At 46.4% G+C, this 68,625-nt stretch overlaps 1 protein-coding gene across 1 annotated transcript; it reads right to left on the bottom strand.

Annotated features, from left to right (window-relative positions):
• Positions 1-28,135: 28,135 nt before the first annotated feature.
• LOC119343478 (protein NRT1/ PTR FAMILY 3.1-like) lies at positions 28,136-31,296 on the bottom strand. Its single transcript, XM_037614414.1, has 3 exons — positions 30,949-31,296; positions 29,656-30,475; positions 28,136-29,330 (listed from the first exon to the last, which is right to left on the bottom strand). Exons 1-3 carry the CDS (start codon positions 31,037-31,039, stop codon positions 28,418-28,420), a joined length of 1,824 nt encoding a protein of 607 aa, XP_037470311.1. The 5' UTR covers positions 31,040-31,296; the 3' UTR covers positions 28,136-28,417.
• Between the last annotated feature and the right edge of the window lie 37,329 nt (positions 31,297-68,625).

Genomic DNA, 68,625 nt, shown 5'->3' with positions numbered 1-68,625 from the left:
GGAATCGTCCAGTCGGGAATGACCACCAAAACCTCCATGATCAAGTCGACCACCGCTGGGATTTCAACTTCAGTCGGATCTGTGGCGCTCTTGGGCTGCGGAGTTTCTTCGGTGAAAGGATCTTCTTTGACTGACGGAGTGTGTATATGCTCCAAGAACACACCACTCGGAATGGCTTCTCTCTTGGAACCTATCTTTGCTAGATCATCAGCTGCTTGATTTTTCAGTCGGGGTATATGATGGAGCTCCAACCCCTCGAACTTCTTTTCCAGCTTCCTCACTGCACTGCAGTATCCAGTCATGGCTGGGCTTCTCACGTCCCACTCTTTCATCACCTGATTGACCACTAAATCCGAGTCGCCATAGACCATTAGGCGACGGACGCCGAGTGAAATGGCCATGCGCAACCCATATAGGAGGGCCTCATATTTTGCCTCATTGTTGGAGGAATCAAAGTGAATCTGGAGCACATATCTGAGCTTATCTCCTCTGGGGGAAACCAGGACAACCCCAGCACCGGAACCATTCAACATCTTAGAGCCATCAAAAAACATGGTCCAATGCTCCGAGTGAACTTCAGTCGGCTGCTGTTGTTCAATCCACTCGGCGAGGAAATCTGCTATCGCCTGGGACTTAATGGCTTTCTTTGCCTCAAACTTGATATCAAGGGGAAGAAGTTCAATTGCCCATTTGGCCACTCGACCAGTTGCATCTCTGTTGTGCAAAATCTCTGATAGTGGAGCGTCGCTGACGACTGTGATGGAATGGTCAGAGAAATAATGAGCAACCTTCTTTGTGGTCATGTATATTCCATACACAAGCTTCTGATAATGAGGATATCTCTGCTTGGATGGAGTCAAGACTTCAGACAAATAATACACTGGGCGCTGAACTTTGAGAGCTTTTCCTTCTTCTTCCCGCTCGACCGTTAGCACAGTACTGACGACTTGTCCTGTGGCTGCGATGTAGAGCAACAGAGGCTCTTTGCTGATTGGAGCAGCAAGCACCGGCTGGGTGGAGAGCAGAGCTTTTAGCTCGGCAAACGCTGCATCAGCTTCTGGAGTCCACTCGAACTTGTCAGCCTTCTTCATCAGTCGGTAAAGAGGCAGTGCCTTTTCACCGAGTCGTGAGATGAATCGACTTAATGCGGCCAAGCATCCAGTAAGCTTCTGGACATCGTGCACTCGCACAGGGCGTTTCATTCGGAGAATAGTGCCAATCTTCTCTAGGTTAGCGTCGATTCCCCGTTCGGAAACGAGAAAACCGAGTAACTTGCCACCAGGAACTCCAAATGTGCACTTTGATGGATTGAGCTTGATATCATACCTTCTGAGGTTGGCAAATGTTTCGGCGAGGTCAGCGAGCAGGTCGGAACCTTTTCGTGACTTGACAACAATATCATCCATATAAGCTTCCACATTCCGACTGATTTGAGTGAGTAGACACTTCTGAATCATTCGCATAAATGTGGCTCCGGCATTCTTGAGGCCGAATGGCATGGTGATATAGCAGAAGCACCCGAATGGAGTGATGAAAGCTGTTTTTACCTCATCGGGCCCGTACAGACGGATCTGGTGATACCCGGAGTAAGCATCTAAAAAAGACAACCTCTCGCATCCCGCGGTCGAGTCAACAATTTGATCTATGCGAGGGAGAGGAAAGTGATCTTTCGGGCAGGCCCGGTTGATGTGCTTGAAATCAATGCACATTCGGAGCGACTTGTCCTTCTTAGGAACCATGACGACATTAGTGAGCCACTCGGAGTGGTATATCTCTCGGATAAATCCTGCCGCCAACAGTCGAGCCACTTCTTCACCGATGGTCTTTCTCTTCTGGACGGCGGACCGCCGAAGATGCTCTTTGACTGGTTTTGCAGACGAGTCGACTCTTAGGCGATGCTCAGCCAGTCCCCTGGGAACACCTGGCATGTCAGCGGGCTTCCATGCAAAAATGTCCCAGTTCTCACGGAGGAACTGGATGAGCGCTTCTTCCTATTTTGGGTCGAGTGTTGTGGAGATGCGGGTTGGAGCTGCTTCGGGGTCGGTCGGGTGAATGTGAACAGGCTTCGTCTCACCGGACGACTGGAATGCAGACTCTGTGGCGGGCTTCTTGGATCGTAGCAAGTCACTCGGATCTGCGTTTTGCTTGTATTCTTCGAACTCGACCGCTGTCACTTGGGAATCGGCAATCTTGGAGCCCTTCTGAAAGCACTCCTCTGCCTTTTTCCTATCACCGGTGACAGTGATCACACCTTTGGGACCGGGCATCTTCAATTTGAGGTACACGTAACATGGTCGAGCCATGAACCGTGCATAGGCTGGTCTCCCCAAAATGGCATGATATGCACTTTGAAAATCCACGACCTCAAACGTCAACTTTTCTTTGCGAAAATGCTTCGAATCACCAAACACTACGTCCAAAGCTATCTGGCGGAGTGACTCGGCCTTCTTCCCTGGTATAACTCCATGAAAGCTCATGTTACTAGTGCTCAGTCGGGACATCGGAATGCCCATACCTTTCAATGTGTCTGCATATAACAGATTCAGCCCACTTCCACCATCCATCAGCACCTTTGTCAGTCGAGTGCCTTCGACAACTGGATCGACCACCAAAGCTTGCCTCCCAGGGGTGGCAATATGAGTCGGGTGATCAGATTGGTCGAATGTGATGGGTGTTTGAGACCACTTCAGATAATTTGCCTTTGTTGGGGCAACCATGTTCACCTCTCGGTTAATCACTTTCAGTCGACTTCTGCTTTCCACATCTGCAAAGATCATCAGAGTGGAGTTGATATGCGGATATCCTCCCTCACTGTCCTCTTTGTCTTCGGCCTTGTCCGACTCCTTCTCCTTGTCCTTAGACTGTTTTCCCTGAAACTGCTGGATTAGGAGTCGACATTGGCGAGTGGTGTGCTTTGGGTAAATGATATTCCCCTCTTCGTCTTTCTTCGTGTGAATGTGACATGGCATATCCAACACGTCGTTCCCTTCTTTATCCTTTACCTTCTTGGGGTTCCAGGATCCTTTTGGTTTCCCCTTAAACTTTCCCTGAGTCACGGCCAGAGCCTCTCCAGGAGCTGCCGGTTCAGCCTTCCGCTTCTGTTTCCGACTGGTGTTTCCCTTTTCCGACTGACTCGGCTTGTGCTTGCCGCTTCGGAGTCGGTCTTCTTCTTCGCCATTGGCGTACTTGGTAGCAATCTCCATCATCCGACTCAAGGTCATGTCACCGGTTCGACCAAACTTCAAACTCAATTCTCTGTTCTTGACGCCGTCTTTGAAGGCGCAGACTGCCTGATGATCGGACACATTCTCTACAGTGTGGTGCAAAGTGATCCACCTCTGAATATACTCTCTGAGAGTCTCATTAGCTTTCTGCACACGCAGACTTGCAACTCTGTCAATCCAGCTGGTCGCTTGCAAGTCCCTTCAAACGTTCTGACGAACACTCGGGACAGATCTTCCCAAGTGTAAATGCTGCTAGGAGGTAATTGAGTCAACCATGCCCTGGCAGAACCTTCCAACATGAGGGGCAAATGCTTCATGGCCACCTCGTCGTTCCCACCACCAATCTGAACTGCCACTCGGTAGTCTTCAAGCCAAGTTTCAGGCTTAGACTCACCAGTGAACTTGCTGACTCCTGTTGCCAACCTGAAATTGGGGGGGATAACTGCGGCTCTGATAGCTCTGCTGAAACATTCAGGACCAGAAACATGCACTCGACTGCTTGTGGGTACATCTCTGTCGAGTGCGCCTCGATGGGCTCTGTTCCGGTCGACCAACCCTTGTACGATAATGGACCGCGCGTCGAAGCCTGGTTCTCTAGGGTCAACTGGAACCCTACGTCCTGTACTGTACTGACGCCTATCATCTGGCTGCCAAGGAGCGTAAGACCCACCCCTCGAAGGGGAATAGGGCACTCGACGCCTATCATCTCGGTCGAATCTGTCACCATATTGATCTCGCCGATTCTCGCGCCCTTCGTGCCGCGGAGGCGATCTGGGGCTGTGAGCCGACTGAACCGTATTCACAGTGACGGATCGACTGTGAATTCTGTTGCGCGACTGAGACACGGCTGAATTCTGATCTCCTGCTGCCCGGAGCAGATCCCTGATCTGCAGCAAACCTCTGCCAGCTTCCGACTGCGAAGGCTGGATGGACTCTGCTATACGGGCCGCAGCTGCTAAATTCTGAATTGGGGTTCGATATACCTGAGTCAGCGGGAAGAGTTGACGTCGACTGGTGTCGGGAACTCGTTGCCGCGCGCGCTCGTCGAGTGCTCGCTGAAGGTTCTCCAGTCGAGTGCGCTCGGCCAAATTGGCCAGACGCGCCTCCTCCAAGGCACGAGCCTCGGGGGTTTCTCCTGCGATGGGAATACGCAGGGGATCCTCGTTCCTGCGGCGAAGTTCCTCTCTTTGCAGAGAGTCGAGTGGCTCGGGCTGGTACTCTTCGTAGCCTCGTGCAGGGTCGCCGCCGTCACCTGCTCCACCACCACGGGCGAAGCCAGGAGGGCTGTGGGGCCCGTCGACCATCAAGATTTCCGCCGCTGGATCACTGCTTCCGCACTCAGATGCAGTCTCTACGGAGCCAGTCGACTGATCGAACAAGCCGTAGAGAGATTCGTTGGGCTCGATTGCCGCAACTTGGGTAGTGGCCGATTGGCGAGCCACCGCGTGACTCACCCATCGCTGAAGCCTCGACCGGCCTGAGCGCTTGCGCTGGCGGGAGACCGGGAGGGTGGACGATGGAGGAGCCGACCGATACTGGGTCGACGGTTGCCGCAGCAGAACGCCGCGGACACATGCGCGAAAATGCGTCGCGCCGCGGACGGGGAGCGCATCTACGTCGAGTGGAGCCTCCTGGAGCCATGCGGAGTCGTCGGCGATGAAGGTGAGAGTGCCGAGACGGATCTCTTGACCCTCGACCAAAACTCCAGCAGACACCATGATGAAAGTACTCGGAAGAATCGCAACTTCTCCACAAAATCGCTAAAACACCTGCCCCACGATGGGCGCCAACTGTCGTGGTTCTAAGCCTGACAGTAGAGTGGGGGGTAGGTATGGAGAGGCAAGGTCCTAGCTATGGAGAGGTTGTAAGCACAAAGGATGTACGAGTTCAGGCCCTTCTCGGAAGAAGTAACAGCCCTACGTCTCGGAGCCCGGAGGCGGTCGAGTGGATTATGAGTGTATGAACTACAAGGTGCCGAACCCCTCTGCCTGTGGAGGGGGGTGGCTTATATAGAGTGCGCCAGGACCCCAGCCAGCCCACGTAGGAGAGGGTTTAAGGTGAGTTAAGTCTGGGGCGTTACTGGTAACGCCCCACATAAAGGCCTTTACTATCATAAAGTCTACTTGATTACAGGCCGTTGCAGTGCAGAGTGCCTCTTGACCTCCTGGTGGTCGAGTGAGTTTTCGTGGTCGAGTCCTTCAGGCCAGTCGAGTGAATCCTCGTTGGTCGACTGGAAGGCGACCTCTTCTAAGGATGTCCTAGGATAAGTTACTTGGATCAGGTCCATGACCCTACCTTAGGTACATAACCCCATCACATGCCTCCACTAATTTTTCATGCGCATGCAATCTGCCACAAATAACCATTAACTTTGTTTTCGTCCACTCTCAAGCAGCCACGTCATCGTAGGTTCTTTAGCTATAAGTATACACGTTATCCGATTCACTCCACACATATAACACGAGTCCCCGTTCAACCATTTGGTTAGAGTTCCCGTGTTGTTAATGTTTCCGTATGATTCTGAAAGACTAAACAACCTTTCCTTTTTCTCACTCTCATTCTCTTGCACTGTCTGTCCATGTCCTCGAACCTCCACTGTTTCAAGCAACCTTTTAATCCCAATTTAATTCAGTTGCGTATGGAGAGGTAGTTTATCAAAATTTTCTTTTTTAAGAATCCACTACTCCCATGCAACCGTTTAATCGTAATTTTATTCCATTGCATACACCTGGGTAGCTAGTCATGTATTTTCATGACTAAACTAAGGTTCACCTAATGGGGAAGTATACATGGTTGTGCATGTGAAAAAGATAAACATAAACAATTATAGCTATCTGGGTACATTGCGGTGAATGAGCTACCTGGGTTGACATGTCTCCGTTGTCTCTATGCAGCGTTGTTTTCATGTCATATCGCCTTGTTGATATATTGCCAAGGTAGTAGATCAAAAGAAAAGAAAAAACACACCTATTTTTGGTTTTTCATCAAATTTGTTTTAAATGTTACTCTAAACAATATTTCTTCCAAATAATTCTTTTACATCTACTTATACTATGTTTCATAAACTTTTCAAATTTTTAAACATTAATATTTATCAGAAGTTCCCGTAGCAACGTGCGAGGTATCATCTACTCCCTCCATTCCTAAATGTAAGTCTTTCTAGAGATTCCAATATAGACTACATACGGAGCAAAATGGGTGAATTACACACTAAACTATGTCTATATACATCTGTATGTAGTCCATATTGAAATATCTAAAAAGACTTATATTTAGGAACGGAGGGAGTAGTAATTATATTTTTGTCGCACCATAGAAAATATCATGATTCTAGGACGGGTACTTCTGGATTCATAAGCTCCCCTGGGTTTTCATACCCTGTTGCACAAAAATGAGATACACATAGAAATTGATGCCCGAGTTATTACGTTTCTCATGATCGATATTGGAAAATGGCAAATTTTAGTTCTTCGAACGTGGTCAATAATTTTGGCAAGATGGTCAGTTATTTCTTTTTGGAACGTGGACAATTGTTGTCGAACAAATCATGTCAGATTCCATATTTTTTTTGTACAAAATTCTTGAAACAAAGAAAAAAAAAGTCCTTTTTACACCACGGCAAATTCATCTTCGAAACACCCCATTGCAGATTTGTTTTTCATATGACAGTTTTTCCATGATGTTTCTTTTTTCAATATTTTCTGGCCATCATTTTTAGACCATGGCAACTTAGGTTCTTTCATACTTTTGTCAATTTTCATTTTCATTTTTAGTTATGGTGGATTTTAGTTCCCCATGCACATATATTTATATTTTTATATGTGGCATCGGTTTTCTTTCTTTATGTACTGTTTGTTGTGTTTTGGACTTTTTTAAAGTTCAACAGGAATGAAGATTGGCTATGTCGGGCCCCTTTTTTGTTTTCGGCCGACTGGTTTTTCGTGGCTTGATGGGCCATCAGTTTAAGCCCGCTTCAATCGTTCGCTCAGGACAGGTCCCCAGATCAAACGTTTTCGTTCGACCGATGGATCGATCCTAGGGAACGATTAAGTTCAAACAGGGAACCTCCCAGTAGTCCCAGATCGATTATCACCGCAATATTGAGGTCCAAAAGAAACTCATCGAACTGTCGGTCTATAATGTACTACTCCCTCCGCCTCACAATATAAGATTGTTTTTTAAGCTTGTTAGCTTGAAAAACAATGGTATATTGTCGGATAGAGGGAGTAGTTGTTAAATAGTAAATTTCAATAAATAGTGATTGTTAAATATTATTTTTCTAAACACTAATTATTAATAATCGCCCGAATCCAAATTTGAGGCTTGGATGCTCTTTCTTTTTAGATGAAAACGGCATTGTCCCGGCTTCATTTCATTGAAATGAAACCAAACAATTTTTACATGACCGAGCGTGCAAGCAGGCTGACATGTCAACCACAACAGAGAACTAAGAAAAAGAAACTACAACAACTAAAAGAAACTACAACAGGAAAAATAAGCATTCCCATATATTAAAGAGGGAACATGCGAAAGTCATCTTCTGCTCGCAAGCTCAAATGAGTTTGCAATGAACAGTAAAATAAAATAAAATTCAGAATTTTTGTGTGCCAATGTTGGCAAATGTTTTAAGTCCTTTTTTTTACAAAGTTCCATCATGAAATGACATTCGTGTAAGTGGTTGAATAAAAAATAGTACTCCAAAATGCTTTTAAAAATAACACTTTTGGAGAATCAATTTGTTTATATTGCCATGACTTTCATGAATGTAATTTCATGTTGAAATTTTATGAGCACTCGAAACATTTGTCAATTTTCACCAAAAAGTTAGATTTTTTTTTCTTCGGATTTTACTGTTTACCCAAGCTCATTTGAGCTTGAGCTTAGAAACACCGTGTCTTGGAACATGCTACATTATTAGAGTCGCTGACATGACCATTGTAGACTCACACACAAAGCACGGGATCTCGTATTAGCAACACAAGCCCAACACATTCAAGCTCCACGTACACTCTTGAGCCGAACGCCATCTTTATTCAGACAGTGAGAGGACTACTGTGCATGCCTCCCTAACGAGTGAATTGCAAAAAACCACCACATTTAAGGCTTCATCTGTGAAAAACCACCAGGTTGCTAATCATTTGCAAAAATCACCGCACATTCAGTAAACATTTTGCAAAAAGCACTGATCAGGTGATTTAGCCCGTTTAACCACTTTCTGACGAGTGGGGCCGGAATGTAAGGATCGGATTTGGCAACAAATTGACATACACCTCCCTGGATCTTAAACAAAAAAGCAATCAAGCCCCTCCCCCTCGCCGCCCCTGGTCGTCTCCCCCTGTCGCCGGTAGCGTGACCTGGACGGCGAGCAACGGGAACGGCAGCCTGCCCACCTCACGCTCCTGGCACGAGCCTGCTCCGGGATGTGTCGCCCAGTATGAACGGCGCTGACGGTTCCGCTCTGTCGTTGACGACGGCGACCGACACCACCTGCGAGTCCAGCGGTTCCGCCTCCCGGGACACGAGGCTCTGTAGGATGGGCCGCGGCACGCAGGAGCTCGTCCTCGCCGGAGTTTGGAGCAGTTGAGCGGCGCGTCCGGGTCGTAGGTCCACCAGGTGGAGTTGTTGTTGCCCGCGGGCACGGCGGCCTCGTCCGCGGCATCGCTCTGCGTGGCGACCCGGAGTAACACGACGGCCAGGGCGTGATCACAGCGGCTCAGACGTGTGTTGGCTACTCAGGCCTGCACGGCGGCTCGGACGCAGAGACGCGCGATGGTGGCCACCACGCGGCGGTGAAAGCGCACGGCGGATGGCAGGGCCAGGACGGACCGCGCAGTGCTTGTCGGTGGCCTCCATCCCGCCGGCGCCGCCCGTCGTCGGAGAAGAAAGACCCTGGGACGCGCTCAGTTCCGTGACCGCCCTCCTCGCTCCACCTCCTCCTCGTCTCCGCGACCGCCCGGTCGGCGGGCGTCTTCCGGCGGCGGCGACGGGAGCCGTGCTCTGCTGGGCATGGTCCAGGGGGCTGATTGCTTTTTTAAAAGTCTACTAGGGGTCTGTGTGTGATTATTTTGCCAAGTCAGCTCCTTACAGTCCGGCCCCACATGTCAGAAAGTGATTAGATGGGCTAAATCACCTGTTCAGTGCAAACTGCAAAATGTTTACTGAATGCGCGGTGATTTTTGTAAATGATTAGCAACCTAGTGGTTTTCCGCAGATGAAGCCCCAAATGTGGTGTTTTTTTACAATTCACTCCTCCCTAACCTAGCAGTGGTGGATTCCCAAACAACTACATTTTTGAACCCTGGACCGTAGAAACAATTGTTCTATGGTATTTTTATATGTAAAAATAATATGTACAAATCAAGCAAGAACAAAAAAAGAAGAATCATCCCATGCAAGTTCTTAGTAACATGATCGGTGGAGGTGGGCTATCAATCCAAAGTTGTAACTTCTGAGCCTTTGCTGGCTCAGCTGTGATTGCAGCAGTAGAAATGTCCTCCTTCGGTAATGGAACCAATTAAGAATGTGAGTGACAGCTTGTCTGAAGATCTTTTCATTTCTGATGGACCAAATACCCTAGCAGCAACAAGGACCACGACATGAGCATGGGGGATGACTCCATCGACACGGCAATGTGGGACAAACTTGGTCTCAAGGACAAGGACGTGCAGGCCGCGCCTCCGGCGGCGGGCGCGGCTCAGGACCAGGAGGAGTGCCAAGTGGTGGTGGGCAGCAATGAGATGGGTTTCAACCAGTACGGATCCAACATGACCATGGGCCTCGACATCGACAAGGGAGTCTCGGTGTCCTGTGACTCGGAGGGTCGCTCGACGCTGGTCTCCCCGGTGGCTGCGATGGCGGGCGAGCCTCGGGCCGCGGCAAGCTCTCCCAAGGTGTTGACCGGCCTCGGCGAGGGCGGGTTGAAGCTCCAGAAGAAGACAGCAGGCCGCAAACCACCTGCGGTGGCCCGGCGAGCCCCCCAGCGGCCCGTGTGAGCGCGTCGGTCCCGCCGCGGCCAGTGGTGATGGCGCTGGCCTCCCCTGGTGGTCCGGCTGGGGGCACTTCGTCGGTCATCCCCCCCCCCCTATGCTCTTCGGGTGGAGGTGTCCAAGGTGGTGCCCATCCCCACGGCCAGGCGGTCCAAGGCGGTGGCGTCCCCGGCGACTCAGGAGAGGACGAGCTCTCGTCCGAAGGGTGCCAAGGGCAACATGCCTTCCCTCCAACGGGCCCAGCTCCTTCAAGCGCAGAAGAATCTCGAAATTGAAGGTGACCCCATGCCCTGCTTTACGATTTTTGAAGATTATTCAGATGCGAGCTTGGGTGGTATCTTAGCGGATAGTGGCGTGGAGATGTCTGACGCGCGGGAAGTGCACGAGGTGCTGTCTCTCATTCGCGCAAAGGAAATTGCGCAGGCTGCGCTTGCTCAGGCAGCGCTGGCCCGCGTTGCGTCAGCAGCAGATGAAGCAGGGGCTTCTCTGGTGCCAGTTGCGCGGCCCGATCAGGAGGACAAAGTAGCAGGGGCTGCGCCGTCCTCCTCCAACCGTCGTCCTGCTAAGACACGGCGCGTGGCCAAAGCGGTTACCACTCGCGGTATCCGTCTACGCAATCGCATCATATAATGTGTTTCATCTTCTGAAACATCCAAGGCTTCAGCCACGCTGGGAGGCTGACCCAGTTAAAAGAGTTCATTAGGAACGAAGAAATCGACGTGATCGGCTTGCAAGAGACTATCAAGGCCGAGTTCAACCATCGAGACCTGCTAGCTGTCGACCCGTTGGAGCGTTTTGTTTGGCATTGGGTGCCTGCGGTAGGTCACTCGGGGGGCTTGCTGCTAGGAGTTAACCTAGTTTGCCTTGAGGTGGTGGCTTGGGATGCCGGCCGATTCTTCCTGTCGGCACACGTGCGACACCGCGCCACTCTTCAAGAGTGGGTGGTGATTGCCGTGTATGGTCCGGCCGATCACTCTCTTTCGCTCGAGTTCTTGGGAGAACTCCAGACCAAGGTGATGGCTTTGGGCGCGAGCAACCTACCTCTGCTGGTGGGTGGTGATTTCAACTTGATCCGTTCGGGAGCGGACAAGAATAATGGTATTATTAACTGGACAAGGGTGGCCATGTTTAATAATGCTATTGCATCAATGGCCCTTAGGGAAGTGGCTCGCGTGGGGGCTCGATACACCTGGACCAACAAACAGCTAACGCCGGTGCGATTGGTCTTGGACAGGGTTTTTATGTCCTCGGAGTGGAAGGTGTTGTTCCCCTTGTGCTCTCTGCACGCCGAAACCAGGATTGGGTCGGATCACGTCCCCCTCATCCTTTCCTCGGGGCAGGAGAGGCTAAAACGCAGCCCACGCTTCTTCTTTGAAACCGCGTGGCTGGAGTCTCCGGACTTTGAGCAAATCTTCCTTTCGAAATGGGAGAATTGCGTCGCTCGCATCGGGAGCGTGCGCGGTCCGATGAAGTTCTGGATTGCCGCAGGGGTGGGTATGCATGCGGCTCTCAAAGGGTGGGGAGCTAACCAGGGTCGCGAGGATAAGCTGTTAAGAGCGCGCCTGACCGAGGAGCTCGCCCAGCTGGACGCTGCGGCAGATGTGCATGTCTTTTCCGAGCAGGACTGGGCCCAGTGCTACGTGCTTGAAGCCCAAGTCGAGTCCCTCCTTAGGGCCGAGGAGGAGTACTGGCGCAGGCGCGGTGGAATAAAGTGGACGCTCAAGGGTGACGCGAACACGAGATATTTCCACGCCTACGCAAATGGCAGACGCCGTAAGTGCGCCATCCTGATACTTCAATCGAAGCAGGGGCTCCTATTGCGGCAACAGGATATCGTCCGGCACATCTACAAGTTTTACATCCAACTTATGGGTTCTAGGGAGGAATCCAGGGCTCGACTTAGGGCGGATGTGTGGGACCCTGCACTGCGTGTCACGGACGAGGAAAATGAGAACCTGAGCTTGGCCTTCCTCCCTGAGGAGATTGACAAGGCGACGCTGGGTATGAAATTTGACACTGCGCCCGGGCCGGATGGGTGGCCGGTGGCGATGTTTAAGCGGTTTTGGCAAGTGCTTAAAAGTCCAATTTTCGATGTTTGCAATGGTTTTATGCGCGGTACGATAGATATCTCTCGCCTGAACTTTGGGGTTCTCTCTCTGATCCCCAAGGTCCCGGGCACGGATCACATTAGACTTTTCCGCCCTATCGCTTTGATTAATGTTCCGTTTAAAATTTGTGCTAAGGCTTGTTCTACCCGCATGTCTCCGATAGCCCATCGCATTATTAGTAGGACCCAGTCGGCTTTCATTCGTGGCCGTAACATCTTGGAGGGGCCGTTGGTCCTCCAAGAAATAGTCCACTCCCTAAAACGCGCTCGATAGCCCGCGATTCTCCTCAAACTTGATTTTGAGAAGGCGTACAACCGAGTGAACTGGAAGTTTCTCCGACAAGTCCTCCTGGATCGAGGATTCTCATCGGTTTGGGTTCATCGCATGATGCAGTTGGTCTCGGGAGGCCAGACGGCGATTGCGGTGAATGGAGAAGTAGGGAACTTCTTCCGCAACAAGCGCGGGCTACGTCAAGGGGACCCAGCCTCGCCGTTGCTTTTTAACTTTGTGGCGGACGCCTTAGGTGCCATGCTAGACAGAGCTCGTTTGGCCGGCCACATCAGGGGAGTGGCGGACAATCTAATTCCGGGAGGAGTGTCTCACTTGCAATACGCGGACGACACACTTCTCCTATTCGAGCCCGATACACACAGTATCGCTTCGGTCAAGGCAATACTGTTGTGTTTTGAAATCATGTCGGGTCTTAAAATAAACTTCCACAAAAGTGAAGTGGTGTCCATAGGGATGGACGCGACCGAAAGTCAACGGGTTGCCAACTTGCTTAACTGCAAACTTGGCCAGCTCCCGTTTACCTACCTCGGTCTCCCCATTGTGGCGAAGAAGTGTGCAATCTCCGACTGGGAACCCCTCTCCTCCAAGGTTGCGAATAAGGTCTGCCCGTGGAGGGGCCGCTTTATGTCTTCAGGGGCAAGACTAATCCTAACCAACTCCAGCCTCTCTTCTCTGCCCATGTTTGCCATGGGCCTGTTCTTGCTGGCGGACGGGGTACACTCTAAGTTTGACACACCGCGGTCCCGTTTCTTTTGGGAAGGAGCGGGACCGAAACGGAAATACCATATGGTTAAATGGCAGGTCGTGTGTCGTCCTAAAGCCCAGGGGGGGTCTTGGGATCATCAACTCCAAGTTGATGAACATCGCACTAATGTGCAAGTGGATCTGGAAAATGACTCAGGGCGAAACTGGCCTCTGGATCGACCTCCTCCGTGCAAAATATTTCCCGCATGGGAATTTTTTTGACGCGGCTCCCCGTGGGTCTCCTTTCTGGAACTCCATTCAATCCCTCAAACCCTTCTTTGCCAGGGGTGCAAAGTTTGCGGTTAACAATGGACGCTCTACACGTCTTTGGCTTGATCTTTGGATTGGCCAACGACCCTTATGGGCGGAGTTTCGCCAACTCTACTCCATAGCGGTCGAGCCCGAGCAACGGGTTGCCTCGGCTCTTCGCACCTTCCCCCCTGTATTAACTTCAGGCGCGAGCTATCATGGCCGAAGTTGGCGGATTGGGATCGCCTTTAGGCTCTGCTAGCGGACGTCCGTTTGTCGGATTCCGCAGATTCGATCTCGTGGAGGCTTTCGAGCTCTGGCAAATTCTCTGTCAAATCCTTGTACAGAGAGCTTTCCCGCGGCCAGATCCCGTCGGCGGCCACGGGGCTTTGGAAGGCTAAAATCCCGTTCAAAATCAAGGTCTTCCTCTGGCAAATTTGCCAAGATCGCCTTCCTACCTCTATTAACCTTGCTAAGCGCAACGGCCCCGCCTCCGACCCCTGTGCGCTGTGTGGGGTCCCGGAAAATGCTGACCATGCTTTCTTCCGGTGCTCACTGGCTCATTTTGCCTGGAGCGCGGTCCGTGCGGCCGCGGGAGTGGATTGGGATCCGCGCTCCCGATCTGAGCTCGTGTCTGCCTTATCTCTGGTTCAAGGCACGTCTCGTAGGGTCATGTGGACTTGTGCGGCGGCTATGCTATGGGCTATTTGGAATATAAGTAACAAGTTTACAATTGAGAGTGTGTTTCCCTCGCATCCCGCTGACGTCATCTTCAAATGCATCGTGTTCTTGCAGCAATGGGCGCCGCTGGGAAGACAACGGGACTCTGATCTCCACCGCCAAGCTATCTGCCGTCTTCCCGCCGTCTACTCTGAGTCACGGGATCCGCCGTCTGATGTGTTGGCTGCCGCATAGGGTTGGGCAGCCCCTTTTGGTCCTCGTACCTTCCGAGCCTGCGTGCTCGTAGTTTCTGGGCTGATATTGCCTTGTACTGCAACTCTTCCATCTAGCGGTCTTTCCCTTAAACTTTCGCCTCTCAAGGCGCCTTATGTTGGTCCTGTGGTTTTCATACTCTGCCTAAGTTTGTGGGCTTTATTAATTTAAAGTTGGACGTCCCTGACGTCTATGTTCTAAAAAAAATACCCTAGCAACCCATGAGAATAATTCTTAGACGTCGACAGGCCTAACAACGACGACGACTTCAACCACCATCCAATCAGTCTGTATCCGACCACATCGGTGGAGGTGGGCTCCTGGCCAGTACCCATATATAATGAACTTGTGATCTCCAACGTGCGCTCTTTTGCAAGATCGGAGCATAGATTTTTTCCATTGAGAGCATGCTACATCTATGTCTCTCAGAACTACCTACACACCAATTCATGAACATGTGTTAAAGCGGAGTTCATTTTTATGCTTCCAAAGAGCACATAAGGTTGCAACATGAATAAGATCGATTCCTTGATGCTTTTTGGTACTAACCACCACTTAGAAATGTATTCAAAGTCTACAGTAGAGTAAGTTCCACGGAGGGTGTTAATATATCTCCATACTTCTTTAGCAACAACGCTGACAAAGAACAAATTCATGCAAGTTTTCTCTTCATTACACAAGAGGCAGGGTAGCTCGAAATTTTGCTCTTAGCTAGCTTACCTATCTAGTGAGTGACTTATTATGAGCCAAAAATGAAAGAAATATGTGGATTTTAGGAAGAACATTTATCTACTGAACATCAGGGATATGCATAGGAGTTATTCCGATAAAATTCACCACAGCACACAACGATCTAACAGTATAAATACCATTGGATTCAAGCTTCCAAATAAGTACATCTGCATCATTGGAGAACCGAATAGACTCAGCAATGTGAACCAAATCAAACCACGTAAGAAGCAGCCAATTGTTTACACATCTCCTAAAGGTGATTTTGAGGTTAGAACCATCTCATGCGTCGGCAATGGTGATGTTTTGCTTAGGCCTCGATGCTCTTTCAACACTGAGGCGCATTCATGGTGGAGTTAAAGTACAACCTAATCATGTAAGATAACTACATTGGTGGAGTTAATAGTTCACAAGATCGCCACATGCACCTTTGTTTATGACGTTTGTCACGTAAAACTAAAACAAATTAAGTTTAGCTATACGTAAGTTGCCCGAAAATTAATTTTGGGTCAGTTGATTTTTGGGCCTTTGATGTCTGCTTCAAGATTCGTGTCTTTTTTTTCTGGGTTAGTCTATGTGTTGGCTTGGACTTTTCTCACTGACCATTCAGTCAGTCAAGTCTTTAACGGGTCGAAGCCCACTCCAGTGCAAACATAGCCTTCTTTTTCCTTCTTTGTTTTTCCTGTTTTGTGCTCTCTTTTTTCATTCTTTTCTTTCCTTTATTAGTTGTTTTTTTTCTTCTTTTCTTTTATGGGTATTTTTGGGACGTTAAGTGAGTGTAAATATATACATATAAATACTATATAATATGTGCCAAAATTCATAATTATATGATAACTTTTTTTGGATATTACAAAAAGTGCAATTTTGGTGCAAATTTGTGTGCAAGTTTTTTTAGAAGTTTTCTTTCTTCTTAAAGGGAATATCCTACACTAATTAATTCTTTTTTTAATAAAAATTCATTCTTTTGATATTGTTTTAGCATTTATTTTGTTTTCATTCTACTTTAAGGGTGATACCAATGCCACTAATTCATTCGTTCCTAGATTTGTTGTCAAAAAACTACACTTTTATATGCTTATTCTAGTATATTTTTTAAAGCGCATTTTTATGTATATTTGTGCAAATTTGTCACTATTTGTTTTAGACCGGTTACACCAATGCACTAATTCATTCTTCCTTAAAAAATAAATTATTTTGAGTTTTCTAAATTTCTTTTTCATTTTCTTTCTTCTTAAAGGGCAATAGCAATGCTAGTATGTCACTAATTCATTACTTCTCAGTAATTTGTTTTTTGTGAAATTCCGTAGTTATATGGTTATTCTTGAATATTATAAAAATTGTAAATCTTGGATAAATTACACGCTAATTTTTCACTATTTTATTTTATTGTTTTCACCTTTTCTTCTTCTTAAATGGTAATACCAATGCCACTAGTTCATTCCTTCTTGGAAAACATTTTTTGTGTGTGTAAGTATATATGTGAGTACTACATAATATGTGTGTAATTATAGTAGAATGTGAATATTGCAGTATTGTATGTTTATTCTTTGCATATTTCGAAAAGTGCAATTTCAGTGTAAACTTGTTTGCAAGTTTTGAAAGTTTTTTCTTCTTCTTAAAGGGTTTCATTCTTTTTAGAAAAGTTCAATATTTGATTTTTTTATTATTTTCTTTCTTCCAAAAGGGTAAAACCAATGCCACGAATTCATTCTTCATAGAAAACTTCATCTAATTATTTTTTAGTTTTTAATCCATTTTTTGATTTGTTTTAGTTTGCATTTTGTTTTATTTTTTAAAGGTAATACCGGTGTCACTAATCCATTACTTTTTAGAAAACACTCTTTTACGTGGAAATCTCACTAGTGTATGATTATTTTTCATCGTAATAATACATTTTTGATATATACATATGCATATATGTATTATATGCATGTATAAAACTAAGTATACATGTGTGAGATTGCAAGTATAAAAATAAATAATTCATTCCTTCTTACAAAATTTCTTTTTTTTTGCATAAATTCCACTCCTATATGCTTATTTTTGCATATCGTAGGCATTTCTTGTGTAAGTTGTCTGCAATTTTTTTCATTATTTTATGCATTAAGTAATTCATTCTCCATTAGAAAATTCAATTACTTTGTTTTCCTTTATTTTTGTTTTCGTTCATCAACGGGCCATTGTTTTGCATTGGCCCAAGAAGTCTTGTGAGCTTATGTTGGTTTTGTACGCAAAAATACTTAAGTTGTGCTATAACACTGAAATTGACCGACCACAATTTTGGTTTATTCGATTGGTCAAGGATCAACTTACCCATTTCCTAAAATCAGGTGAGTGACCCAGTCCCAAAGAAATTCTAGGTTGATGGTATGAGATGCACAATCACAAACAGAATTATACACTGTAGTACTACCTTTGTCCTGGTTTATTGGCCCCTTTGTAATTTGAGTCAAATTTTGATCAAATTATACATGGTTTATATGGAATGTTCTAGTCTAATTTGTTCACTCATTTCATTCCACATTCAGTTCTTATCTTTACTAATATATCTTTTTTTTCGAAAAGGACCAAAAGCCACAAAGGTCTTGCATCAGAACGATGCATACGGCCACATTTATAAAAAAAATAAAGTAGTTCAACAATGTCTTGCAAAGTGCTGCAACAAAGGATGCTGGCTCACAAAGAGCTAGCAAAATAAAACAAGGCCCAAAAGCCACAACCGGCTGGCATAATAAAGAGAGATAGGTAAACTAATCGCCTATCCTATTACATGACCGCCATCCAAACCGGTTGAAGATATCCCGCGCTACCATCTCCCACCGGACAGATCCAGTAACTGAAGGAAATATGCCCTAGAGGCAATAATAAATTTATTATTTATTTCCTTATTTCATGATAAATGTTTATTATTCATGCTAGAATTGTATTAACCGGAAACATGATACATGTGTGAATACATAGACAAACATATAGTCACTAGTATGCCTCTACTTGACTAGCTCATTAATCAAAGATGGTTATGTTTCCTAACCATAGACATGTGTTATCATTTGATTAATGAGGTCACATTATTAGGAGAATGATGTGATTGACATGACCCATTCCGTTAGCCTAGCACTTGATCATTTAGTATGTTGCTATTGCTTTCTTCATGACTTATACATGTTCCTGTAACTATGAGATTATGCAACTCCCGTTTATCGGAGGAACACTTTGGGTGCTACCAAACGTCACAACGTAACTGGGTGATTATAAAGGAGTACTACAGGTGTCTCCAAAGGTACATGTTGGGTTGGCGTATTTCAAGATTAGGTTTTGTTACTCCGATTGTTGGAGAGGTATCTCTGGGCCCTCTCGGTGATGCACATCACTATAAGTCTTGCAAGCAATGTAGCTAATGAGTTAGTTACGGAATGATGCATTATGTAACGAGTAAAGAGACTTGCCGGTAATGAGATTGAACTAGGTATTAGATACCGACGATCGAATCTCGGGCAAGTAACATGCCGATGACAAAGGGAACAAAGTATGTTGTTATGCGGTTTGACCGATAAAGATCTTCGTAGAATATGTAGGAGCCAATATGGGCATCCAGGTTCCGCTATTGGTTATTGACCAAGAATAGTTCTAGGTCATGTCTACATAGTTCTCGAACCCGTAGGGTCCGCACGCTTAAGGTTTTGATGACAGTTATATTATGAGTTTATGAGTTTTGATGTACCGAAGGAGTTCGGAGTCCCGTATGAGATCGGGGACATGACGAGGAGTCTCGAAATGGTCGAGACGTAAAGATCGATATATTGGACGACTATATTCGGAGTTCGGAAAGGTTCCGAGTGATTCGGGTATTTTCGGAGTACCGGAGAGTTACGGGAATTCGCCGGGGAGTATATGGGCCTTATTGGGCCATACGGGAATAGAGGAGAGAGGCCAAAAGGAAGGAGGCCTGCGCCCCCCCTCTGGTCCGAATTGGACAAGGGGCGCAGCCCCCCTTTCCTTCTTCCTCTCCCCCTCTTTCCCCTTCTCCTACTCCAACAAGGGAGGTGGAATCCTACTAGGACTAGGGAGTCCTAGTAGGACTCCACACTTGGCGCGCCCCCTCCTAGGGTCGGCCTCCTCCTCCCTTGCTCCTTTATATACGGGGGCAGGGGGACACCCCATGACACACAAGTTGATCTACGGATCATTCCTTAGCCGTGTGCGGTGCCCCCTCCACCATATTCCACCTCGGTCATATCGTCGCGGAGTTTAGGTGAAGCCCTGCGCCGGTAGAGCATCATCATCGTCACCACGCCGTCGTGCTGATGGAACTCATCCCCGAAGCTTTGCTGGATCGGAGCCCGGGGATCGTCATCGAGCTGAACGTGTGCTGAACTCGGAGGTGCCGTACGTTCGGTACTTGGATCGGTCGGATCGTGAAGACGTACGACTACATCAACCGCATTGTCATAACGCTTCCGCTTACGGTCTACGAGGGTACGTGGACAACACTCTCCCCTCTCGTTGCTATGCCATCACCATGATCTTGCGTGTGCGTAGGAATTTTTTTGAAATTACTACGTTTCCCAATAGTGGTATCAGAGCCAGGTTTTATGCATAGATGTCATATGCACGAGTAGAACACAAGTGAGTTGTGGGCGATACAAGTCATACTGCTTACCAGCATGTCATACTTTGGTTCGGCGGTATTGTGAGATGAAGCGGTCCGGACCGACATTACGCGTACGCTTACGCGAGACTGGTTTCACCGTTACGAGCACTCGTGCTTAAAAGTGGCTGGCGGGTGTCTGTCTCTCTCACTTTAGCTGAATCAAGTGTTGCTATGCCCGGTCCTTGCGAAGGTTAAAACAGCACCAACTTAACGAACTATCGTTGTGGTTTTGATGCGTAGGTAAGAACGGTTCTTGCTCAGCCCGTAGCAGCCATGTAAAACTTGCAACAACAAAGTAGAGGACGTCTAACTTGTTTTTGCAGGGCATGTTGTGATGTGATATGGTCAAGACGTGATGAGATATAAGTTGTTGTATGAGATGATCATGTTTTGTTGAAGTTATCGGCAACTGGCAGAAGCTCTATGGTTGTCTCTTTGTTGCATAAGATGCAAGTGCCAAATAATTGCTTTACTTTATCGCTATGCGATAGCAATAGTTGCAAGGGCAATAGTTGGCGAGACGACCATGTGACGACACATTGATATAGATCAAGATGATGAAGATCATGGTGTCGTGCCGGTGACGATAGAGATCATGACAGTACTTTGGAGATGGAGATCAAAGGCGCAAGATGATCATGGCCATATCATGTCACATATTTTGATTGCATATGATGTTTATCTGTTATACATCTTATTCTGTTTTGTTTGACGGTAGCATTATAAGATGATCTCTCACTAATTATCAAGAAGTGTTCTCCCTGAGTATGCACCGTTGCCAAAGTTCATCGTGCCCAGACATCACGTGATGATCGGGTGTGATAAGCTCTACGTCCATCTACAACGGATGCAAGCCAGTTTTGCACACGCAGAATACTCAAGTTAAACTTGACGAGCATAGCATATGCAGATATGGCCTCGGAACACGGAGACTGAAAGGTCAAGCGTGAATCATATAGTAGATATGATCAACATAGTGATGTTCACCATTGAAAACTACTCCATCTCACGTGATGATCGGTTATGGTTTAGTTGATTTGGATCACGTGATCACTTAGATGACTCGAGAGATGTCTGTCTAAGTGGGAGTTCCAAAGTAATATGATTAATTGAACTTTAATTTATCATGAACTTAGTCCTGGTAGTATTTTGCAAATTATGTTGTAAATCAATAGCTTGCGTTGTTGCTTTCATATGTTTATTTTGATATGTTCCTAGAGAAAATTGTGTTGAAAGATGTTAGTAGCAATGATGCGGATTGGATCCGTGATCTGAGGTTTATCCTCATTGCTGCACAGAAGAATTATGTCCTTGATGCACCGCTAGGTGACAGACCTATTGTAGGAGCAAATGCAGACGTTATGAACGTTTGGCTAGCTCAATATGATGACTACTTGATAGTTTTGTGCACCATGCTTTATGGCTTAGAATCGGGACTTCAAAGACGTTTTGAACGTCATGGACCATATGAGATGTTCCAGGAGTTGAAGTTAATATTTCAAGCAAATACCCGAGTTGAGAGATATGAAGTCTCCAACAAGTTCTATTGCTAAAAGATGAAGGAGAATCGCTCAACTAGTGAGCATGTGCTCAGATTGTCTGGGTACTACAATCGCTTGAATCAAGTGGGAGTTAATCTTCCAGATAAGATAGTGATTGACAGAGTTCTCTAGTCACCACCACTAAGTTAGTAGAACTTTGTGATGAACTATAGTATGCAAGGGATGACGAAAACGATTCCCGAGCTCTTCGTGATGTTGAAATCGACGAAGGTAGAAATCAAGAAAGAGCATCAAGTGTTGATGATTGACAAGACCACTAGTTTCAAGAAAAGGGCAAAGGGATAGAAAGGGAACTTCAAGTAGAATGGCAAGCAAGTTGTCACTCCCGCGAAGAAGCCCACAGCTGGACCAAAGCCTGAAACTGAGTGCTTACACTACAAAGGAAATGGTCACTGGAAGCGGAAATGCCCTAAATATTTGGTGGATAAGAAGAATGGCAAAGTGAACAAAGGTATATTTGATATACAGGTGTTTGATGTGTGCCTTACTAGTGTTTATAGTAGCCCCTGAGTATTTTGATACTTGTTTGGTTGCTAAGATTAGTAACTCGAAACAGGAGTTACATAATAAACAGAGACTAGTTGAGAGTGAAGTGACGATGTGTATTGGAAGTGGTTCCAAGATTGATATGATCATCATCACACACTCCCTATACCTTCGGGATTAGTGTTAAACCTAAATAAATGTTATTTGGCGTTTGCGTTGAACATGAATATGATTTGATCATGTTTATTGCGATACGGTTATTCATTTAAAGTCAAAGAATAATTGTTGTTCTGTTTACATGAATAAAACCTTCAATGGTCATACACCCAATGAAAATAGTTTGTTGGATCTCGATCGTAATGATACACATATTCATAATATTGATGCCAAAAGATGCAAAGTTCATAATGATAGTGCAACTTGTTTGTGGCACTGCCGTTTGGGTCATATCGGTGTAAAGCACATGAAGAAACTCCATAAAGATGGATTTTCGGAATCACTTGGTTATGAATCATTTGATGCTTGCGAACCGTGCTTTTTGGGCAAGATGACTAAAACTCCGTTCTCCGGAACAATGGAACAAGCTACTGACTTATTGGAAATAATACATACCGATGTATGCGATCCAATGAGTGTTGATGCTCGTGGCAAGTATCGTTATTTTCTGACCTTCACAAGATGATTTGAGCAGATATGGGTATATCTACTTGATGAAACATAAGTCTAAAATAGTTGAAAGGTTCAAAGAATTTCAGAGTGAAGTGGAAAAATCATCATAACAAGAAAATAAAGTTTCTGCGATCTGATCGCGGAGACGAATATTTGAGTTACGAGTTTGGTCTTCAATTAAAACAATGTGGAATAGTTTCACAGCTCACGCCACCTGGAACACCACAACGTTATGGTGTGTCCGAACATCGTAATCGTACTTTACTAGATATGGTGCGATCTATGATGTCTCTTATCAGTTTACCACTATCTTTTTGGGGTTATGCATTAGAGACAGTTGCATTCACTTTAAATAGGGCACCATCGAAGTCCGTTGAGACGACGCCTTATGAACTGTGGTTTGGCAAGAAACCAAAGTTGTCGTTTCTTAAGTTTTGGGGTTGCGATGCTTATGTGAAAAAGTTTCAACCTGATAAGCTCAAACCCAAATCGGAGAAGTGCGTCTTCATAGAATACCCAAAGGTAACTATTGGGTACACCTTCTATCACAGATCCGAAGGCAAGTTATTCGTTGCTAAAGTGGATCCTTTCTAGAGAAGAAGTTTCTCTCGAAAGAAGTGAGTGGGAGGAAAGTAGAACTTGATGAGGTAACTGTACCTGCTCCCTTATTGGAAAGTAGTTCATCACAGAAATCTGTTCCTGTGACTACTACACCAATTAGTGAGGAAGTTAATGATGATGATCATGAAACTTCAGATTAAGTTACTACAGAACCTCGTAGGTCTTCCAGAGTAAGATCCGCACCAGAGTGGTACAATAATCCTGTTCTGGAAGTTATGTTACTAGACCATGACGAACCTACGAACTATGAAGAAGCGATGGTGAGCCCAGATTCCGCAAAATGGCTTGAGGCCATGAGATCCGAGATGAGATCCATGTATGAAAACAAAGTATGGACTTTGATTGACTTGCCCAATGATCGGCGAGACATTGAGATTAAATGGATCTTCAAGAGGAAGACGGACGCTGATAGTGTTACTATCTACAAAGCTAGAATTGTCGTAAAAGGTTTTCGACAAGTTCAAGGTGTTGACTACAATGAGAGTTTTTCACTCATATCTATGCTTAAGTCTGTCTGAATCATGTTAGCAATTGCCGCATTTTATGAAATCTGGCAAATGGATAAACAAAACTGCATTCCTTAATGGTTTTCTTAAAGAAGAGTTGTATATGATGCAACCAGAAGGTTTTGTCAATCCTAAAGGTGCTAAGAAATTGTGCAAGCTCCAGCGATCCATCTATGAACTGGTGCAAGCATCTCGGAGTTGGAATATACGCTTTGATGAGTTGATCAAAGCATATGGTTTTATACAGACTTTTGAAGAAGCCTGTATTTACAAGAAAGTGAGTGGGAGCTCTGTAGCATTTCTAATATTATATGTGGATGACATATTGTTAATTGGAAATGATATGGAAATTCTGGATAGCATGAAAGGATACTTGAATAAGTGTTTTTCAAAGCAAGACCTCGGTGAAGCTGCTTACACATTGAGCATCAAGATCTATATAGATAGATCAAGACGCTTGATAAGATTTTTCAATGAGTACATACCTTGATAAATTTTTTAAATAGTTCAAAATGGAACAGTCAAAGAAGGAGTTCTTGCCTGTGTTACAAGGTGTGAAGTTGAGTAAGACTCAAGACCCAACCATTGCAGAAAATAGAAAGAGAATGAAAAGTAATTCCTTATGTCTCAGTCATAGGTTCTATAAAGTATGCTATGCTGTGAACCAGACCTATTGTATACCTTGCTCTGTGTTTGGCAAAAGAATACAATTTTGATCTAATAGTAGATCACTGGACATGGGTCAAGAATATCCTTAGTGAAGACTAAGGAGATGTTTCTCGATTATGGAGGTGATAAAAGAGCCCGTCGTAAAAATTACAACGATGCAAGCTTTTACACCAATCCAGATGACTCTAAGTCTCAATCTGGATACATATTGAAAGTGGGAGCAATTAGCTAGAGTAGCTCCGTGCAGAGCATTGTGGACATAGAATATTTGCGAAATACATACGACTCTGAATATGACAGACCCGTTGACTAAGCTTCTCTTACGAGCAAAACATGATCATACCTTAGTACTCTTTTGGGTGTTATTCACATAGCGATGTGAACTAGATTATTGACTCTAGTAAACCCTTTGGGTATTGATCACACGATGATGTGAACTATGGGTATTAATCACATGCAGATGTGAATATTGGTGTTAAATCACATAGCGATGTGAATTAGATTATTGACTCTAATGCAAGTGGGAGACTGAAGGAAATATGCCCTAGAGGCAATAATAAATTTATTATTTATTTCCTTATTTCATGATAAATGTTTATTATTCATGCTAGAATTGTATTAACCGGAAACATGATACATGTGTGAATACATAGACAAACATATAGTCACTAGTATGCCTCTACTTGACTAGCTCATTAATCAAAGATGGTTATGTTTCCTAACCATAGACATGTGTTATCATTTGATTAATGAGGTCACATCATTAGGAGAATGATGTGATTGACATGACCCATTCCGTTAGCCTAGCACTTGATCGTTTAGTATGTTGCTATTGCTTTCTTCATGACTTATACATGTTCCTGTAACTATGAGATTATGCAACTCCCGTTTACCGGAGGAACACTTTGGGTGCTACCAAACGTCACAACGTAACTGGGTGATTATAAAGGAGTACTACAGGTGTCTCCAAAGGTACATGTTGGGTTGGCGTATTTCGAGATTAGGTTTTGTCACTCCGATTGTTGGAGAGGTATCTCTGGGCCCTCTCGGTAATGCACATCACTATAAGCCTTGCAAGCAATGTAGCTAATGAGTTAGTTACGGAATGATGCATTATGTAACGAGTAAAGAGACTTGCCGGTAATGAGATTGAACTAGGTATTAGATACCGACGATCGAATCTCGGGCAAGTAACATGCCGATGACAAAGGGAACAAAGTATGTTGTTATGCGGTTTGACCGATAAAGATCTTCGTAGAATATGTAGGAGCCAATATGGGCATCCAGGTTCCACTATTGGTTATTGACCAAGAATAGTTCTAGGTCATGTCTACATAGTTCTCGAACCCGTAGGGTCCGCACGCTTAAGGTTTCGATGACAGTTATATTATGAGTTTATGAGTTTTGATGTACCGAAGGAGTTCGGAGTCCCGTATGAGATCGGGGACATGACGAGGAGTCTCGAAATGGTTGAGACGTAAAGATCGATATATTGGACGACTATATTCGGAGTTCGGAAAGGTTCCGAGTGATTCGGGTATTTTTCGGAGTACCGGAGAGTTACGGGAATTCGCCGGGGAGTATATGGGCCTTATTGGGCCATACGGGAATAGAGGAGGGAGGCCAAAAGGAAGGAGGCCTGTGCCCCCCCTTTGTCCCGAATTGGACAAGGGGCGCAGCCCCCCTTTCCTTCTTCCTCTCCCTCTCTTTCCCCTTCTCCTACTCCAACAAGGGAGGTGGAATCCTACTAGGACTAGGGAGTCCTAGTAGGACTCCACACTTGGCGCGCCCCCTCCTAGGGCCGGCCTCCTCCTCCCTTGCTCCTTTATATACGGGGGCAGGGGGCACCCCATGACACACAAGTTGATCTACGGATCGTTCCTTAGCCGTGTGCGGTGCCCCCCTCCACCATATTCCACCTCGGTCATATCGTCGCGGAGTTTAGGCGAAGCCCTGCGCCGGTAGAGCATCATCATCGTCACCACGCCGTCGTGCTGATGGAACTCATCCCTGAAGCTTTGCTGGATCGGAGCCCAGGGATCGTCATCGAGCTGAACGTGTGCTGAATTCGAAGGTGCCGTACGTTCGGTACTTGGATCGGTCGGATCGTGAAGACGTACGACTACATCAACCGCGTTGTCATAACGCTTCCGCTTACGGTCTACGAGGGTACGTGGACAACACTCTCCCCTCTCGTTGCTATGCCATCACCATTATCTTGCGTGTGCGTAGGAATTTTTTTGAAATTACTACGTTCCCCAACAGTAACCAAACGCGCCCTGGCCTCCGTCGGAGTGAGTAATGACCACGTACGGATTAGCGCAGTAGCCCGAGATAAAACCTGCAAAAAAGAATAGTTGTTGTTCTGTTAAAAGCCAAGTCATTTCTGTAGTTCCAAATTGCCCATAACAACGCACATGCTCCCATTCGAATTTGTCTAGCTGTTGCGGCCTCTATACCAACCAGCCACGTTCCAAAAAATGACCTGACCGAATTCGGAGGAGTAATATTAAAGGCAATTTGCACCGAGCGCCACAACACCCTCGCCATAGGGCAATCAAAGAAAAGATGCTTGATAGTTTCATCCCGATCACAGAAACTACACCTAGTAGAACCTGTCCAGTTGCGCTTAATCAAATTATCTTTCGTTAGAACGACTTGTTTATGTACAAACCACATAAACACTTTGATTTTCAGTGGAACCTTAACTTTCCAAACGTGTTTGGAACTAGAAATAACACTAGAGTTGATGACATCAATGTACATCGACTTGACTGTGAATTCACCAGATTTAGTAAGCTTCCAACACAACTGATCGGGCTGATGAGTAAGCTGAACCTCCATTAGTCTACTCACCAGATGAATCCAAGCCTCCCACCGGTCACCCACAAGCACCCTCCTAAATTGGATGTTAAGATGAGCAGATTGCAAACTCGTTGCAACCAGAGCATCACGTCGCTGCACAATGCGATAAAGCGCCGGATACTGGAGTGCCAGCGGTGCATCACCTAGCCAAGTATCCTCCCAGAAACGAGTGTTATTGCCATCACCAACAATAAACTTTGTTCTATTAAAGAAAGTAGCTTTGACCCTCATTAGCCCCTTCCAGAAAGGCGAATCAGTTGGTCGAGTTGTCACCTGCGACAAGGTCTTAGAGTACAGATACTTGTTACGAAGAATCTGCGCCCAAGTTGCCTTAGTCTCGGCAGATAACTTATATAGCCACTTACTGAGAAGGCATCTGTTCTTAACTTCAAGGTTCTCAACCCCAAGACCCCCTTGGTCTTTTGGTCGGCAGATGACATCCCATTTGGCTAGATGGTACTTTCTCTTAATTTCATCGCTCTGCCAGAAGAAACGTGACCGATAGAAGTCCAACCTTTTTCTAACTCCAACTGAATAATACTTGTCATCAAAATGGATAAAAGGAGATGTATCTAATTTTAGTTCTAGATTGTTCCTTTTTTATTTATTTTGATGACAAATATTTTCGGACGAAGGAAGTACTCTATTTGTAACAGAGGGAGTAAATCCATTGCATGCGATCACTGGATTTTGCTCTTGTTTATACTGGCTCTTTAATGGTTCAACCAGACGCACGCAGTTGCGTGCAAATTACATGTGACCTGAACAAGAGAACAAGGGACCGGGCCCTCGTCGTCTTACTCCAATTATTAAAGTGAACAAGATGATCCAGGAAGGCATATTAACAAGAGATACTCTATAATATCATGGTTGCCTTTTGCTGCATGATCTTCTTTTTCTTTCTTTTGCGACAAGATCAGGACCATTATCTCCACAACTGGATCTTGTCACGGGATGCTTAGTGTACTGTACTAGCTAGCTCCAAGGCCATTTGGAAGTTGCAACGGTTGTGCACGCATGTGTACTGTAGTTTTTTTTTTTTGAGCATTGCATGTGTACTGTAGTTAGTTAGTGCTTAAACCAGATTCCCCGTAATTACTGTACCCTCCCTCTACTCGATCTTATACCAACCCGCCGGCGGCGCCGCCGTTGCCATTTTTGTGGACGGAGGACAGCTCGCAATCCTTTTCGTGGTCACCGTCGTCGTCCGCCACCTCCAGTGGCTTCATGGTGTAGAAGTGGAAGCAGAGGAGGTAGTAGCCAAGGTTGAGCACCATGAGGCAGGTGACGAGCCAGTAGTATGCGTCCAGCCTGCCCCGGTTGATGTTGTCCTGCAGCCACTCGCCGCTGCCCCGCGTGGCGCTCTGCACCGCCGTCACCAGCACCGTGCCCATGTAGCTGCCGAGGGAGGCCGAGAGCCAGAAGAGCGCGGCGGCGGTGCTGCGCATGCTCTCCGGCGCCTGGTCGTACAGAAACTCCATGTGCCCCACCGACGAGAACCCCTCCGCCACGCCGTGGATGGCGTACTGCGGCACCAGCCAGAACACGCTCATCGGCACGACGGTGGCCGCGGTGTCCAGCAGCCCGTGGTCCGCCGCGACGCCCCGGCGCTTGGCCTCGACGAGCGCCGCCGTGGCGACGCTGAGGATGGAGATGGCCAGCCCGACGGCCATGCGCTGGAAGTAGGTGATCCCGGACGGCAGGCCCGTGAAGCGGCGCGCCAGCGGCACGAAGGCGCGGTCGTAGAGGCCCAGGGTGACGAGCATGGCGGTGGTGGTGAAGATGGACATGGTGGCCGGCGGGATCTGGAAGTGCTGGGTGACGTGGCGGTCCATGGTGCGCGCCTGCTGGATGGTGAAGCTGTTGTTGTGCGAGCCGGCGGTGACGAGCAGGATGCCGGCCGACCAGATGGGCAGCATGCGGACGATGGACTTGAGCTCCTCCACGCGGTGCACCGTCGACAGCCGCCACAGGTCCAGCTTGCCGGAGCCGGCGGTGTCCCCCGGCGTCACGATCGCCGCCCGGTCGAAGAACCTGAACCAATTCACACGGCAACATGCAAGCATCCATCAGAGGAGCTCCGCAGGCGTACGTACGTGCACACGTGCACGTCTCCATCGACGCTAGCTAGTGGAAGCACGTACGTGGCACAAAACTGGTAAGAAGGAGGCGCAGTTTAAACTAAAGCAGTACGCGCTCTTGCTTTATTTGGTTTGTTTTCTTCCTTTGTGCACTGATAATGTAACCACCACCAAAAGCAGCCGACATGGCTAGCACAATTCGTGCACGCCGGCGCCGAGCCACACATGCACGATAAGCCAGCGATAACGAAACGGCACGGCACGGCGGGGACACTTACGTGAGCTGGTTGGTGTGCAGGAGCCTGCCGTTGGTGGAGATGAGCGCGTCGAGCTCCTTGTCCTGGTACAGCATGCGGGGGTCCTCCGGCAGCGGGGCGCGCCGCTTCTTGTACGCCGCGGCCACGACCTGCGCCAGCCGCGTGAACGGGCTGCCCCCCGGCTTGAGCCGGACGTAGAGCGGGTAGCCGACCACGAACACCACGATGGAGACGAGCATGCCGATGGCCGGGATCCCGAACCCCCACCCCCACCCCACGTTCTCCTGGATGTACACCACCACCGTCAGCGCCAGCAGCACCGCGAACCCCATGGTGAAGAAGTAGAGGTTGAAGTACTGCCGCTTCTTCCCAGCCACCGCCTCCGTGCCCCCACCACCACGGTGCTCCTCCTCGTCCTCCTGCTCCTGCTGGTCGAACTGGTCGGCGCCGAACGCCACGACGCACGGCCGGATGCCGCCGGAGCCGAGGGACGTGAAGAGCAGCGAGACGTAGAGCACGGCGAGCTGCAGCCCGTTGGCGCGGCGGCACGGGGTCGCGGGAGGGGAGCAGGGCCCGGGGCGGAGGGACGGGAGCAGCGCGGAGACGACGAGGCCGAGCATGCCGAGCTGGTAGAAGACGGAGCCGGCGACGATGGTCCAGAAGCGGCCGGCGAAGGAGTCGGCGGCGAGCGCGCCGAGGATGGGCGTGAGGCTGGACGTGCCGCCGAAGTTGGTGAGCGTGTTGGACGCCTCCACCAGCGGCAGGTGCAGCTGCTGCGTCAGGTACGTGATGAGGTTCGCGCCGAAGCCGGCCGTGGCGAACCTGTCGCACACCTCGTTCACTGCAGCACGGACATAGCAAAAGTGATGAGGGGAGAATTAAAAACTCATGCATGTATTGAATTACGTATGTCCAATTGTTTGTCTACTCCAGTTTTTGCCAACGCACATCATTAAATTTTGGTTTAGGTGCGACAAACTGGCAATGGAAACGGGTGCGAAATTTTCCGCAAGAAGCTGAACTGCCAACAGAAAGAAGCAAGAAACCAACTACGTTAAGGAAATTGGTCAAGATGTCCAAAGGCAGAGAGGCGTACGTCTTCGTACAGTGAAAAAAATCATATAAAATGCAAGTCGTCACAAGCGCTCCAGTTCGTAATCTTCGCTGGATGCGACCTTAAGTTGCCGCCCAGATCGAGAACTTTACAAGATAGGATGGACTCTACAATGCTGGCTTGTTTCCTCAGATTATATTCAGGATGAATCTACCGTACCGACAGCAAATGTTAGTGCAAGCAAAGCAGCTCTCACTCACCTAGAATGAAGGGCATGGTCTTGAAGCCGCCCTGCTTCCTCTTCTTCCGGCCCCCATCCCTGTCCCTGCCCACCGGCGGCGTGGTCGCCATGGCGGAGTGGGACTATGGACAGCTATCTGATGAACGCTCGAGCTGCTGCTTGCTGCAGACAATGGACCCGGCGAGGTGGTGGTGTGGTGCCGAGCTCTGGAGCAATGGCGGGCGGGCAGAGCAAGGCCGGATGCGAGTGTGCGGCACTGGCCTTCTTCACATGCCCCTACATGTGATGTGAGGATGGAGCCACGTATATATAGGCGCGACGAGCCTGCGGGAGGGAGGGGCAGCAAAGCATCGCAGCGGCCGACCACCCCACCTGTCACTGTGCACTGTTGGTTCAGACCAATTAACCGAGTGTACGATCTGGCATTTGTTGGATTCTTTTTTAGAAAAGAAGAAAGAAAGGAACGCTGGCTGGGAAATTAAACGTGGCAGTGGTCTGGTCGCAGTGAGCACTATCCACTAGATCGGGATCGCGTCAAGCCTTGCCGCGAAGACGCGGTCCCAATGGTTTATGGTTTGTCAAGCAAGTAATGCTAAGTCAATAGTAATCCATATTGAGACTATAAGGCAGAATCAATTTGAGATCGAAAGCGCTCCTTGGCGCGTTGCTTGTCTGTTAGACTGTATTTACATGTGTATATTGTAACGTTGTATACCACCTCATTATATATATATGTGATAGGCCACCCCTAGAGGGTTGTGCCGGTTCTCCCCAAAGCCTATTGTCTTACATGGTATCACGCTAGGTTACGTCCGCTTCCGCCTAAAAACCCTAAACCGCCGCCGCCGCCGCCGCCACCGCCGCCGCCGCCGTGCCCGCCGTCGCCGTCGCCCGACTGCTATGACGTCCGCCGCTGCGTCCGGCTCCACCGCCACCGGTTTTCTGCCGGCCTCCCTCGCGGCACTTCTCTCGAGGCCGCTGGATGCCGCCTCCCTTCAGGCGCCGATCGGGACACGGAGCGTCGGCTCCCTCTTCACGCTCCCGCCGGCTGCTACTTCGCCCGGGCAGGCGCTTGTGGCCCACACCGCCGCCGCCCCGTCAACCGCGGCTGTCGCGCCCTCGGCCACTGCGCCGCTGGTGGCGGAGGACGTCGCGCTGGCAGGCTTCGCGGCGTCAACCGCGGCCATCGCGCCCTCTGTCACCGTGCCGGCTGCCCCTCTGACTGTCTCCACGGTGGTCTCACCTCAGCCAGTCTCCTCGATGGGATCGCAGCCGCCGCCGCCGTTTCACTTCGGCCATCTCATCACCATCAAGTTGTCGTCGGACAATTACATCTTCTGGCGCGCGCAGGTTCTTCCGCTTCTTGGGAGTCACTATCTGCTTGGCTATGTCGACGGCTCTCTCCCTTGCCCTCCTGCGCTGGTTGACAGCGTGCACGGTCCGGTCTATAATCCGGCTCACCGTGTCTGGACAGGGCAGGATCAGGCGAACCTCTCCTCCATCCAGGGGTCGCTCTCTCCGGCCGTTGCTGGGCTTGTTGTCTTCGCCAAGACGTCCCACGAGGCATGGACTATTCTTGAGCGCTCGTTTGCGGCACAGTCGCAGGCTCGTGTATCTGGGCTCCGTCGCCAACTTGGGGAGTGTCAGAAGCTTGACTCCACCGCCACTGAGTTCTACAACAAAGTCAAGAGTCTCGCCGACACGCTGGCCTCCATTGGACAGCCCCTCACCGACTCCGAGTTCAACTCTTTTATTGTCAATGGTCTTGATGAGGAGTATGACGCCCTAGTCGAGATCATCAATGAGAGGGGCAACTCCACGCCCATGCCAGCACACGAGGTCTTTTCACGCCTCCTGCTTACTGAGCAACGAGTCGAGACGCGCCGATCCAGGGGCAACGGCGCCCTCTCGGCAAACGCCGCCACCAAGGGTGGTCGCTCCTCTGCTTCATCCAGGGCTCCTTCGGGGCAGTCACCACCACCCGCCTCGGCCCCTCCTCCTACTGCGACGCTACCAGGGGCTGGCGGTCCACGTGTGTGCCAGCTCTGTGGTCGCGATGGGCACTGGGCCTCGAAGTGTCACAAGAGCTTCCAGCGGGGTTTTCTTGGTCTCGGCAATGACGGGAAGGATACACGCAACTTTGCTCGTCAGGTCGCCATGGCTGATCGTCCGCCGCCGCAGAAGCCACAGGGACACACTCAGTCCTACTCCATTGATCCCCACTGGTACATGGACTCTGGGGCGACAGAGCACCTGACCAGTGAGATGGGGAAGCTTCACACTCGTGAACCCTACCATGGCTCCGACAAGATCCACACCACCAATGGAGCAGGTATGCACATCTCTCATATTGGTCAAGCATCACTTCTCACTAGACATGCCAATAGGAGTCTTCAACTTCGCAATGTTCTTCGAGTTCCATCTGTGACACGTAATCTTCTTTCAGTTCCTAAACTCACTCGTGATAATAATGTGCTTTGTGAATTTCATCCTTTTGATCTTTTTACTAAGGATCGGGGCACGAGGGACATTCTTCTTAGTGGGCGGCTCTGCCAAGGTCTCTATCGTCTGGAGCATCCCGGCGTCGCTCGCGTCTTTAGTGGAGTTCGGGTATCTCCGTCACAGTGGCATGCTCGTCTTGGTCACCCGGCCACACCTATTGTCCGGCATGTTTTGCGTCGTCATGAGCTTCCTAGTGTGTCTAGTAATAAAGATGTAGCAGTGTGTGATGCTTGTCAGCAGGGGAAGAGTCATCAACTTCCTTTTTCGGAGTCCAGTCGTGAGGTGAAACATCCTTTAGAACTTGTGTTTTCAGATGTATGGGGTCCTGCTCAGACTTCTGTTAGTGGTCATAATTACTATATCAGTTTTGTTGATGCTTACAGCCGCTTTACCTGGCTTTATCTTATCAAACGTAAATCTGATGTGTTTGACATTTTTGTTCAGTTCCAAAAACATGTTGAACGCCTTCTCAAGCACAAAATTGTTCATGTTCAGTCGGACTGGGGTGGCGAGTATCGCAACCTCAACTCCTTCTTTCAGTAGCTTGGGATCACTCACCGTTTAGCATGTCCACATACACATCAGCAGAATGGTTCAGTAGAACGTAAGCATCGTCACATTGTTGAAGCTGGTCTGACTCTTTTGGCCCATGCATCTGTTCCGTTTCGTTTTTGGAGTGATGCTTTCACCACTGCATGTTTTCTCATCAATCGTACTCCCACTCGTGTTTTGAATATGAAGACTCCCATTGAAGTTCTCCTTAATGAACAACCGGACTACACCTTTCTCAAGGTGTTTGGGTGTGCTTGCTGGCCCCATCTCCGTCCATATAACAAGCGTAAGCTCGAGTTTCGTTCCAAGAAGTGTGTTTTTCTTGGTTATAGCTCTCTTCATAAAGGATACAAATGTCTTCATGTGCCCACTAATCGTGTCTACATCTCTCGGGATGTTGTGTTTGATGAGCATGTTTTTCCCTTTGCCAAACTCCCTGTGTCCACTACCGAGCCACCTGTCATGCATTCATCCTCTGTTGCTTCTGACCAATTTGATGATGTTGCATATTCTCCTCTATTGTTGCCTAACCATGGTGCAGGCACTGGTCGTGGGGCTCGTTTGGAGATTCTGGAAGTGCCATCTTCCTCTTCGTCGCCATCACCTTCATCCTCGGCACCTTCTGTTTTGCATGAGGAGCACATGGCGCCCCTGCATGGCCTCGGTTTCCGTGCTCATGCACGGCCGATCGACGTCCTGGCCCGGTCGCCTCTGGCTTCTGGGCTGCCTTCGCCATCGTCGCGCCCTGCAACCCCGCCGACTGGGCCGGCCTCCTCGGTCCCCGTCTCGCCCAGGGCGTCGGGGCCGTCATCACCAGGCCTGGCCTCGCCCGCCCCTCCCTCGCCCAGGGTGTCTGGGCCCTTCTCATCAGGGCCGGCCTCGCCTGCTCTCGCCTCGCCAAGGCCGTCTGGGCCGGTGTCACCGGAGCTGGCCTCGCCCACTCTCGGTTCGCCCATGGCCTCTGAGCCCCTGTCGTCGGGCCAGTCTTCGTCATGCAGCCCGGAGTCGTCTGTCCCGAGCTCGCCTGAGGTGATTCCTGCATCTCCGGCGACCGTCACGTCTTCGTCACCTTCGCCTCCGCCGGCTCCTGCTGCTGCTCTACGTCCACATACGCGCAGTCGGAGTGGCATTTTTCAGCCTAAGCAACGTCACGATGGCACAGTTGCTTGGTTAGCGGCGTGCATGTCTGCTGCTCTTGCAGATCCATCCTCTGAGCCACGCACGTATCAAGCTGCTATGCGCATTCCTCATTGGAGAGAGGCCATGGAGCAGGAGTATCAAGCGCTTCTTCGCAATCAGACATGGACTCTTGTTCCTCCACAATCACGGGTAAATGTCATTGATTCCAAATGGGTTTTCAAAGTGAAGAGGCATTTTGATGGGTCCATTGAGCGCTATAAGGCTCGTCTGGTTGCTCGTGGTTTTCGACAGCGTTTTGGACTTGACTATGAAGACACCTTCAGTCCAGTGGTCAAGCCTACTACCATCAGACTTCTTCTCTCTCTGGCTGTTACTCGAGGTTGGTTTCTTCGTCAGCTTGATGTTCAAAATGCTTTTGTTCATGGTGTCTTGGCGGAGGAGGTTTACATGCGCCAGCCTCCGGGTTTCTCTGATCCGGATCGCCCTGATCAACTCTGTCGTCTGTCCAAGGCAATTTATGGTCTGAAGCAGGCTCCTCGTGCTTGGCATGCTCGTCTTGCAATGGCTCTTCGTGCTCATGGTTTTGCATCATCAACTGCTGACTCCTCATTGTTTCTTCTTCAAAGGCCTGAGGTTACTATGTACTTGTTGGTCTATGTAGATGATATCATTTTGGTCAGCTCCTCTCAGTCGGCTGCTACTGCGCTTGTTCGCTCACTTGGTGCTGATTTTGCGGTCAAGGACCTTGGGAAGCTTCATTACTTTCTTGGTGTGGAGGTTACTTCTCGTGCTGCTGGCCTTGTTATGACGCAGAAGAAGTACTCTCTGGATTTGTTGCAGCGAGCTGGGATGCTTAAGTGCAAACCGACGACTACACCCATGTCTACCACTGATAAGCTCAATGCTGTTGATGGTGTGCTTCTTTCTTCTTCTGATGCGACAAAGTACAGGAGTATTGTTGGTGGGCTCCAGTACTTGACGATCACGCGACCAGACATTTCCTATGCTGTTAACCGAGTCTGCCAGTATCTGCAGTCATCCCGTGACACTCATTGGTCTGCTGTTAAGCGGATTTTGCGCTATATTCGTTTCACGGTGGCTCATGGTTTGCATATTCGGTCGTCTGACTCTGGTTGTCTTTCAGCATATTCTGATGCAGACTGGGCTGGCAATCCGGATGACAGGTGATCCACGGGGGGTTATGCTGTCTTCTTTGGCTCTAACCTGATTGCCTAGAGTGCTTGGAAACAGGCTACTGTCTCGCGTAGCAGTACTGAGGCTGAGTATAAGGCTGTGGCCAATGCCACATCAGAGATCATCTGGGTACAGTCCTTGCTTCAGGAGTTAAGTATACCCCAATCACAGCCTCCTGTTCTTTGGTGTGATAACATCGGTGCTACATACCTTTCTGCAAATCCGGTATTCCATGCCCGAACGAAACACATTGAAGTTGACTATCACTTTGTGCGTGAACGTGTCTCTCAGAAGCAACTACAGATCAAGTTTATTTCTTCCAAGGATCAACTTGCTGACATCTTCACCAAGCCATTGCCTTTGCCACAGTTTGAGACTTGCAGGCGCAATCTTACCCTTCTAGATTCATTAGAAAGTGGCTAAGATTGAGGGAGGGTGTTAGACTGTATTTACATGTGTATATTGTAACGTTGTATACCACCTCATTATATATATATATGTGATAGGCCACCCCTAGAGGGTTGTGCCGGTTCCCCCCAAAGCCTATTGTCTTACACTGTCCAACACTCTATTTTTGGTCCATCTCAAGCAAGGAGATATATGATTCAGTATAAAGAAACAATATCCAATAGGGTGGTTCATAAGATCATGATTCACGATATAGCAAAAAATATCTTGATTCAACTGAAATTGCTCTGCCCATCCCAACGGTCCAGCACACCAAATACAAAACTATGGTTAATCACTCAAGAAATCATCACATATATCCATGCTTGTAAACCATGTATTTTGATAAAGTGGAGCTCAAAACCAGACCCAAACTATAACATTTCATCACAAAGCATAAAGATCCACTTCATACTACATAATCAAGCCATAGTGATGGCCCATGTCAATAAGTTCATTACAAAGGAGACAAAGTCTAATATGCCAAAAACAAGTCAGATTGATAGAGCAGTTGCCCAGTCCAGCCGCGAGTTGTAGAACATTACAATATCTTAAATGGTGCTAGGGAGTGCGCCTCGTGGAATGACATTGCACAATATGATTGAGATGCATCCAGTTTAACACAAAGAAATGGATAAAAATTAACACAGTTTGACGGATCAGGATTACAACAGGTTGTTTATATGGAAAGCAACACATACCACATGTCAAAAGACCATTGATAATAATTAGAGCAAGTCGTTTACATAGAAAGGGTCCAGAGACTAAGTGACACATTACAGAGTGTTTATACAAAATGATAGTGACAACCAGATAACATCCTTGATAAGTACACAAAATGTAAACCAATGGTGTATCTCATCATGGGAGTGATACCGCTAGAAACATATGTTTGCCAATTCCAATTGTCGATCAACGGTGTTTTGCACATGGAAACAAAAAACAAACACAAAAAATGCCATTAGATCAAAACAGAAATTTGAAACCTTTGTCTCAAGTGCCTATTAGATCAGTGGCCCGGGCGTTTGAGGCCGGTTTGGGGGGCGGCTGTAGATGCTCTTAGTGCCAGCCGAATGATTTGCATTCATCCAGGGAAAAAAAGGGGGTTGTGTTTCCAGAAATTTGACAACGTCAAAGGTTATTCGATCTGCCTTGTTTCTCACTTTTTGAGTAGATATGACTAAAGGTTTTCATGGTTGCTCAGAGTTAAGTTCCCGACTTTGCCATGTACTACTAGAGCACAACTAGACTCAGAGTTTAAATAATAAGAAGTTTCAAGAGTTTAGCTCAACACCACAGCCGTGCCAAGCATGCACTTTCAAACAATTGTTTTGACACCGTGACCTTGTTGAGCTAAACACTCATAGTTTAGCCCAACCCAACGTTGCGCCGAATGTCGTGACACATTTTAATATCAGAAAACAATCTTGTTGTCACAAAATTTCATACCAAAATTGGAGACATTGCTCAAGATGCAAAAAATAATAAATTTGACATGAATGTGGTAATAAGCCAAACCTAAAGCCCAACTTATGTTATGTCTATTCAATGTCGAATTTGTCATTTTGTTTTTTTAATCCAGTTTTTGAATTTTGATTCAAATTTTTATGAAAAAATATATTGATGTTGTATGTATATGTTCATTTATTTTCATAATTTCCTGAGTACTTAAAAATGTGCTACGCGAGTTCGGTGCACCAGACATTAAAGAGCCGCAATCGCGTGGTCACTTGCAAGTAGAGACGAAACATAATGCCAAAACATACTAACCACCTATGGAGGCGAAGGAACGATCCGTAGACTACAATTGCATTCATTTTGGGTAAAAGATATCACTAGCCACTCGCTTTACTCTACACACATCACTCTTAAAACACCGTCGGTAAAAGTTAAAGAGTTTTTTAAATAATGGCTTTCCCGAGTTCAACATGTATGTGTGCATGAATCTTAATGTCTATATGCTTCTTTTCTGAAAGATTTTTGCGATTTACTCATGAGTTTAGAGGCGGCTAGCCCTGGATCTGCCAAGACGACTGATTGCTACTTGGTAGAAAAGGCTACTAGGGGCAAAATCAAGAAGGTGAAGAAGTCTCTCGGGGTTTAGAACCATGCGCAAGAAGAATGGTGTCACAGGAAAGGCATTTGCAGCTTCTTAATGGATGTTTCTTAGTCACTGGGATCATCCTCATGGCTTGTCATGTCTTCCTGGTTTGGTGGCGTTTGTCGTCTTCGACCGAGGTGTTCTCAATGTGTATGGGGATCTATGATTGTTGTGTGTTGGGATTGGTTGTCAAGTCGACCATGTGGTCACGGGGCTTCGTATTTTGTGAGTAGTTCGTATGTGGTTTGTTTGTATCGATCGGGTCTGATTTTTGGTTAATTATTGAGCAATTATCTACCACTGTGTTCCATAATACTTCCTCCGTTTTTAAATATTTGTTTTTTAGAGATTTCAAATGGACTATCACATACGGATGTGTGTATACATAGTTTAGAGTGTAGATTCACTCATTTTGCTCCATATGTAGTCACTTGTTGAGATCTTTAGAAAGACATATATTTAGGAATGGAGGAGATATAAAATGTTTTTCAACACTACACTAGTGTCAAAAAAGATTGTACATTATGGGGCGGAGAGAGTATTTCTCAATTAACTAAAAATCGATTTAGAACGCTGGCATCTCTCTCTATGGTTGTACTGGCATTAAACCATTTTCCATTTTTAAAGTATATTCCTGAAACTCTTCCCAAACACGTCGGCTGCAGATTCCAGCCATCCCTATCGCCCGACACATGGGCCGGAAATCCACTGTTGCCGCTGCGCGGGCCATTCCATCTCTCCCCTAACTGAACTAACACTGGCCGAAAGCGCCTCCACTACAACCTAACCTCCAAAGATTTTCCAGGAGTGGGAGGCCGGAAGAGGTAACCAAACCGGCAGCTAAAACGGAACATGCACATCAACGGCGTCGTGGATCCAAGCTACTACGCCTACGCGTTAATGCCGACGGAGAAGGGTGGTGCTGTTTAGCTGTTTGTCAGCCTGTGTTCACCGGACAGCTCACGGACGGTACTGATACCAGACAACGGGCAACCAAGCCTATCACCTATGTAGTCCCTGTACGTCTACTGTGATGGGCTGGTCCTCGGTGCAGGTTTAGTACGACGGCCTCACTCCATTACTGTGGCTGGATGAGCTTGGGACGGGTGAGGATGCGAGATCCCGATCTGATTCTGACATGTTGGAATTTCAAGTGTAGCGCCATGAAGAACATCCATGTTCCGAACAGGGCCTGCTCCATGCATGGAGAGAATTCAGATCGGCGTCAATTGATCCTGACAACCAATGCTGGTGCCAGTACTTTTTTTTTTTTTTGAACTTCTGGTGCCAGTACTTTGACTGAATGTGCGAGCGTCATCAGTGAAGTAGTGCTGCCAGGCTTGACACTATTTTTTTGTATTGAAACAGTTCTAGTGCCATGCCTAGCTATCACAGTAGTTTGACTAGATTGAGACGTCGGATCTCCCTCCGAAGTAACAAAATGTGCTGGTCATTCCGGGAAAAAGAAACCCCACTGAATATTGGTTATCTCTTTTTCATCCCGAGAACCTTGACGTTGATCATTGTCAGTCAGCAATTCTTCCACTCAGTATTTTGCAAGCTGCAGACAGTTTATTGTCACCTGTGTGAAAACTGAAAACTTACTGCCAGTGAACAAGACGAGAGAAGGACCCACCGAATTGCTAAGTTCCATTGAACGGACAGGAAGTGCTCCGATTTGTACTACAAGCATTTACAGACGCTAGTGCTGCCAAGCGCCAGAGATTGGCTGATTCGGCTCACGGGCAAATCAGATCAGATGAACCGCCGTAGACGGGACGGGGCCTCATAAACTCTGAACCTGGTCGCACGGGAGGAGTTGATACTACGAGCTACCGTGTGTACACTACTGCATCTTTCTTTTTCTTTTTTTGCATGCACTGGCGGCCTACCGATTGGCAGTGGAACTCCGCATTGCCCCTGCAATCATGCCTAGAATTTTCGTTTTATTCCGTTGGATCCTACAAGAATCGTGCATAGGGTGTGTGCGTCGTACCGTGTTCCATTCACGTTAACATCTTAGCATGAAATCACGAGACGAAGACTGGGTGAATCTAAAGGACACAGCCCCACAAACCCATGTCTGCTTGTTTACGTTGTCATTTCTGGCTTCTCGCATGTGCCTTGAGTGCGACAGGATTGCTTCTTGTTGCCTGTCTTTTTGGCTCGGCCGCTGCAGGAGGATTGATCGCTACGTTCACATCGGGTGCGTCCGTAGCCAATTTGAATTCCGCTCTCTCACTCATTTGCAGTCGATCTAGTGGGCAACTTAGGATGATCATGCTGCCAAGCGCAACCGGGCAGGCACGTGCCTTGTGCTTAGGGTGGGCGGTGGTTTGACTGCTTCAAGCTCTCGCTTGTTGTTGCCCATGCCGCAATGCTCGATAGCCCGCCCGGCCCGTGCTTGCTTAGGGTGGGCAGGCCGGTCGCTCCAGCCTTCAGTCGTGGTGATGGTCCTCACTCTCTTCAGTCAGTGAGCCTTAACTTTGTGCGACTTCCGGTCGACCTGGTTGGCATCCATTTGAAAATTTCGGTCGTGCGAAATGATGCAGTTGTGGCGGCTATCGGCCTCCGGAACAAAACTAATGATGCTGCAAATCTTATCCTCTCCCCTCTCTTAACGTCTGATGATTAGAAGAACCATAGTCGTATCTTGTACTACTACCGGTAATCTATTAGCCCATGATGAAGACACGAATTGCAGTTTGCACACGACTAACCAGATAGTAATCGATAATCATTGACCGACACGGCAGGTGATCAATGTAGTATACTCCACGAATGCACTAGAATACATCACCATGGGAGGCGCGCCCCGGGATGTCCGTGCGCGGTGCACCGTGCATGGCCAAACTACCGATCAAAGGGCGTAGCCAGCCCAGTAGTGCGGGTCACAGCGGGCGCGACCGCGACCGCGACCGCGGCGAGCTAAGGTTTGGCTGGCGCGCTGGTCCAAGATCATCTCGATCTGCCGGTCCCATTCACGAGCTCTCGATGATTCGATGATTGGGGCACCGAACTCGCTTTACAAGTGTTCAGTGCGGCGCGGTGGTGGCGATCTACGGCGATCCGCCGTCCCATCCCCGTATCCGGGCCTTCCCGCTTGTTGGGCACCGGCGGGGCGCGGACGTGGCAGATTCGGCGCCCGGGCTCCGGCGGCGTTTTCCGCCGGCTCGCTCCGGCCGCGCACGTAAAGAGACGAGATGGGCCGACGATAGGGTGGATAGAGCGCTGGTGCGCCGTGCGTGGCGAGCGGCGCGGGGGCTGGGCGGTGCACGCCGGACGGGCGCGCGAGGGGACGTCGCTGTATCTGTATGCACGTCTGGGCTCGCGGCGCCGGCGGGACAAAATTGGTGGCGTCTGGCGTGACCTCACCCGTCACGAGCTGCTGTTGGCGTGTGGGGGCATGCGACCGGCAATCCCGTACGTGGCTGGGGTCGGCATGGCCCCAACGGCTTCTCGACTGGGTTTGGGTTTGGGTTTGGAGAGCGACGACAGGCGTGGTCGACTTCGGTAGACGCCTGGCACGATGCTGGTCACAGGTATATACACGGTGGCGTCGCTGTGCCATTGTCGAATACTGTAGTGATTTCGGCGTATGTTTTCGTCCCTGGCACTTTAATTGTACTTTCTTTTTTGCGGGGACTTTAATGGTTGTTTGGCTAACAAAGATTATCCATGGGATTATAGAGAACGTGTTTTTAGCTGATGTTTAGCAAAACCGGTTTTAGAAATTATTTTATGTAGAACCAGTTTATAGAAAAATATGTTTGGCTTACTCCCGAGTCCTGACTCCTCCCGTGACCTTCCCTCGATAAAATACTCTTGCCGTGACCTTCTCTTTCTGTCTTGCTTCCTCGACTTGGCCATTGGAGACGGTCTGCAAGCTCCAACATCCATTCCTCCTCTGTTTTCGGTACTCAATCCCTCGACGCCATTACTCGCCTTCCCTTGGACCGACCCTGGACGACTCCATGCGCAGCCGCCAGTACGTGCTTACGACCATCGCCGGCGTCGGGTACTCGCCTGAAGTACTCCAGGTCTCGGTGTTCTATGTCCCATGTACCCCATACATGTCAAGAGACTCGAGGGAGGTGCGGTCGTCCTTGTCCAGCATGAGCTCGCGCGCGCCCTTGCTGACCTTGCGTTTCAGGAGCTCACCGAGGGTGGCGTCGCCGTTGGGGCGCTCCTGGCCGCCATCCCGTATGTGATCTCTGTACACCGACCAGCCAGTGACATGCCATAGGTGACGCACATCACCGATGGCGTCGACACATCATCCTAGATCCAGCCAACAGCTAGCGACGACCATGTCGTGGCCGGAGGACTAGTACGACTGCGCGAGGAGCATCCCTACCAGACAGCGGCGCGTCGATGCGTTCTTGGCCATAGCCGTGGCTGGACGGCGAACGAGAGGAGTATCATACCAGGCAGCGGAGATGTGACGCGGCGGCGGCCATGCCGTGCCAGGCTGGAGGACGCACGCGAGGACACCGATTAGTTGCGATGGGAGTATATGCAAACCAAGCTTTTACAAAAACAACTAATAGTCGTTTTTCTATAAATGCAGATTTTGAGGTTTCCGAAAACCAAGTCTTCCAAACACGCAAATTAGTTAGAGCATTCAAACGAGATTTTATTCTGTTATATGTTAGGCTCTGTTCCTGGATTATAGAGAATTGGTTTTCTACGTTCCACCTATCCAAACAACGCAGGAGCGACACGGGGCCAAGTCGATTTCTTCTGCCATGGGAAGTTTTAGGTTAACTCAGTCAAACGGAATCCAGGCTTAGACGCCGATGCTTGGATCATTTTGCTAAGTACTCCCTCTTTCCATCGCTTACGCCATTTTCAAAGCACACCCTCAAACCTCTCGCAAACGTACGATCATAGTTCACCATCCAATAATATTCTACATCAGTCCACGGACCAGTCCGAATGTCTGTTTTACCGTAAAATCAGAAGCAAACTAGAAGGATTCGCAGAATTTCAAACATCAGCATGTAGGACTCCGACATCCACGGCCCACCAAAATCCCATCCATGACCCGTGTCTCCATCTTTTCCTCTTTCTCTGCATCGGATTTCTCTCTTGTCGACGCCGCCGCTTTACCACCCCGGTCGTCCGCCAACGCCAAGCCCATGCTAGACCTCAACGTCCTCCGCAACCTTGACCACTACATCGGGCCTCCACGCCGCTTGTCCTCCACCGCCTGTCCACACCTCTCATTTGTCCGCCGCTGCGCAGGTACCATCCGCAATAGGCTAGTATTGACACCAGATTTTGGCGCAACAAGAAACATATATATGATGGTCTCGACCAATAAAGTTATCAATATTAAAAGGTTCCGTATTGTCAGAATAAACAAACTTAGATATTTGGGTCATCGTTGTCCGATCCCATTTCGAGGCCCACAGTTGTGCTCGGAATGCTGACTTTTCACATTCATAGTACTGTTCGGCCGATTAACCCTCCAAGACGACCTCATATAATGGATTTGCCTACATACAATGTCTTTGTCTCGTCGAGCAGATTGATTTTCATATATAAATCTTCTCAATCTGAGGTCGTATGCAGCCCGTGGAGTCAAAACAAGGTGAGACTAAAAAATCCAATCGGGTAATCCGAATGAAAATTGCCGGCCGAGTGAAAATTTGTCGTCCAAGTGAAAACATTTTTTCCTCTAGAGAAATCTAGTCGGATAATCCGAGTGAAGCACATGAAAATCTGATTGAAAGATTTCCAAATCCGAGTGTTGTCGACTAATCCGACCAGAAGCAAGAGATGGGCATGTCAAGTCAAGAAAATGGCTTTGGATGAAAAGGTGTTCAACATGGAAGTTGTGTGTATCATCCAAACAGTCAACTTTGCGGGGTCATCATCATCTGAGTTAATATGTGACCTACGAAGTCGCTACAAAAACCGACCAGTCCAGTCAAACCCGTGACGGGTTCTGACCTAAAGCTAAAGATCGACTCATAAAGGCATCAAGGTGGACTTATTTGGAAAAGTGATCAATAGAAGAATTGTCAGTCTCATCAAGTCGTGTAAAATTGATGTCCGGATCATCTTGATCCGAGTTCGTATGTGAATTCCGCAGCCAGAGCAAGGAGGGGGACACATTTACATGTCATATCCGGGCTGAATCCGAGTTGGACTACAACTAGGCTTTTAAGACGTGAATTGATGTATTTTCTTGTAAGGAAGAACTAGATGAAACCTTTTCTTGTACGGGAAGTCCAGCCGTCTCATATATATGTAAGGGGTGACAGCCGATTGCACAACACACAATCGACAAATCAATCTACTACTTTTTATCCTAGTTTTTACATCTCTCCCTCGTTCTTTATCTCTCATTCTTCATGTCAAAGGGCGGCGATCCTTGAGGCTTTAGGTGCGGTGCTACTTCTTGAGTTTGCGTTGGTTTTTTCTTTGAAGAGTAAAGTGTGGTGCATCAAAGTAGAGGTAAGTATTTCCCTCAGTTAAGAACCAAGGTATCAATCCAGTAGGAGGAACACACAAGTCCCCAATAGATACACCTACACAAACAAACAAATACTTGCACCCAACACAAAAAGGGGTTGTCAATCCCTTCACGGTCACTTGCAAGGATGAGATCTAATAGAGATAGGTATAAAAAATAAGTAAAAGTGCAAAATAAAGTAAAGATAAATAAATTGCAGCAAGGTATTTTTGTGTTTTTATTTTATATATCTAAAAATAATATGATAAAAATAGACCTAGGGGGCATAGATTTTACCAGAGGCTTCACTTTTGAAAGAACGCATCCGGTGGGTAATTTTTTTACTGTAGAGCAATTGATAGAAAAACGCATAGTTATAACGATATCCAATGCAATGATCATGAATATAGGCATCACGTCAATGACAAGTAGACCGACTCCTGCCTGCATCTACTACTATTACTCCACACATCGACCGATATCCAGCATGCATCTAGTGTATTAAGTTAACAAGAACGGAGTAATGCCTTAAGCAAGATGACATGATGTAGAGGGATAGATCCATGCAATATGATATAAACCCCATCTTTTTATCCTTAATGGCAACAATACAAATATGTGCCTTGCTACCCTTTCTATCACTAGGTGAGGGCACCGCAAGATTGAACCTACTACAAAGCACCTCTCTCATTACAAGAAAAATCAATCTAGTTGGCCAAACCAAATCAATAGATCGAAGAGAAATACAAAACTGTCTTAATCATGCATAAAAGAGTTCAGAAAAGACTCAAATAATATTCATAAGTAATCTGATCGTAAATTCGTAATTCATCGGCCTCAACAAACGCATCGCAAAAGAAGATTATATCGAATAGATCTCCGAGAACATCGAGGAGAATATTGTATTGAAGATCAAAGAGAGAGAAGAAGCCATCTAGCTATTAGCTATGGACACGTAGGTCTATAGTAAACTACTCGCACATCATCGGAAGGGCAGCAAAGTTGATGTAGCAGCCCTCTGTGATCGAATCCCCCTCTGTCGGAGTGCCGGAAAAGGCCCCTAGATGAGATCTCACAAGAACAGAAGCTTGCGGCGGCGGAAAAAGTATTTTTTGGTGTACGCTCTTGTATACACGGAATGTTTGGGTATTTATAGAACTGAGATTAGGGTTAGGAGAGCCACGGGGGGCCCACAAGGTTGCAGGGCGCCCCCTTGAGGCATGCCCTGTGAGCTTGTCGCCAACTGGTGGCCCCCTGACCTCCTCCCGAAGTTTCCTGGGTGTCTTATGGTCCAAGAAAAATCCTCAAAATGTTTTGTTCCGTTTGGTATTGATTTTTTATAAAAGATAAAAACAAGGAAAAAAAGCAACTAGCACTAGGTTAATAGGTTAGTCCCAAAAAATAATATAAAATAGCATAATAATGCATATAAAACATCCAAGATGGATAATATAATAGCATAGAACAATAAAAAGTTATAGATACGTTGGAGACGTATCAAACATCCCCAAGCTTGATTCATACTCGTCCTCGAGTAAGTAAATGATTAAAACCGAATTTTTGATATGGAATGCTACCTAACATGTTTATCAAGTAATCTTTCTTTTATGTGGCATGAATATTCAGATCCATAAGATTCAAAACAAAAGTTTAATATTAACATAAAAACAATAATACTTCAAGCATACTAAAAAGCAATCATGTCTTTTCAAAATATCATGACTAAAAAAAGTTATCCCTACAAAATCATATAGTCTTATCATGCCCCATCTTCTTAACACAAAGTATTTATAATGCACAACCCCGATGACAAGCCAAACAATTGGTTCATACTTTTTAACGCGCTTCACCTTTTTCAACTCTCACACAATACATGAGCGTGAGCCATGGATATAGCACTATGGGTGAAATAGAAGGTGATAGTATACAAAAAGGAGAAAGAAATTCTCACACCAACTAGGCAAATTAATGGGATATGGAGATGCCCATCAATTGATATCAATGTGAGTGAGTATGTATTGCCATGCAACATATGCACTAAATCTATAAGTGTATGAGAGCTCAAAAGAAAACTAAGTGGGTGTGCATTCAACTTGCTTGCTCACGGAGATCTTGGGCATTTGAGTAAGCCCATAATTGAATATACAAGCCAAGTTCTATAATGAAAAATTCTTACTAGTAACATATGAAAGTGGTAACATAGGAGACTCTATCATAAGAACATGGTGCTACTTTGAAGCGCAAGTGTGAAAAAAGATGAGCAGAATGCATGAAGGAGGATGAGTGAGAGAGAAGCTTCTGGATCGAGAAAGGAAGGGGAGAAAATGCAGTAGGTGGTCAGGCTGCCTGTTAACTCCTCTAAAACAATAATGTGAGATTACTGCAATTATTGTGTGATGGGGCATACATACTTATGGTGAGGTGGGCCATTCACACTTATTGGTCGTGTCATATGCGGACTATAAAACGTTGATACACTGCCAAGAAATTAATATACATGGCTCGTTGTACAAATATTGCACTGATCTTTGTGCAGCGAACAGATGAGACACAATCCTCGCGTGGCTGCACGTCCACCCGTGATTCATCGCTACTAAATCAGCGACATTTAGGCCATTTCAAAGTACATCCTCAAACCTCTCACGAACGTACGTACATAGTTTGCCATCCAACAACATCCTGCATTAGTCCATGAACCAGTCTGGACGTCCGTTTTACTGCAAACTGGAAGCAAACTTAGTTTTTTTTTCGGAATTTGGAACACAAGCCATGTAGGACTCCAACACTCTCGGCCCACTAAAACCCCGTCCATACCCCGTGTCTCTATCTTTTCAACTTTCTCTGCATCCGCTTTCTCACTTGTTGACGCCGTCGCTTTACCATCTCAGCCATCCACCAAGCATAATTTAAAAAGCCAAACCGCTGAGGCAGCCGGTTCAGGTTTTTACCGGTCAGACCGCCGGTTCACCGGTTCGATTGTCAGTTTATAAGACATAAATAATAGATATTTTAGCAATAAATACACCAATTAATAGATAAAAAACATGTGATCACACAACAGAGTAACCAGCAACTATAGTATAATATCTAATTCATATACATGGTAGTCGCTAACTTATCATAGTAGTAGTCCTCGTCCTGCTCGTTTGGAACAGAGGAAGTACTGATCCTGGTTCTGGCAAGCTATGGGACAGCTGGACTGGAGCAGATGGAGGCCCTAGACTAGGCGGCGGCGTTCCCAGCCGTCATCAGTCGTGGAGCACTAGTGCGGGCCGACGGGAGGCGGGAGGTGCAACGCAGGATGGCGAGGAACAGAGGGAGCGGCGGCACGGCCAAGCTGGGCAGCGAGGAAGCGATGCCGCATCGTGCAAGGGTGGTGGCGGCGCATGATAGGTGAGGGGAGACGGAAGAAGCGATCTAACTGATCATGTGTTTCGGCCGAAACCCTACAAAGCAAAGTGTTCTCGTCTTTTACCTTTGAAAAAAAATCCATTTTACTACATTGAATAAAGTTGATGGTTCATATTACCCCCTCATCTATTTTTCTGCTCCTTTCACCCCCCTAAACAAACCCACACCGGACGAAAGAACCCTGGATGGTTTGTCTCCACTTGCTACTGACGTCGCACTGGTCAACGATGGTTTAGACCTGCGGGTGGGCCTTCCTTGTCAGGCGCGACTGAGATTGACGGGTGGGGCCTAGAGAAGGCAGGGCCCGCCTGGCAGGTATGTCTCCTTCCTCCATCGCCCGCCCACTAGATAGAGAGGAGCTCGACACTCGTCCCGGCAGCACAGGCCACGCCCAGCGGAGCTACGACCACCGGCGTGACCCTCGCGATGCGGCACGTCCTTCCATCCGGTTCATGAAGTCTGGGAACAATAGGGGCCTGTGAAAATTGTCGTCTGAGTGAAAATTTGTCGTCCAAGTGAAAACATTTTTTTCCTCGAGTTAAATCTAGTCGGGTAATCCGAGTAAGGCACGTGAAAATCCGACTGAAAGATTTCCAAATCCGAGTGTTGTCGGCTAATCTGACCAGAAACAAAAGATGGACTTGTAAAATCATGAAAATGGCTTCGGATGAACAAATGTTCAACACGGAACTTGTGAGTATCCTCGAAATGGTCAACTTTGCATTAAGGGTCATCATCATCTGAGTTAGTATGTGACCTACAAAGTCGCTACAAGAACCGACCAGTCCAGTCGAACCCATGACGGATTCTGACCTGAAGCTAAAGATTGACTCATAGAGGCATCAATGTGGACTTATCAGGAAAAGTGATCAACATAAGAATTGTCATTCTCGTCAAGCCGCGTAAAAATTGTATACGAATCATCTTGATCCGAGTGCGTATGTGAATTCTACAGCCATCGCAAGGAGGACGACACATGTACGGGTTATATTTGGGTTGAATCCGAGATGGACTACAACTAGGCTTTTAGAACGTGAATTGATGTATTTTCTTTGAAGGAAGAACTAGATGAAACCTTATGGGAAGTCCGGATGCCTCATATATATGTAAGGGATGACAGCCGATTGCACAACACACAATCGACAAATCAATCAACTATCTTTTACCCTAGTTTTTACATCGCTCCCTCGTTTTCTCTCTCTCATTCATTGTGTCGGAGGGTAGCAATCCTAGAGGCTCTAGGGGTGGGCAAACCGACCTATGACAGCCCATAGCCGCTGTGCATCCAGACGGGGTCCCTCCCGGGCTTGTGGTGTTTCGGGTCTACAAAAGCATTTGTTGGATTGCTTGCATACCTCGCTTTTGACCAGGTCTCCTTCGACGTGAGCTGTGGTGCATCACCCACGGTGTCAAGGGTAAATGGGGACGTGTTTGTGTGCGAACGGGTAGTCACCACTCCCGGGAAATGTGTGGTTCCGTGCTAATATTTTCCTTTGTTTGAAGCAATGGATTCGAACATGGAGTATATATATGAGCACTACGTTGAGTCGTCTGAGGACTCGCCTGAGCAGGACTACACAGATGAAATGGCTACGATGCAGGGAGTCATAGCAGACGCAGAGCAAGCGGAACAGTGCGTTCTCAATTTTAAGAAATCAATCAAGGGTCATTGACTGCTCAATCGGAATAGGGCACGGGTCATTTGATTATGATGGACGACTACTTTGCCCTTGATGCCCTATTTGCTGACATTTTTTGCCGACACTTTCATATGCAAGAAAATGTCTTCGATCGCCTCTACCATGGCGTTCGGTCCTTTGTGTTGATTTGTTGCATGAGTTTAGTGTATGTTTTCTCTCATTTCTTGAGAGCTTGTCATCGGCAATATGTCATTGCATATGTACGGAAAATCCTAATTCCGTAGCTTACTTAACTGAACCTGATATTGAGTTCTTTTTTGACCACATCTAATCTGCAAAAGACTCCGCCATTGTTCTGTATGATCCATTTTCTGGCATAGAAGTAAGTTAGTCAATCTATACTATGAGGAGCCTATATAGTTCCTACACTTTACATTCATCGACAACTATTATCATAGTTGTATGCATTTTTTATGACGATTTAGTTCATTTTTTAATATATTTTTGCAGCATATGATGATCCCCTAGCTATTTTGTGTGGATGCATTGAGCAACATCTATTTTAATTGTCTCTGTGATCTTGATTTTTGTAGATAAGCTTGTTTTCTTGATCATGTCTCATCTAGGACATTAGCTGGTAGGGTTTAAGGAAATTCTGACTTGTGTAAGTAGTCCCGTCCATGTCTTAGGTTCATCCATCTTTTCCAATTTGTTTCCCGTTCAGTTTTCAGATCTTCTGATTTTCTTCATCTTTACCCATCTTTCCCTAGTTGTTAACAGTGTCAGCTGGGGAACAGGGCGATCTGGCACATTGGGAAAAAGATGGGGCTGTGGGGAAGAAGAGGCTAGCGTGGGGAGAATTTAACGGGTTAAAAGACAACACCTTTAATCCGGATCGGTTCGCCAGCTCCGTTTTTGTGGTCCTAGGTAATTAGAACGAAAAAGAAACATAATTCGATCGCCTTTTCTCCCCCTTTCTTCTGTCTTCTTCCTGTCAGTTGATTCCTTATCTGACGGAACAGAATCAATGTGACTGAAACATAACAAAATTTCACTTATCTGATGCATAGGTGCTCCCTAGAAAGATCATTCCTCCTTGTCACGGAATGTGTTCGCTCTTACTATTCTAAACTAACTTAACAAAGAGCATGTTTAGAATGTACCAACTGGAAGCAAATGAATAAAATAGATGCATAATTCAATGTCATCGCATGTTAAAGTATATCAGAAGTGGAACCAAATCCAAAGGACTGAAAGATGGGGCCTGTTAGGTAGAAGAATTTTCATGGAAATTTCTCGAGTTCTATTCCACTGGATTTTTTTTATCTACAAACACTTTTCATCAATGGAATGAAACCAACAATCCTTCATATATTTCTTTTCCTAACTCTAATCTTGTAAAGTAGGCAAACCACCTCCGATACTATACGTGGGGACGAAAACACCTCGAATTTGATTAAGCGGTAACCTTTCTAGGTTTTTCGATTTTATGGGGTTTGTGTAGGACTTCTGTTTTGTTTTTCACAAAAGCATGAATGTTTATTTACTTTGCAAGCAAACATTTTATAAAAAAGGGAACATTTTTGGAAAATTTCAACATTTTATAAAATTCATATTTCTTTCAAAAAAATCATGAACAATTTTCAAATTTTATATACATTACCATATTGTGTTAACATCTCTTATAAAGTCATGATTTTATTATTTTGTATTAATATTAAAAACATATAAATAGAATCAAAAGATCAAAAAGCTGAAGAAACGAGAAAATAAGAAATAACAAAGCAGAAGAACTAGAATAAGAACAAGCAAAGGTGCTTCCTGAGCCAAATAGTGTGTTAATGGTAGCCAACATAATGTTTCGTACGGGTCAGCCCATATAAACCTCGCCAGTGCCCTCGGGTAATGGAAGATTAGAAAACTTACGCTCGGTTTGCTCTTCCCAGTGCGGTTTTTAGAAACTTCCAGAATCTTCCGGCCTAGTTTTTTAGCCGGTCTCTTTTCCTTTTTTGTTTTCGCTGATATTTATTCGATTTTGCTTTGTCTCTTTTTTTATTTTTTATTCCTTTGTTTCTTTTATTTTTTACATGTTTTTAGATTACTGAAATTTTCCCAAATTCAGGATTTACTCAAGGAAAAACTTTGATTTTTTATTTAAAAGTCATGAATTTAATCAAATTGATGATTTTTTTCATTTTCAAGAATATTTTTCAAATTGGTTTTTTTCAAAACACATTTTTTTCAAACTCGTAAACATGACTTCAACTTAACAAAGTTATTTCAGATTCATGATTTTTTTTAAAAATCACAAACTTTTTTCAAACCTCAAACTTTTCAAAAATTATGTTCTTGTTTGAAAATCTGTGAACTTTTATTATTTCACCATTTTTTTCAAAACTAAAAAAATGACGGTTTTCTCCCGGCGACAGTGGACCAGCTGCGTCGACAGATGAACGAGGTGAAAAAACGATCAAGTGGACACCCGAGGGGCTAACATAGCGAATCATTTTCACTGCCCCATCTCGTGCAAATCCTGTGCGCTAAAGCGACAACATGGGGCCTTGTGCGCCAAATAGGACATCTCTCAAGGGTGGTCCTATGACGCCACGGTGACAATATCTTGCATTAAGCGAGTCGTAGAAAGTCTCGCGTCGAGGTTTTCGTGGTCATGGTCGTTACTGGACCGGACCATTTTTGCACACTATTGAAGAAAAAGAGAAGGAAAAAGGGAACACGAGGGATCGATCCCTGGTAGCCGCGAAGATATCCAGCGCTACTAACTATCGCACCCATCTACAGTTCGTCATAAGTAATAGGGTGCGACCTACCCGAAGCGACTCGAGCCGATTTTTCCGGATTGTTTTCTTTCTTTTTTTATTCTCCCTTTTCATTCTTTTTGCATTCGTTTCTTCAGTTTTTTTTTCCTTTTCCTTTTTTTTCATATCGGTTTTCATTGTTTCTTTTGGTTTCTATTTGATATTTTTTGTATATGTCAACAACATTTTTGTAATACATGTTTAAAAATTTTCCAATACAAATTCAACATTTTTAATACATGGTCAAGTTTTCTTCTATGCACATTTTAAAGATTTTTTAAATGCTTGATTAATACATTTTAAATACAAGATTAACATTTTTTAATACATGATTAAGATTTTTCCCATACACACTCTTAAAATTTTTCAAATTCTTAATTAACATTTTCTGAAACACAAGATTACCATTTTCTAATACATGGTCAACATTTTTCTAGCACATTTAACATTTTTCAAATGGTTGATTAACTTTTTTTAAATGCAACTGTAACATATTTTAACACATGGTCAATATTTTTCCAAAATACATATATCATTTTTCAAATGCTTGATTAACATTTTTCAAATAGTTTTTCAAATACTTGACAAACATTTTTTATAGACATGAACAATTGTTTCCATTATTTTTTAGTACATGGTGAACATTTTTATATACACATTTAACATTTTTCAAATTCTTAATTAACATTTTTCAAACACTTGTTTCAAATGCTTGATTAATATTTTTATATTCATAATCAACTATTAATATCAATTTTTAATACATGGTCAACATTGTTTTTCTTTACACATTTATCATTTTCCAAATTCTTAACTAATATTTTTCAAACACTAATTAAATATGTTTTTTAAATGATTGATTAATATATTTTAAATAGATGATCAAATTGTTTCGTACACATTTTTTATACACTTTTCATATACATGATAAACATTTTTTCTATACACATTTAACAATTTTCAAATGCTTGATCAACATTTTTGAAATGTTTTATGTAGAGTGGTTTTTGTAGTATGTTTATTTAGAATATTTTTAACTATTAACAAAGTATAAAGTAAACAAAATAAGAAAAAAAACAAAACAAATAACAAGGCACCTGTTCCGGTGCACCTAGTCCGGCCCAACTCGCGTACCCTTCAGCGATGGTTCCTACCATTTCGTTGAACACAAGATATAGGGGCGCCCCTATGACACAAATTGAATGGCGGCCTACCGCCACACTACTCCCTCGTGGCGTGCTTGCCCAATATCGCTAGTTGTTGTACCCTCCGGTGTAGGTAGCCTCATGTTTTTTTGTGCATTATTTTACGTTTTTCTTGAAGATATCAATTTTTTATTTGTAATTATTGATTGCTTTTAGAAAATAAGACTATTTATTTACTTTTAGTAAGTGACCATTTTTTGTAAATTTGAAGATTTTTTAATTCTTAACAAATTCAAAATTTTAGAACATTTTCTGGAAACCTGGTACAAATTTTGAAAGTTTTCCCATTCTGAATAGATTAAAAATTTCAGAAGAATCTTTTAGGTGTCCGAACATTTTTTTTATTGAAAGAGTAAACAATCTTCTAAGTTCTAAAATTTTTGGAAGTTGTGAACTAATTTTAAAATCACCGATTGTTTTCTAATTCTACAAATAACAACAACAACAACATAGCCTTTGGTCACAAACAAGTTGGAGTAGATGAGAGGTGAAACCCATAAGATCTCGGAATCAACTCATGGTTCTGCACATGGATAGCAAGCTTTCATGCATCCCTGTCCATGGCTAGTTCTTTGGTGATACTTCAGCCTCTTGGTCTCTCTTCACGGACTCCTCTCATGTCAAGTTCGGTCTACCTGACCTCTCTTAACATTATCAGCATGCTTTAGCCGTTTGCTGTGGACTGGAGGCATGTGTTGAATATGGCCAAACCATCTCACACCGGGTTGGACAAGCTTCTCTTCAAGCAGTGCTACCTCAACTCTACATCATATATGATCATTTCAGACCCAGTCCTTCCTTGTGTGGCCACACATCTATCTCACCAGGCGTGTTTCCGCCATACCTAACTGTTGAACATCTCGTCCTTTAGTCGGCCAACACTTAGCGCCATACAATTTGTGGGTCAAATCATCGTCCTATAGAACCCGCCTTTTAGCTTTGGTGTCAGTCGCGTCCCAGGAGACAACCGACCGTCCCCTACGTCGTCCTATCCGGGGCGGCTCGGGTGGAGCCCCAATCCTGGCGCTATTGGAGCCTTCTCTGCGCTCTCTCCCCTCATTGCCGCCGAGTAAAGCCCGCGAGGCATCGGCGATGGCAGGGCCGTTCCTCTCTCGTGTTGCTATGGCGGCATGGCCACCAACGCATTGGTGGCGTCGGGTGGCATTCAGGTGCGATGTGAGGCTAAAGGATTGAGGCTTCCTGACAATGCCATAGACCTAGGATAGGGTCATAGACCTGACCTATACGCCCTACCCAAGGTCACTACCCTGGAAGCAAGGACATTCGAAGCACAACAGGAAGTATGAACTGAAGCCATCGAGTGCAATCCACTCGACCATTCACCTCACTCGGATACCCCCAATTTCACTCGACTTGGATGGAGTCATTCGACCATACATGAAACCACTCGGAGTACAGAAGACCTAGAGTCACTCAGGATGGCAACGGTCAGGCATTCACTCTATAGTCTTAAAGATCATTGATAACACTTTATAGCTGGCGTTACTAGTAACACCCTATCTTAATGTACATTGAACCCCTGTAACGGAGGACGGCTGGGGTCCTGGCGCACTCTATATAAGCCACCCCCTCCTCTGGGACAAGGGTTCGCACCCCCTTGTAACACACACCCATATTCCAGTCGACCGCCTCAGGGCACCGAGACGTAGGGCTTTTACCTCCTCCGAGAGAGGCCTGAACTCGTAAACTCGTGTGTACAACCTCGCCGTAGCTAGGGCCTCACCTCCTCATACGTACCCCCATTCTTACTATCAGACTTAGTACCACGATAGTTGGCGCCCATCATGGGGCAAAGCGTCTTAGTGACTTCCGGCGAGGTTGGATTTTCTCCGATCTTCATCAACATGGTTTCTGGCGGCGGTTTGGTCATGGGCCGCGAGTTCCGACTCGGTGCGCTCACTTTCGTCGTCGACGACTCCGCCTGGCTCCAGGAAGCCCCCCTTGATGTTGAGGCTCTCCCGATCCATGGATCGTCGCACTTCTGTGCGAGTGCCTGCGGTGTCCTCTTACGACAGTCGTCGACTCCGTATCGGTCGGCCTTCACATCGCTTACTCACTCCGCTGGGCGCCGCCGCAAGCGATCCGGTCGGTCGTGGCTCCAGCATTGGGTGAAGCATGCGGTGGCTCGCCAAACGACCACCCCCAAGTCGCGGCAATCGAGCCCGACGAATTTCACTGCGGACCAGTCGACTGGCTCTGCAGACACGTTTTCCGAAAGCGGGAGCTGTGACCCCGCGGCAGAAGTTCTCATGGTCGACTCCCGTCGCAGGCCACCTGGGTTTCTCCGCAGTGGTGGCAACGGTGGCGGCGATGGCCCATCATTCGGCCATGATAAGTAAGAGCCTCAACCTCTCAATTCGCAGCAGAGGGAAGAGATGCGCCGCTGCAACATGGAGGCCCTCCAGACCCCCATCATAGGGGAAATCGCCGAGGCTCGGGCCTTGGAGGCTGTGCACCTAGCCACACTAGCTGAGCGCACTCGTTTGGAGAATCTCCAACATTCTCTCGACGAACGTGCCCGTCGACTGATCCCCGAATCCACTCGACGTCCACGACAATTGTTTCCGCCTGAACCTCAAGTATTCCGCACACCGATCCAGAATCTTGCAGTTGCTGCGCGTATCACAGAGTCTATTCAGCCGTCCCGTTCAGAGGCTGGAAGGGGCTTGGAACAGATCAGAACACTGCTCCGAGCAGCAGGACAGCTAAACTCCGCCATTTCTCAGTCGCGGAACAGGATCCACAGCAGGTCAGTAAGGGCAGATACCGTTCAGTCGGCACACAATCCTGGTTCGCCTTTGCAACGTGAAGATCGTGATCACCGCCGAGATCGGCACCTGGGAAGAGCTCATGGAGAGTTTGATCGTGAGTACGCCCGCGACAACCACTGTCAAGTGCCTTCGCCCTTCCGAGGGACGGGTCGTATGCGCCCCGGCGGTATGACGACAGGCACCCGTATTGTAAGGACCGCAGAGTTCTAGTCGACCTAAGAGAGCCTGGGTTCGATGCAAGGTCAGTACTTGTTCAGGATTTGGTCAACCGGAACAGAGCATACAGAGAGGGGCTGGATAGAGACAGGCCCGGTGGAAGCAGGGTCCACGTTTCTGGCCCTGAGTGTTTCAGAAGAGCCATCAGAGCCGCTGAGATCCCTCACAACTTCAGATTGGCGACTGGCATCAGTAAGTTCACAGGAGAATCGAAGCCTGACACTTGGTTGAAAGACTACCGAGTGGATGTGCATATTGGTGGCGGCAGTGATGAGGTGGCCATGAAGCACCTCCCTTTGACGCTCGAAGGTTCTGCCAGGGCTTGGATGAATCAGTTGGCCCCTGGAACCATTTTCAGTTGGGATGAGTTGGCCCGAGTGTTTACCAAAACATTTGAGGGCACCTGCAAGAGACCTGCTGGTTTGTCGAAATTGCAACATTGCGTGCAGAAACAGAATGAGACCTTGAGAGATTATTTCCAGAGATGGATCACTCTTCACCACACAATGGAGAATGTATCAGATCACCAAGCAGTATTTGCCTTTAAAGAAGGCGTTCGCTACAAAGAGCTCAGTCTGAAGTTCGGTCGGACCAGAGACATGTCTCTGGCTTGGATGATGGAGATTGCCACTAAATATGCTAACGACAAAGAAGAGGATTGATGTCTACTACACAACCTTCTTCTTGTACACGTTGTTGGGCCTACAAGTGCACAGGTTTGTAGGACAATAGCAAATTTTCCTCAAGTGGATGACCTAAGGTTTATCAATCTGTGGGAGGCGTAGGATGAAGATGGTCTCTCTCAAACAACCCTGCAACCAATAACAAAGAGTCTCTTGTGTCCCCAACACACCCAATACAATGGTAAATTGTATAGGTGCACTAGTTCGGCGAAGAGATAGTGATACAAGTGCAATATGGATGGTAGATATAGGTTTTTGTAATCTGAAAATATAAACACAACAAGGTAACTAATGAAAAAGTGAGCATAAACGGTATTGCAATGGTAGGAAACAAGGCATAGGGTTCATACTTTCACTAGTGCAAGTTCTCTCAACAATAATAACATAATTGGATCATATAACTATCCCTCAACATGCAACAAAGAGTCACTCCAAACCCACTAATAGCGGAGAACAAACAAAGAGATTATGGTAGGGTGCGAAACCACCTCAAAGTTATCCTTTCTGTTCTATCTATTCAAGAGCCCGTAGTAAAATACCTGGGTGGCAAGCATTGGTGGTCGACCCAGTCGTTGGGGGCACCCGACTGACCAAGGTTTTGATGGATGGTGGCAGTGGACTGAATATATTGTACGTTGAGGCCCTCTGAGGGATGGGCATACCGATGTCCAAACTCAGGAGAGCAACATGAGATTCCATGGTATCATCCCGGGAAAGAAAGCCAATTCACTCGGTCAGATCACTCTTGATGTGGTTTTCGGTGATTCCCTGAATTACCGCAAGGAAAAGTTGACGTTTGAGGTAGTGGATTTTGACAGTGCCTATCATGCCATTCTAGGCAGACCTGCTTATGCTAGTTTCATGGCTCGACCGTGTTATGTGTACCTCAAGTTGAAGATGCCTGGCCCCAAAGGCGTGATCAGAGTCACGGGGAACCGGCAGAGAGCAGAGGATTGTCTCCAGAATGGTTCAAAGATCACCGATGAGCAGATGGCAACAGTAGAGTTTCAAGAATATCAGAAGATTGCAGATCCGGGTGATTTGTTGCGTGCCAAGAGGCCTGCCTCGGAGTCTGTATTTCAGTCGGTCGGCAAGACAAAGCCGGTTCACATTCACCCGACCGAACCCAATGCTGCTCTGACCCATATCTCAACGACACTCGACAGCAAATAGGAAGAAGCGCTCATCTAGTTTCTCCGTGAGAACTGGGACATCTTTGCATGGAAATCGTCTGACATGCCAGGTGTACCCAGGGGACTGGCTGAGCACCGTTTGCGAGTCGACTCAAAGGCAAAACCCATTAAAGAGCATCTTCATCGGTCCACCGCGGAGAAGAGAAAGGCAATTGGCGAAGAGGTGGCTCGGCTTCTGGCTACTAAGTTCATCCGCGAGATATACCACTCCGAGTGGCTCGCCAATGTCGTTATGGTCCCAAGAAAGATAAATCACTTCGAATGTGTATTGATTTCAAGCACATCAATCGAACAAGCCCGAAAGATCATTTTCCTCTGCCCCGCATCGACCAGATAGTCGACTCAACTACGGGATGTGAGTGACTGTCCTTTTTGGATGCTTATTCCGGGTACCATCAGATCCAACTGTATGGACCCGACGAGATAAAGACAGCTTTCATCACCCCGTTCTGGTGTTTTTGCTATGTTACTATGCCCTTTGGCCTCAAGAATGCTGGTGCCACATTCATGTGCAAGATTCAGAAGTGCCTGCTCACTTAAATCAGTCGGAATGTGGAAACTTACATGGATGACATAGTGGTTAAGTCACGCAAAGGTTTGAATGACCTCACTGAAACCTTTGCCAACTTAAGAAGATATGATATCAAGCTCGATCCATCAAAGTGCACATTCGGAGTCCCAGGCGGAAAGTTACTCGGTTTTCTCATTTCTGAATAGGGGATCAACGCAAATCCAAAGAAGATTAGCACAATTCTCCAAATGAAGCGCCCTGTGCGTGTGCATGATGTCTACTACACAACCTTCTTCTTGTAGACGTTGTTGGGCCTGCAAGTGCACAGGATTGTAGGACAGTAGAAAATTTTCCTCAAGTGGATGACCTAAGGTTTATCAATCCATAGGAGGCGTAGGATGAAGATGGTCTCTCTCAAGCAACCCTACAACCAAATAACAAAGAGCCTCTTGTGTCCCCAACACACCCAATACAATGGCAAATTGTATAGGTGCACTAGTTCGGCGAAGAGATGGTGATACAAGTGCAAATTGGATGGTAGATAAAGGTATTTGTAATCTGAAAATATAAAAATAGCAAGGTAACTAATGATAAAAGTGAGTGTAAACGGTATTGCAATGATAGGAAACAAGGCCTAGGGTTCATACTTTCACTAGTGCAATTTCTCTCAACAATAATAACATAGATAGATCATATGACAAGCCCTCAACATGCAACAAAGAGTCACTCCAAAGACACTAATAGCGGAGAACAAACGTAGAGATTATGGTAGGGTACGAAACCACCTCAAAGTTATTCTTTCGGATCAATCTATTCAAGAGTTCGTACTAGAATAACACCTTAAGACACAAATCAACCAAAACCCTAATGTCACCTAGATACTCCATTGTCACCTCGAGTATCCGTGGGCATGATTATATGATATGCATCACACAATCTCAGATTCATCCAACCAACACAAAAGTACTTCAAAGAGTGCCCCAAAGTTTCTACCGGAGAGTCAAGAACGTGTGCCAACCCCTATGCATAGGTTCATGGGCGGAACCCGCAAGTTGGTCACGAAAACATACATCAAGAGGCACATGATATCCCATTGTCACCACAGATAAGCACGGCAAGACATACATCAAGTGTTCTCATAAAAGACTCAATCCGATAAGAAAACTTCAAAGGGGAAACTCAATTCATCACAAGAGAGTAGAGGGGGAGAAACACCATAAGATCCAACTACAATAGCAAAGCTCGGGATACATCAAGATCGTGCCATAGAGGGAACACGAGAGAGAACACGAGAGAGAGTGAGAGATCAAACACATAGCTACTGGTACATACCCTCAGCCCCCGAGGGTGAACTACTCCCTCCTCGTCATGGAAAGCGCCGGGATGATGAAGATGGCCACCGGTGATGGGTTCCCCCTCCGGCAGGGTGCCGGAGCGGACTCCCGAGAGGTTTTTGGTGGCTACAGAGGCTTGCGGCGGAGGAACTCCCGATCTATCTTGATTTCTGATGTTTTTAGGGTACGTAGGTATATATAGGCAAAAGAAGTCGGTCGAGGGGTGCTCGAGGGGACCACGAGACAGGGGGTTGCGCCCTGTCTGGGGGGGGGGCCCTATCTCTTGGGCTCCTCGAGGGTCTTCTGACTTGATCTCCAAGCCTCCAGGATGATATTCTTCCAAAAAATCACGATGCCGAAGGTTTCATTTCGTTTGGACTCCGTTTGATATTCCTTTTCCTCGAAATACTGAAACAGGCAATAAAACATCAATATGGGTTGGGCCTTCGGTTAATAGGTTAGTCCCAAAAGTAATATAAAAGTGTATAATAAAGCCCATAATCATTCAAAACACATAGTAATATAGCATGGATGCTTCATAAATTATAGATACGTTGGAGACGTATCAGCATCCCCAAGCTTAATTCCTACTCGTCCTCGAGTAGGTAAATGATAAAAGAAAGAATTTATGAAGTGTGAATGCTAGAGGTGCACAAGTTTGATCAATGATAATTTCAATCATCTTTACTAGCATCATTATATGTCATAACAGTAGTTCATCTCATAAAACTTTTCATGAACTAGTAACAAGCAATTCACATGTTAAAGCATAGACCATAAACTTTCTTGAAAACTAGCAAACTTCATTCTTAGTCATCAAACAATTGCGATTCATCTTACTTTCAGGAAGAGTCTATGTCAGAGCTTTGATTTAGCAAACTTCACATACTCAACTATCATATAGTCTTCTACAATTGCTAACACTCACGCAATACTTGTGGTTATGAAGTTTTAATCAGACACAGAGAAAGCTTAGGGCTTATAATGTTGCCTCCAAATGTATTCACCTTTGGGTGATGTCAACAATAATAGTTCATGCTAACGTACATCCAATTGGATATATATATCAGGATCACCCTAACACAAAGTGCTTGCCAAAGGATAAAATGAAAAAAAGGAAAGGTGAAGATCACCTTGACTCTTGCATAAAGTAAAAGATAGGCCCTTCGCAGAGGGAAGCAGAGGTTGTCATGCGCTTTTATGGTTGGATGCACAAAATCATAATGCAAAAGAACGCCACTTTATATAGCCACTTGTATATGGACCTTTATTATGCAATCCATCGCTTTTATTGCTTCCATAACAAGATTGTATAAAGCCTATTTTCTTCACACTAATAGATCATACATATTTAGAGAGCAATTTTTATTGCTTGCACCGATGAAAACTTACTTGAAGGATCTTACTCAATCCATAGGTAGGTATGGTGGACTCTCATGGCAAAACTGGGTTTAAGGATATTTGGAAGCACAAGTAGTATCTCTACTTGGTGCAAGGAATTTGGCTAGCATGAGGGGGAAAGGCAAGCTCAACATGTTTGAATGATCCTGTTGGGGAATGTTGCATAAAATAAAAAATTTCCTACGTTCACCAAGATCAATCTATGAGTTCATCTAGCAATGAGAGAGGGGAGTGCGTCTACATACCCTTGTAGATCGCGAGCGGAAGCGTTCAAGAGAACGGGGTTGAGGGAGTCGTACTCGTCGTGATCCAAATCACCGGAGATCCTAGCGACGAACGGACGGCACCTCCGTGTTCAACACACGTACGGTCAGCGTGATGTCTCCTCCTTCTTGATTCAGCAAGGGGGAAGGAGAGGTTGATGAAGATCCAGCAGCACGACGGCGTGGTGGTGGATGCAACAAAGTTCCGGCAGGGCTTCGCCAAGCGACAACGGGAGGAGGAGGAGTAGCAAGGGAAGAGGGAGGCGCCAAGACTTCAGGTGCGGCTGCCCTCCCTCCCCCCTCCTTTATATAGGCCCCCAGGAGGGGGCGCCGGCCCTGGAGATGAGATCTCCCAGGGGGGCGGCGGCCAGGGGGGTGGAGTGCCCCCCAAGGCAAGTGGAGGCGCCCCCACCCTAGGGTTTCCAACCCTAGGCGCAAGGGGGGGCCAAGGGGGGGCGCACCAGCCCACCAGGGGCTGTTCCCCTCCCCACTTCAGCCCACGGGGCCCTCTGGGATAGGTGGCCCCACCCGGTGGACCCCCGGGACCCTTCCGGTGGTCCCGGTACAATACCGGTGACCCCCAAAACTCTCCCGATGGCCGAAACTGCACTTCCTATATATAATTGTTTACCTCCAGACCATTCCGGAACTCCTCGTGACGTCCAGGATCTCATCCGGGACTCCGAACAACTTTCGGTTTGCTGGATACTCATATCTCTACAACCCTAGTGTCACTGAACCTTAAGTGTGTAGACCCTACGGGTTCGGGAGACACGTAGACATGACCGAGACAGCTCTCCGGTCAATAACCAACAACGGGATCTGGATACCCATGTTGGCTCCCACATGCTCCTCGATGATCTCATCGGATGAACCACGATGTCGAGGATTCAATCAACCCCGTATACAATTCCCTTTGTCAATTGGTATGTTACTTGCCCGAGACTTGATCATCGGTATCCCAATACCTCATTCAGTCTCGTTACCAGCAAGTCACTTTACTCGTACCGTAATGCATGACCCCGTGACCAGATACTTGGTCACTTTGAGCTCATTATGATGATGCATTACCGAGTGGGCCCAGAGATACCTCTCCGTCATACGGAGTGACAAATCCCAGTCTCGATTCATGTCAACCCAACAGACACTTTCAGAGATACCTGTAGTGCACCTTTATAGTCACCCAGTTACGTTGTGACATTTGGTACACCCAAAGCACTCCTACGGTATCCGAGAGTTACACGATCTCATGGTCTAAGGAGAAGATACTTGACATTGGAAAAAGCTCTAGCAAACGAACTACACGATCTTGTGCTATGCTTAGGATTGGGTCTTGTCCATCACATCATTCTCCTAATGATGTGATCCCGTTATCAATGACATCCAATGTCCATAGTCAGGAAACCATGACTATCTGTTGATCAACGAGCTAGTCAACTAGAGGCTCACTAGGGACATATTGTGGTCTATGTATTCACACGTGTATTACGATTTCCGAATAATACAATTATAGCATGAATAAAGACAATTATCACGAACAAGGAAATATAATAATAATCCTTTTATTATTGCCTCTAGGGCATATTTCCAACAGTCTCCCACTTGCACTAGAGTCAATAATCTAGTTACATTGTGATGAATCGAACACCCATAGAGTTCTGGTGTTGATCATGTTTTGCTCACGAAAGAGGTTTAGTCAACGGATCTGCGACATTCAGATCCATATGTACTTTGCAAATATCTATGTCTCCATCTTGAACATTTTCACGGATGGAGTTGAAACGACGCTTGATGTGCCCGGTCTTCTTGTGAAACCTGAGCTCCTTGGCAAGGGCAATAGCTACAGTGTTGTCACAGAAGAGAGTGATTGGCCCCGATGCATTGGGTATGACTCCTAGGTCGGCGATGAACTCCTTCATCCATATTGCTTCATGCGCTGCCTCCGAGGCTGCCATGTACTCCGCTTCACATGTAGATCCCGCCACGACGCTCTACTTGCAACTGCACCAGCTTACTGCCCCACGATTCAACATATACACGTATCCGGTTTGTGACTTAGAGTCATCCAGATCTGTGTCGAAGCTAGCGTCAACGTAACCCTTTACGACGAGCTCTTCGTCACCTCCATAAACGAGAAACATGTCCTTTGTCCTTTTCAGGTACTTCAGGATATTCTTGACCGCTGTCCAGTGTTCCTTGCCGGGATTACTTTGGTACCTTCCTACCAAACTTACAGCAAGGTTTACATCAGGTCTGGTGCACAACATGGCATACATAATAGATCATATGGCTGAAGCATAGGGGATGACACTCATCTCTTCTTTATCTTTTGCCGTGGTCGGGCATTGAGCCGAGCTCAATCTCACACCTTGGAATACAGGCAAGAACCCTTTCTTGGACTGATCCATTTTGAACTTCTTCAATATCTTATCAAGGTATGTGCTTTGTGAAAGACCTATGAGGCATCTCGATCTATCCCTATAGATCTTGATGCCTAATATGTAAGCAGCTTCTCCAAGGTCCTTCATTGAAAAACACTTATTCAAGTAGGCCTTGATGTTGTCCAAAAGTTCTATATCATTTCCCATGAAAAGTATGTCATCTACATATAATATGAGAAATGCTACAGAGCTCCCACTCACTTTCTTGTAAACGCAGGCTTCTCCATAAGTCTGCATAAACCCAAACGCTTTGATCATCTCATCAAAGTGAACGTTCCAACTCCGAGATGCTTGCACCAGCCCATAAATGGATTGCTAGAGCTTGCATACCTTGTTAGCATTCTTAGGATCGACAAAACCCTCTGGCTGCATCATATACAGTTCTTCCTTAAGATGTCCGTTAAGGAATGCCGTTTTGACGTCCATCTGCCATATCTCATAATCATAGTATGCGGCAATTGCTAACATGATTCGGACGGACTTTAGCTTCGCTACGGGAGAGAAAGTCTCATCGTAGTCAACCCCTTGAACTTGCCGATAACCCTTAGCGACAAGTCGAGCTTTATAGATGGTAATGTTACCATCCGCGTCCATCTTCTTCTTAAAGATCCATTTGTTTTCTATCGCTCGCCGATCATCGGGCAAGTCTGTCAAAGTCCATACTTTGTTTTCATACATGGATTCTATCTCGGATTGCATGGCTTCAAGCCATTTGTTGGAATCTGGGCCCGCCATCGCTTCTTCATAGTTCGAAGGTTCACCGTTGTCTAACAACATGATTTCCAGGACAGGGTTGCCATACCACTCTGGTGTGGAACGTGTCCTTGTGGACCTACGAAGTTCAGTAGCAACTTGATCCGAAGTACCTTGATCATCATCATTAATTTCCTCTCCAGTCGGTGTAGGCACCACAAGAACATTTTCCTAAGCTGCACTACTTTCCGGTTCAAGAGGTAGTACTTCATCGAGTTCTACTTTCCTCCCACTTACTTCTTTCAAGAGAAACTCTTTTTCCAGAAAGGATCCGTTCTTGGCAACAAAGATCTTGCCCTTGGATCTTAAGTAGAAGGTATACCCAATGGTTTCCTTAGGGTATCCTATGAAGACGCATTTTTCTGACTTGGGTTCGAGCTTTTCAGGTTGAAGTTTCTTGACATAAGCATCGCATCCCCAAACTTTTAGAAACGACAGCTTAGGTTTCTTCCCAAACCACAATTCATACGGTGTCGTCTCAACGGATTTAGACGGAGCCCCATTTAAAGTGAATGTAGCTGTCTCTAGAGCGTATCCTCAAAATGATAGCGGTAAATCGGAAAGAGACATCATAGATCGCACCATATCCAATAGAGTGCGATTACGACGTTCGGACACACCATTACGCTGAGGTGTTCCAGGCGGCGTGAGTTGTGAAACGATTCCACATTTCCTTAAGTGCGTACCAAATTTGTGACTTAAATATTCTCCTCCACGATCTGATCGTAAGAACTTTATCTTTCGGTCACGTTGATTCTCTACCTCGTTCTGAAATTCCTTGAACTTTTCAAAGGTCTCAGACTTGTGTTTCATTAAGTAGACATACCCATATCTACTCAAGTCATCAGTGAGAGTGAGAACATAACAATATCCTCCGCGAGCCTCAACACTCATTGGACCGCACACATCGGTATGTATGATTTCCAATAAGTTGGTTGCTCGCTCCATTGTTCCGGAGAATGGAGTCTTGGTCATTTTGCCCATGAGGCATGGTTCGCATGTGTCAAATGATTCATAATCGAGAGACTCTAAAAGTCCATCAGCATGGAGCTTCTTCATGCGCTTGACACCAATGTGACCAAGGCGGCAGTGCCACAAGTATGTGGGACTATCGTTATCAACTTTACATCTTTTGGTATTCACACTATGAATATGTGTAACATTACATTCGAGATTCATTAAGAATAAACCATTGACCATCGGGGCATGACCATAAAACATATCTCTCATATAAATAGAACAACCATTATTCTCAGATTTAAATGAGTAGCCATCTCGTATTAAACGAGATCCAGATACAATGTTCATGCTCAAACTTGGCACTAAATAACAATTATTGAGGTTTAAAACTAATCCTGTGGGTAAATGTAGAGGCAGCGTGCCGACGGCGATCACATCGACCTTGGAACCATTCCCGACGCGCATCGTCACCTCGTCCTTTGCCAGTCTCCGCTTATTCCGCAGCTCCTGCTGTGAGTTACAAATATGAGCAACGGCACCGGTATCAAATACCCAGGAGTTACTACGAGTACTGGTAAGGTACACATCAATTACATGTATATCAAATATACCTTTAGTGTTGCCGGCCTTCTTGTACGCTAAGTATTTGGGGCAGTTCCGCTTCCAGTGACCCTTCCCTTTGCAATAAAAGCACTCAGTCTCAGGCTTGGGTCCATTCTTTGGCTTCTTCCCGGTAACTGGCTTACCGGGTGCGGCAACATCCTTGCCGTCCTTCTTGAAGTTCTTCTTACCCTTGCCCTTCTTGAACTTGGTGGTTTTATTGACCATCAACACTTGATGTTCTTTCTTGATTTCTACCTCTGCCGACTTCAGCATTGAAAATACTTCAGGAATGGTTTTCACCATCCCCTGCATATTGTAGTTCATCACAAAGCTCTTGTAGCTCGGTGGGAGCGACTGAAGGATTCTGTCAATGACCGCCTCGTCTGGGAGGTTAATGTCCAGCTGGGACAGGCGGTTGTGCAACCCAGACATTTTGAGTATGTGCTCACTGACAGAACTATTTTCCTCCATCTTACAACTATAGAACTTGTCGGAGACTTCATATCTCTCGACCCGGGCATGAGCTTGGAAAACCATTTTCAGCTCCTCGAACATCTCATATGCTCCGTGTTGCTCAAAACGCTTTTGGAGCCCTGGTTCTAAGCTGTAAAGCATGCCGCACTAAACGAGGGAGTAATCATCAGCACGTGACTGCCAAGCATTCATAATGTCTTGGTTCTCTGGGATGGGTGCTTCACCTAGCGGTCCTTCTAGGACATATGCTTTCTTGGCAGCTATGAGGATGATCCTCAGGTTCCGGACCTAGTCCGTATAGTTGCTGCCATCATCTTTCAGCTTGGTTTTCTCTAGGAACGCGTTGAAGTTCATGTTGACATGAGCGTTGGCCATTTGATCTACAAGACATATTTGCAAAGGTTTTAGACTAAGTTCATGATAATTAAGTTCATCCAATCAAATTATTTTAATGAACTCCCACTCAGATTTGACATCCCTCTAGTCATCTAAGTGTTACATGATCCGAGTCGACTAGGCCGTGTCCGATCATCACGTGAGACGGACTAGTCATCATCGGTGAACATCTCCATGTTGATCGTATCTTCCATACTACTCATGT

The sequence above is a fragment of the Triticum dicoccoides genome, chromosome 1B (assembly GCF_002162155.2).
Source record: "Triticum dicoccoides isolate Atlit2015 ecotype Zavitan chromosome 1B, WEW_v2.0, whole genome shotgun sequence".
NCBI classification, from domain to species: Eukaryota; Viridiplantae; Streptophyta; class Magnoliopsida; order Poales; family Poaceae; genus Triticum; species Triticum dicoccoides.
Note: the sequence above shows the minus strand (reverse complement) of the source record. Positions and strands in the feature narration are given on the sequence as shown.

Coding starts and splice junctions, on each gene's coding strand:
- LOC119343478 (XM_037614414.1), bottom strand. CDS start 31,039: ATGGCGACCACGCCGCCGGTGGGCAGGGACAGGGATGGGGGCCGGAAG. Junction 30,476..30,948: donor GACCATGCCCTTCATTCTAG/GTGAGTGAGAGC, acceptor TCCGTGCTGCAG/TGAACGAGGTGTGCGACAGG. Junction 29,331..29,655: donor CTGCACACCAACCAGCTCAC/GTAAGTGTCCCC, acceptor GAATTGGTTCAG/GTTCTTCGACCGGGCGGCGA.